This window comes from Diplotaxodon limnothrissa, linkage group LG19, assembly GCF_057381915.1.
Source record: "Diplotaxodon limnothrissa isolate DT_005_m linkage group LG19, D_limnothrissa_male_GT1.1, whole genome shotgun sequence".
Classification (NCBI taxonomy): Eukaryota; Metazoa; Chordata; class Actinopteri; order Cichliformes; family Cichlidae; genus Diplotaxodon; species Diplotaxodon limnothrissa.
In genome coordinates this window covers 1,931,263-1,992,210 of record NC_140614.1, presented here as the reverse complement: position 1 = coordinate 1,992,210, position 60,948 = coordinate 1,931,263, and the positions used below count along the sequence as shown (strand labels likewise).

General features: G+C 42.7%; 3 protein-coding genes and 1 non-coding gene across 5 annotated transcripts in view; all 4 read right to left on the bottom strand.

The window, feature by feature from the left end:
* Positions 1–3,954: 3,954 nt before the first annotated feature.
* Positions 3,955–40,844, bottom strand: arid4a (AT-rich interactive domain 4A). 2 transcript variants are annotated; one of them, XM_085342340.1, is made up of 25 exons: positions 40,784–40,844; positions 39,780–39,832; positions 38,602–38,712; positions 34,968–35,033; positions 29,918–30,008; positions 29,221–29,300; positions 29,031–29,128; positions 28,803–28,935; positions 25,521–25,600; positions 24,655–24,725; positions 23,006–23,184; positions 22,836–22,908; positions 20,962–21,056; positions 20,659–20,756; positions 18,411–18,648; positions 18,055–18,281; positions 15,331–15,492; positions 14,396–14,477; positions 13,883–14,081; positions 11,974–12,036; positions 10,391–11,899; positions 8,426–8,530; positions 6,399–6,551; positions 5,996–6,142; positions 3,955–4,763 (listed from the first exon to the last, which is right to left on the bottom strand). In XM_085342340.1, the coding sequence occupies exons 2-25, from the start codon at positions 39,783–39,785 to the stop codon at positions 4,660–4,662; spliced, it is 4,170 nt and encodes a 1,389-aa protein (XP_085198466.1). In that variant the 5' UTR covers positions 39,786–39,832; positions 40,784–40,844; the 3' UTR covers positions 3,955–4,659. The 2 variants fall into 2 exon arrangements, with proteins under 2 accessions (XP_085198466.1, XP_085198467.1); XM_085342341.1 differs by having other exon boundaries at positions 39,780–39,878; positions 40,784–40,838.
* Positions 40,845–43,081: 2,237 nt separating this feature from the next.
* Positions 43,082–54,338, bottom strand: psma3 (proteasome 20S subunit alpha 3). The gene is made up of 11 exons (XM_085379234.1): positions 54,262–54,338; positions 53,305–53,387; positions 52,978–53,101; positions 51,813–51,914; positions 49,589–49,662; positions 45,441–45,513; positions 45,289–45,354; positions 44,343–44,389; positions 44,045–44,112; positions 43,640–43,704; positions 43,082–43,244 (listed from the first exon to the last, which is right to left on the bottom strand). Exons 1-11 carry the CDS (start codon positions 54,280–54,282, stop codon positions 43,200–43,202), a joined length of 768 nt encoding a protein of 255 aa, XP_085235360.1. The 5' UTR covers positions 54,283–54,338; the 3' UTR covers positions 43,082–43,199.
* LOC146611528 (small nucleolar RNA SNORD53/SNORD92) lies at positions 43,859–43,938 on the bottom strand. Its single transcript, XR_014904982.1, has one exon. It is a non-coding gene; the product is annotated as a small nucleolar RNA SNORD53/SNORD92 (small nucleolar RNA).
* Positions 54,339–56,260: 1,922 nt separating the features above from the next.
* The window catches only part of snx6 (sorting nexin 6), a 7,457-nt gene continuing 2,769 nt past the window's right edge, over positions 56,261–60,948 (bottom strand). The window contains exons 5-14 of the mRNA XM_085342779.1: positions 59,833–59,954; positions 59,618–59,741; positions 59,331–59,426; positions 59,137–59,242; positions 58,881–58,956; positions 58,689–58,728; positions 58,511–58,597; positions 58,268–58,427; positions 58,090–58,175; positions 56,261–57,878 (exon numbers count right to left, since the gene is read on the bottom strand). Of these exons, the coding sequence (XP_085198905.1) occupies positions 57,825–57,878; positions 58,090–58,175; positions 58,268–58,427; positions 58,511–58,597; positions 58,689–58,728; positions 58,881–58,956; positions 59,137–59,242; positions 59,331–59,426; positions 59,618–59,741; positions 59,833–59,954 (951 nt within the window). The 3' untranslated portion in view covers positions 56,261–57,824. The remainder of the gene's footprint in view (positions 57,879–58,089; positions 58,176–58,267; positions 58,428–58,510; positions 58,598–58,688; positions 58,729–58,880; positions 58,957–59,136; positions 59,243–59,330; positions 59,427–59,617; positions 59,742–59,832; positions 59,955–60,948) is intronic.

The window sequence follows — 60,948 nt, the reverse complement described above, 5'->3', positions numbered from 1 at the left end:
CCTCAGAGTGCGAGAGCCCAAAGAGGAGCACCGGAGGGGCATCGTGCCACCCTCATGGGAAGAGCTGAGGATCCCCAGACGAGGCGTCACCCAGTAGCCACCGAGCAGAAGCTAGAGGGGGCTGCAGCTGTGCCAGAGTGAACCGAGCCGCAGGCCCAGAGGCCGGAGGCCCGAGGGCCCCCCGCACCCCGGAGGAGGCCTGACCGAGCAACAGGCGCCAGGCCCCGCCAGGTAGCCACCGGGAGTGAGCCGGTACATACCTGAGTACCCAGCCCCGGACACCAAGAACCACCAATGCACCGACCCCTGAGGGCATCAGTCACCGGCAGGGAGTGTGGTGAGGGGAGATAGGCCTTGGAGGGCCTGGGAGTTCCCAGAGAGGTGGAGTCTAAGACCCGACCTGACATATAGACACAGACAAACAGGCACACACAGACACAAACATGCATTCCCACCCTCATGCACACATATACAAACACTCAGCACTCACCCAACGTAAGGATTGACATAAATGGACATGTACACACAATCACACTCCCCAAACATACTCTATACCCCGGGTCCAGGTACCCTCACCCCCAGAGGGGGAAACAGAACCCAGACCCAAGAGATGTTACCCTTCCCCCCGGGGTGGAGGCAAGCAGACCGTCCCAGGCTCCGCAGCAGCAGGGAGGCCAATCGGACAGCTCGGTGGAGTTTAATAAACTCCTTGCTATCTAAAATATAACAGGACACCGGAGTAAATTCTGAGCATCTCACACTTCTGATGATCAGCTGTCTGCTTGACATTTATTCAGCTGTGTAAAAACTATAACTTTAATCTCAGACAAACTGATTTACTCAGGAACAAATAAAATACTAAAAAAAAGCCAAACAATAACATTTTTAAGTTATCTAAGTGACTCATATATCAAGTTTAACCTGAGTAGCAAAAGACGGCGGTGGGTTTGAAAACGATTAGCCCAGAGTCCGGTGTTCTCACGGCTCTAGTGAGCCTAGCCCCCGGCTCGCTATCGAGCTAGTGGGTAACAGACGTCTCTGAAAACGTCGGAGCGCTTTTGAAAATATGTGGTGTCCTGATAAACTGAGCAGATATTTGAGGTTTCCACAGCTACATTCTCGCCTGAAAATATGTTAAACGTTTATTTTGTGACCCAGAAAGAATAATAAGAGTAATATTAAAACTAACTAGCTGCCGCCATTGTTGGAAACTGAGCTGGGCCGCGCTATGAATTCTGGGACACTACTTCTTCTTCTTCGGGGTTTAACGGCAGCTGGCATCCTTGTACATGCAGTGCTGCCATCTTCTGTTTCAGTCCGTTATTACACTCTTAAATCCTACTACTCATTCCTGCGTCTTTTGTGATCTTACAAAGCTTCAAACGACGCGTCGACTATTAAATCAGTCGTCGACGATTTTGATAGTCGACGTAATCGTGACTAGTCGACTAATCGTGGCAGCCCTAATACATACATAAGGCTTTTAAACAGTTCATGTAAGAGCAGAACTGTTTTATTGACAAAGTTAAAGACAAAAAGTCAAAAGGATTAATCATCCATGTAACTGTGTCACTGTATGTCAGCAGAAACATTAACTCAGTTTGGTGTTTCAGTAAGCTGCTGATCTCAGACCTGCACAGATTCTGCTTTTAACACTGAGTGTACTCAGCTGCATGAAGAGCACATGAGATTTTCTCTGACAGCATTAAATAAAACCAGATGGAAGGTCAAACGTCTTCACTTGTATGTTGACCTAAAAGTTTAATCTGGAATTCTTTCACCTGTGAAAAGCACAGGACCTACTGGAGGATGTCAGACCCTCAGGCCACACTCATGAGGTCGTTTTCTGATTGTTTGGTAGGAGAGACGGGAGGACCGTTCCTGTTTTGGGGCTCGTCTCATCATTAGTGCAACAGTTATTAATTTAACACCAAAGCAGCTGAAACAGATTAACACCTCTCCTACTTAACTGACCAGGTCAATATACCATAAGTTTAACTAACCTGATGAACACTTTTTACTTTAATTTATTATTATATGAAAATTGATGGCAAAAAATAAATAAATAAAGCTAAATACCGTTCAACAAATCATGCCCAGCATCTTACATGTCATCATTACAAGGCTTTGCATGGACGACTGAATGATTTGGAATGAATACTTTGGGTGATATCAGATTCAGAATCACATTTATTGGCCAAGTATATCTCACCTCATGTTGTGCATTTTCATCATTTTCCATATCAGCCTACCTCTCGGACCGGTCTCCCCAATGTTTGTGTAAAGTATGTTTGGTTTGAGGGTTCCTTTGTGAGTGTGCATGCGCCAACCAGCATGCTGCCTACTGTAACCCATAATTTCCTTCGGGATTAATAAAGTGGCTACATTCACCTTTAGTGTTAAACAAGCAGAAGTCCAGTCTTCTCCCAGGTTCCCTCGAGAACGCTCTTCACAGCCACCTCACACAGGACACAATGTAGACATGTGTTACACGTTTTAAACAGCGATTTTGGAATCAACTTGTTTTTATGCTCCCATTTCTTCTGCTCAAGAGATTATTTTAGTATGGAGATAATTTCGGTTGGGGACTGAAATGACTGGGCCAGAGCAGAAACCTTTAAAAACTTTATTAGAAACAGAGAGCACTCATTGTGCACACAGTTCCAGCATGGCTTCTGTTCTTGGGAGGAAATGTGTTTTCGCCCCTCCCCCCCATCATTTACAGTCACTGCTCTCTTTAAAAGCCACTGGAAAACAGTTAAAAAACAAAAGAAAAAAAAGCTTCATAATATAACAGTACAAACAGTCTTCTCTTAAAAATATTAGAAATTATTCTTTACAGGCATGTAAAATGTAGTTCTGAAATACAGGGTGCGACTTTATTTTTCTTTACTCAGAGCTTTTTATGTACACGTGCACACGCTCACACACACGCACACACACACACACACACACACACGAAAGAGTCAAGGACTTGAAATCAGCCTGTCTGAGCTGAATGCAGACAGCAACTCAGAGAAGGAAGAGACCAGAGATGAAGTGCAACAGAACCCTCCAGAACAATGCCACCATCGAGCTTAGAGACCCAACACATGGAAGAACAAAAATTATAACCTAAAATTAATAATTTAATGAAGTAGTGAGGAGTAATCAGGGCTCAACCCCCCCCCAAAAAACCAAAATCATGTTCACCAGCATCATGTTTAGAATTTGCCCGGATACTTCACCATCAGATCATAAACATATTTTAAGACAACTGAAGTCAAAATTCTGGATCCATAAAATTGTCTGTAGGAAAACTTTGTGACAATAGTTTCAAAGGTAAGTACTTACATTTAAATCCCATTTAAACTTGTGTGCAAAAACATGACCAATAAGTCTTGATGCCAGCAGAATGATGGAGTCACCCTTTGGTGCAAACGTGTGACTAAGTAACTTGAGTGAATGTTTAAATTGGACAATTTTATTAAAGAATTCTGAGATCAGCTGGTTGAAGCTCAGATTTCAGAAGTCAACGTCACAACTACCCATAACGCCCACGTTCACTGCGCAAAGAAAGAAAATGTTCACTGAAATTAACTCCAACTTTTTACTGGTTGATGGAAAACGATTCAGCTGAATTTCAGACTTTTTTTTTTAAAGACTCTAAAGATGGATCACATTTAATGTTATTATTCAAATCAAAGCTACAATACTGAATCACAAATATGGCAGCAAAACAAAAGATCCAAATGTTAAAACAAAAAAACTGGTCTTTTAACATAAAAGGGAATTTATAACTTACAAGAATCTCAGCTGTGAGAAATCAAACCCAAAACTTTACATCATAATTTCACTTTAAATAAAAAGAACTGAACAATGTTTGTGAGTGGCATTTTCACTCACTGTGAACAAGTTTAAACAAAAATTAAATATTTTGAAAGAAACAAAGTGAAAATGTTTGAGATCTGCTGGCAAATATTTGGACTCCCTTCATCTATTTTCTTGGCAGTAATGATCTTCCATACAAATTCCAAACTGACCTGCTAAACTTCAAACTCAAAAATAACTGAAGGAGCTGAAGAGTTGAAGTATTTTACACACAAAAAAGCTTCTTCAACAAATATCTTTTTTTTCTTCTGCTGTAAAAATCAAACATTTTTCTGTGCTTAACCAAAATAAAAGCTCTAATTCCATTTAAAAGAGACCAAAAACACTCAGGGCAGAAAGTGAGGACAGTTTGTTTTCTAGAGAACATATGCAGTAGAGATGTGTGCATCAACAGCTTCACGAATCTGTTCCACCTTAAATAATTCCTACAAGCCCGTGACCTCTGACCCCTGCAACCAGACCAAACAGGGGAGGGGGGGAAAAGCACAAGAGCAAAGTGGAGGGAGGGAAATAAAATAAAAACAAACCAAAGAAGGAGCTCTGTGGTGGCTAACAGAAAGTTCCTCATGTTTCCTTAGACGGGAATCGAGTCCGTAGGTGTGGGGACGGCGCCCGTGGGCCATAACTGATGGAGCGATGAGATTCCAACAGTACGAGTCGACACTCACAGGAACAAAGTGGATGGAGTTTTGTAAAGTTTTTGTCTTATCGTGCCCTCAGAGCAGACACTGGGTGGAATCTGTGGTGAGAGGGAACAAGCTGGATGAGTAGGCCTGGGTGGGCGTGTCATCACCTGCACTCCACAACCACAGTGTTCTGAGTGGGCGAGGCCGATGACGGACTCATACCAGTGTCTGAGGAACCTGATGAGGTGGATGCCATTGTGTTGGACACTGAGACAGAAGGACAGAGACGGACAGAAAGACACCTTTTAGTAATATAACCCTGATAAGCACATCACAGCAAATGGATTCATCGATGAGAAGCAAAATTATTCAAGGATGGAAACTGAAATGCTTTTCTAAGAAACAACAGATTTGGGCTAAAAACAAAGTTCATCTTTGAACAGCTGTACGGGAAAATACTGGAGTGTCCAACACTAACCCTCAGCCTCCTAGTAAATCCAACACGTTACTGATTTCAAAATACGATGTCGCCTTGTTCTCAAGTTTATTGCATTCACCAGAGTTTCTGAAAACTTGACTTTAACTCAATTGAAAAGCTTCACCACAGGGATATGAACTCATCCGAGATCTTTAGTAGATGCACGTTTAGTATAAATGTGACAAAGGTGACTTTGTTTTTGAGTTACAGCATTTACCAGATCTGTACAACACGTGGCTGAGGTCAAACTCAGACTCGAACCATCCACCATTTTCAGCAGCTGAACCTACGGTTTCAATTTCAAACTACTACATCGCTTGGTTCTCAAGATATCTACTTCACAAACATGTGTGTCTGGCCTCCAGTGGGATGACAATACCCCACGAACACGGAGTAAAAATCTATCCAATCTCTTCCACTTATCCGTTTCAGGGTCGCTGGAGCCCATCCCAGCTAGCATAGGGCGGGAGGAAGGGTACATCCAGGTTGCCAGTCTGTCGCAAGCACGGGGAGAACATGCAAACTCAGCATGGGCAGGAAAACAAGATTACATTAGCCATATCGCTCCACTGAGTCACATTCAGTGATGACTCTATCAAGCGCACCCTGCTGTGCCCACCACTGAATTTCTGACTTCCGTAAAGGAGTCACTGGAAATGGAATGGTTCTCCTGGACTGGTCTAACAGACCTTTTCCACTTGGGTCGGCTCTATTTGGTGGAAGTACCTGGTACCAGGTTCTCTTTCTGGACCTACTCAGCTGGGATTCCAAGTGATCTGAGGTGATTCAAAAATGATGTCATGCCACCGATTGGCTAGTCGGTGGCATCACTCGATAAGTCACGAGAGCATCTCCTTCACAAAAACCAAAACTGCCATTTTTAAAGATCTGGCAATGAGAGAAATGGCTACAGATAAGAAGCAACACTGAGACCAAGTCAAGCAAAGTCGGTACTGGTGTAAAAGAGCTCTACGAAGAAAGCAAGCAGATGATGTCAGCGTTTGCCTGCAGGCCCTCCTACCTTCTCTTTCCTTCTTTTTTAGTCTTTTCCTGCGTCTGTCAATAGACGCAACCTCAGACTTCAGGGTCATGTAGTACTTTCTGATCTCTTGCAGCTTTTCCTGGAGGAACGAGATCCTTTCTGTGCTTGACATGCTGTCCAGCTCATCTGAGGAAAAGTGAAAGTGGACACAGATCAGATTAAATCTCAATTTTAAAAAGAAAAAGAGGTCCAACAATTTACAATTGTTTAAAATCTCTCAGAGCATCCTTCAGCATCAACATGAGGTTAAAGTTCAGGTGGAAGCACTTTGTTGTGTTTATGTTGTGCCGTGAAACACAAGTTTGCCCACAGTGGCCTATAGCTGTGTCATTTGACATGTTTGAATTGTCAGTTCAGTGTCAAACACTGTGTGTGTTCGTACCAAGTTGGAAGGTCCACTTGTAGGTGCGTTGAGGGGTGGAGAAGCTCTGTTTGTCTTGTTTGTGAGAAGACGGAGATGAAAAGCTGGGACGAGACTTCTGAGACTTTGACAGAGACGAGAGCCGAGACTGGTCCTCGCTGTCACTACTGTGACCTGGAAACAGTTTACAACACTTTGTAATGCAGTGGTTCTAATAATGTGCTGTGCATCTTCTCATAGGAGTCGTCTCTGCATTCACAGTGCTCTGTTAATCGGCTGGGTCACATTAACTCAGCAATGAAATGGCTCCAAAACAACGGCGTGCTCAGAGGGCAGGTATACCGCCGACTCACCTTTATTGCAGCGTTCGTGTTGCATGTAATTACGTCGCACTCAGACATGTTGCTATGACAGCGACCACGCACATCAGGAGGTACTAAATTGTAATGGAAAACCAGTCGATCTGAGCGGGCACTCATGGATCGAGGCCCACGTTTGAGTGGTTCACCGTGGATCTGATTGATTATGTATGGAGCTCCGAAAATTAGACTAGTGGAAGAGAAAGTCTGTTTTTTGTAACTTAAGGTAAAAGGTCAAATTTCATACACTATATTAAATATACAGCAAGTAAAATCTTTTTTATTTTCATGATGATTTAGAAGCTCATGAAAATCAGAAATCACAAAGTATTAAAACATTTCTTTGGTTAATCAAAAAGGATTAACCGTACGTAGTACTTGGTTGGAGCTTACTAATGAAGGACCACATAAATATGACGTGGAAACGTTCTGTGGTTTTAGTCAGCTGATGGCACTGCTGAGGTGTTACTGCAGCACGGGTAGCACCAACACTACAACGGCCAACAGGCTCACTGCAGATAAACTTCGACAGTTGTACTTTTACAATAATAAATATGTGCATCTTACATTTTTGTGTCCAGCTCAAGTCAATTTAAGAAAAATAAAACTGGAAATTAGCAGTTTCACACCGAGTGTGAAGCACAGCTGGAGCCTAAAATGAGCCAAAATTCATTTCTACCTTTTCATAATGTTCCTCCTCTGTAATATTTCATTTATGCTATTTGTTACGTCATTTGTTATGCCCTTCATTAGTTTAATGTCTATTTTAACTTCATGACCTGTAAATGATTAGTGTTACATACTTGTTCACAAAATCTGACCTCTGACCTTAATATGAACATCAATTCGATTTGATTTCAGTTCAGTCACAGATCTGAACTTGTCTGAGACTGTTGGTAGATGCACTGATGTATCATTTTGAAGGTGACATTTTTCTGAAGTTCTTGCGTTCACAGAGGCAGCGTGGGTGTCCACTGTGCCCCATCAGCCTTTCTTATAGTCTCCAAGCTTCACTTCATTGACAGACTGATTATCAACCAAAAGTCCAGAAAAGCTCATTAAAGTTATAAATTGATCGGCATGAAAGTGAGTGAAATAAGTATTTGATTACCAACAAAAACATGTCTGCAGACTGCCTGTGGTACTCCATGACCTTAATGTGCTTCTTTAGTTGTATTGGGATACTGATGCTGGAACTGAAACCATCCATGACCCATCTTCAGTGCTGTGGCTGAGGGAAAGAGGTTCTTGTATACGATCCACAGTTGTCCTGTTCCCTTAGCCAAAGCACACGTCCATGCCCAGTTTGCCCAGTGAAGAAGTGGATTCTGTGGACAGTCTTATACATATTACTAGCTCAGTATCAAATTGACTGATTGTGATCTGTGTGCCCATGTTCTGCAATTTGACTAGGTTGTAGTGGATTCAAATACTTATTTCACTCAACGACATGCTACTCAGGTTATAAATTATGTGACATGTTTTCTATTCTCTCTCTGCATTGAAATAAAACACACTGTTCACTTCTTTGGAAGTGAGCAAACTTACAAATTAAGCAGAGGATGAAACGATCATAATGCAACTTGAAGAGTTCAGAATAACAGCAAGATTGGACTTTTCCAAACGTCATCTGGTTCAACCTGCAGAACAAGTCTTCATCTGATATTTACAGTACAAGCTGCCACTGACCTGCTCCGTTCTTCTCCACCCTCCCAGGCGTTTGTGGTCGTTTCTGGTTCCGTTTCTGTTTCTTGGCTGACGGGCTGGAGTTACAGTCAGTCAGCCTCTTCTGACCTGAAGGGTCAAAGGTCATATCTTACTTGTGATACAATCCAACTCAGGGCTCGCAAAATCGCTAGCCCGACGTCCCGGGGCTAGTGATTTTTTCAGTCGGGCTACCAAAATCTATCTCTGCCCTGCCCGTCGGGCTATTGTAGGAAGGAAAAATATATGTCAATGCTTTTGCATTCTTTCAGAAATGTAGCTGGGTAATTATGTCATTGGCATCGGTGAGCCACTGTCAATATGTGACATATTGAAGTCGCGTTTGAATTTGCACTTGTTTTTTTGCTTTCACTTTGCAATCGTGCAAACTGTGTATAGAGAGCGCCAGCACTGATCTGTGAGTGACGATAATTTGTGCACCAATTCCTCTGACATCGTCTTATTAATCGTTAGCTTACTATGCAAACATGACAAGTGAAATCTCCCGCAGCTTAAACATGTGAGAGGTTGATTGCGCAGAGAATCGCTGAGCTTATGTGAGTCCGTGTGTAAAAGCAGCAGGATTTATATTTCAGTTCTGCTGAGCCAAATAAGACAGGTCAGGGTGAAGAAGTGACAGCCAAAGAAAAGCTTACCGCAAAACGGAGAAGTTATGACAAATCAGACTATAAGGCAAAAAGAAAGTGCAGCTTTATGGTTTCATGGACAAAAGAATTTCTGTGGCTGCAATATGACGAGCTATATAACCAGGGCTGCACATAAGTGGTCCGCAGGTGCGTATTCGCTGTCAAAATAAAAAACAATATAAGAAGTTGCAACGCGTGTTTGCATACATAAGATTTTCTGGAGGAGGACAGACATTTGTTTAAAACTCTTAAAGATGTCGAAGAAGCTCCTTTAAGCAATTACTTTGGTTTTCCTCCACCTCCAAAGAAATGTCAGAAGGAGTCCCAACCACAAAAGAAGCGCGTGTTCTCGGAAAAGTGGTTGCAGGAGGTGAGCTGGCTTCAAACAAATGATGAACGCACAGAGATGTGGTGCAGAATGTGCCGTGAAAATCCCACTCTAGGACAAAAACTGCTTTTTATATGGACGCAAACGCACGTTGCAACTTCTTATCTGGTGCGCGTCTTTTATTTTGACAGCGAATGCGCACATGCGGACCACTTATGTGCACCCGTGTAAATAACATAATGTTCTGCCGGGTGTGTTGTTGGTTTTCCCTCGATTTCTGAGTCGACAAGCGCCTTTGTTACTGGGACCAGTCATTTTAAGAAAGGCCCCCATTAGAACCCATGAGAAATGCAAGAAACGCATTATTGCTCAGTCTGCAATATCTTTCCCAGAACAAACACCAATTGCAAATAACATACTAAAAATAAACCTGGAAAATCTGTTTAGAACAGCTACTATGTTGCAAAGAGTGAACTACCACTGGCAAAATTTAGCAGTCTTTGCAAACTTCAAAAAGCAAACGGCCTAGATCTTGGTTCCACTTGCCTCTTACCCGTGACTTCAGTGGAAATTTCAGATTCAGGATCTGACACAGACGGATTCATGTCCTACACAGTTCTTACAAGTTCATAGAAATTTCTGTTCAATTAGAACCAAGTATTTGAGTTGATGATTGTCATTTTTATACAATGTTGTAATTTGTTTTTCAACAATTTTTTGATTGATGTTTTGTTTCCTTTACAATATTATACTTTAATGTATAATATTGTAAAGGAAACAAAACAGGAAACAAAACATCAATCAAAAAATTGCTCTCTTTCTTTTTTTTTTTATTTATTCGGGCTACTTATATTTATTTTGGGCTACCAAAAACTGAAGAGTCCCTGCCCGAAGGGCTACCAGGGACTTTGAAATTTTGCGAGCCCTGCAACTGATAAGGTCACATTTCTGTCTGTTGTACCATTGTGCTCTTACCTCTGTCTTTATTTTCCTGCAATGAGAGAGAGGTGGAGGACGAGGAAGCACTGCCGTCGAAACCAGGGCTCGAGTCTCTCTCCTGCTCGCCCTTCACCACACCCCCCTCCTCAGTGTCACACTTGCGTAGTTGGTGCGCCTCGATGGGAGTGACTTCTGGCAGAAAGGGCCTGGCCTGAGGCTGAGGGAAATGAGGCGTATGAGGGGAGGGGAGGGAGGAATGGATGAGGTGGGGGAGTGGAGGGGGGGCTTGTTGCGACTCATTGACTATAGGGAAGTGATGCTCCAAGGAGGGGATGGGCTTCTCCTTCTCATCTGTATCATCCAGGTCCACCTCATGGCAGACCAGTGATTCTGGATCCATCTGTGGTTCCAGCTCCTCTGTATACGCCGGCTCCTGGGTTTCCAGAACAAGCGAAGCTGTCCCAGAAGGCATGACCGGTACCTTTGTGGCTGCACCTGTAAGATGCTCCTTTGACACCTCTTTCTGTGGCTCTTCTGCTGGGTGGGGCTGTTCCTCTGCCATCACCACTGCCTCACTGCTCTTCTCTGAGTGGAGTGGTAAGGGGGAAGCTCCTGCAACCATTTTGGTGGTCTCCTCCTGCCTTCTGTCAGGACGGGGTTTCTTTTCTGCTGTCTTTTGGTCTCCTGCCTTACGCTTGAGTGCCACGCTGCTTCTTTCCTCTGTCTCCTCCTCTGCCTCCTCCTCCATCTCCTCTGCTTCCTCCTCTTCAGTGGCAGAGTCAGTGTCCGAGTCAGCAGGAGACGCCTCAGGCAGGAGGTGTGGGGTGGGGAGACAGTGGAGCACTACCATGGGCTCGTCTTGCCTCTTAAAGACGCTATGAGGAGAAGGTGATAACGCTGGTGCCTGAGAGCGGCTGGCAGTGGATGCAGGGCTGGGGTTGGAGAGGGGGACTCTAGGGGGTGTTTCAGAGCCTGCCTCCCTGATGTTGCTCCTACGACCTTTCACTCTTGGCGAGGATGCAGGAGTAGTACAGTTGTCCTCATCGGTGGAGGAAGGCAGAGAGGAGGGCACCTGCTGCTCCCTTTCAGGAGGAAGAGGAGGTGGGGTCCTACTCAGACACATCTCTGGAAGTAATTCTTGCCTTAGAGACGTTTTGTTTTCGTCTTGGACAGACGCCGTCTTTGTGACTGGTGACATTTGGTTGTCTTTGTCCAGATCAGCTGGCAGCACTGCAGCTTCCTTTGCAGGATTCTCCCCCTGCTCTGCCTCCTTCCTCTCTGATTGGTGTAATTCTTCATGAGTGTTCTCCTCAGGCATACTGGGACACAAGGCTAAGGCAGCATCCGGCAGCTGAACTGCTGCTGCACAAGTTGCTGTATTGCTGTGAGGAGATGCCATGACATTAGCTAACCCACTTGCTTGCTGCTCCTCTTCTGCTTCCTCTGCCTTGGAAGGTGAGACTTCAGCTCTGCCTTGCCATGGCGATATTTTTTTGTCAGAAGGGTCTTCTGATTCACTTTCATCTGAGGAGTTCCCAGAATCCTCTGCAGGATGGACATTGGTTGGTTAGTTAGTAATTACTGAATGGCTCAATTACTACAAACAGAGCTGTTCTCACCGTTGGATGCTCTGTCCGAGTCGTACATGCCGGAAGTCCTTCTGGTTCGTCTCCGGGGAGTGTCTGCAGAGAGAACGACACATTACTCACAGAGACACACCTCACTGTGATGGTCAATTCAAACTGGACAAATACAGCTTTTCCTGACAGGCATCTTGTGACGTGAACATACACTATTGCCAAATGTATTCACTCATCCACTGTACCACTATAGGCCTGTCTGTAAAGGCTCTCAGTCATTTTCTTTCAAAGCTCCTTAGACCACTATAACCCTACAAACCTGATGAGGCCTTCAGATTACTCAGAGACACTCCATGAATAGGTTTCTCCATATCACCAGGTGCAGTGGTGTATCTGATGCCACTGCATGATGAACTGGGCCTTCAGTTCCAGTCAAAGGAATTCTTGATACTTCGGCATACCAAGTCATTTTAGATCGGTTCATGCTCCCAGCTTTGTAAGAGCAGTTTGGGGATGGACAAAGCATGCTCATGAGGACATGCACGAGCAGGTTTGGTGTGGAAGAGCGTCACTGGCTGCAGAGTCCTGACCTCAACCTGCCAGAAGACCACTGGGATGAATTAAAGCGGAGACAGCGTGGCGAGCCTTCTTGTCCAACATCATTGCTCTACCTCAAATGTACACGACTGGTCAAAAGTTTTAGAACATGTCGTTGAAGTCAGATGAATATCTTCAAATGCTACAAAGGTAAGTGGTGAACTGCCACAGTTTAAGAAAAAAGGAAGTTTAAGTAACCCAAAACTGAAAAATAGTGTAATTTTCATAATTATACAAAAAGAACACAACATGGGTTAACAGTTTAAAGCTGTTCTGCAGCAAAGGAGGCTGATCAGCCTTGAAAGCTGGTGCTACTAATTCCTACAGGTGTTCCAACCTTTCTGGATTACTTACAGCCCCGTCTGTCTGCATAAAGCAGTGTTGGACACACTGTGGTACCCTCGTCAGCATCAGCTGAACAGTACTGTGCTGCAGAAAGCAGTGTGTTGGTACAAACAGGGTGAGAAAAAGGCAATTAACAATGGAAGAGAGACGGACCATCATAACTCTTATAAATGTAGGTCTGTCCTACAGAGAGACTGCAAAGAAAGTCAAGGTGTCAGTGAGTCCAGTTTCCTTCTGCACTATGAAACAAACTGTGACAGGAAGAGTCTGACAGACCCAGAGACACGACTGAATCAGGTCATGTGATGGCGGCTCACAGGACAACAGCTTCAAGCAGCTTAACAGTGCTCGTAGTAAGAAAGTCTGTTTCAACTGTGAAGAGAAGACTTCAAGCTGCAGGTTTGACAGGATGAGTTGCAGCGAGAAAGCCAGGCAAGACAAAGAGGCTTGTCTGTGCCATGAAACACCAACACTGGACTGCTGAAGACTGGAAGAAGGTATTATGGACCGATGGATCAAATGTGAAATCTTCAGTTCATCACACAGGATCTTTGTCGTCGAGTAGGTGAAAGGATGGATCCACAGTGTGTGTCATCACCTGTCAAACATGGAGGAGGAAGTGTGATGATCTGGGGCTGTTTGCTGGATCCAGGGTCGGCGACTTGTAGAGTGGGAGGCACCATGAACCAAAACAGCTACCACAGCATTCATGCAGCACCATGCAATGAGACTTTTCTTTTTCTAAGACTTTTGCCTGGTAATGTCCTTCTGGGAGGACGGTCAAAAACTCCCATAAACACATTCCTAAATACTGTAGAAAGCATTCCCAGAAGACTTGAAGCTGTTATAGCCGAGCATGGGCCAACATCACATTAGACCCTATGGGCCAAGAATTGGATGTCACTCAAGTTCATATGCTGGTGAAACCAGATGAGGGAACATTTTTGGCAATAAAGTGCACTACTGAGTGGATTTCTTTGGTATCGGCATGCTCTGTACAGCTTACTGTCTCCGTTGGCCATACTGGAAGTGTCAGTCCTGCTGCTTCTGCAATTGGATAGCCCTTCGCTACTTGAAGTTTTGCTACGCCCAGTGGAGCTGTTGGGTGTGGTCCTGATCTGAGGACGACCACGTTTCCCTACAGTTGGCCTGACAGCCGCCATCAGTGCTGGCTTCTCTTCGTCCTTATCGAGCTCGTCTTTGGTCTGTTGAGTGGAAAGAAAACAGTGAGATGACAATAAAAAGGATGTTTGACCTTAGGATGTCCGTTCATCTCAGAGTGAAGCTCAGCAGGTTTTGGTCAGACAGCCAAGGTAATTCGACATCACAGGACACCTGTCCACCAAACAACCTCTCAGCTTTAACACTAAGCAGTCACACAGAAACATTCCCAGTTACTCAACTTTTATTCATCACATGAACCAATGGTTACTTTTCACCTGTATTTAATGAAGAAAGCTTTTGATCACATTGAAACTCCATAATTATCCATCCTTCAATTTGTGACGTGGCATCTCACCTTCACCTTCTTCTTCTGCTTCCTCTTTGTTGCTTTTTCTGTAGGCCATATAATTCGGTCAGCCTTCACCCACTCATCATACCTGTGCATCAGATACACAAACACCACCAGGTCACACCATCACCTAACATCCCTAAGCACCTGTGACACCAACTTTAGTTTTTATTTTTTTCCAGAGTTTAACTGTGGAGCATCTCTGCAAACATAAAATATTTTAAAAGTCTAAACAACAAAAAAATAAGAAGCAATTTCATGGCCACCACAAGATCATTCAGCAACTCCATGTAAACCACCCAAAAAAAACTATGTCAGCACGTGGCATTTGGTTGCTTGGGAAAAGGAGGAGAACGGAGCGACTGCAGCTGTGAGAGCAGCATCAGTGTGATGGGAGAGACTAGTGACATGGACACTGTGGTCAGTGTGCTTTCCTACTCTTCTTTCTATCACGTGTTAAAACAATGAGGTGACTGCTGAATGTCACAGGTACTGGCCAAAGAGGCAGAAAAGGCTCAACTGCAATGTCAACACTGTCTCCACGGAGACAACAGGAGGAGCGATACACCACCTGTTCCAGGTAAATATTTGTTAAAGTTGTACAAAAAACATCTGAAGCATTTCCTGGAATCTTAGGTAAATACTTTTATACGATTTTGTTTTTTGCAGCATTTTTACACAACTTTTTGAAATTTGCATTTCAAGTTATGAAAATGATTCATTAAACATGTTTGTGGTTTTCACTGTGAACAAAAAGCTTTTCCTACTCTGATTTTTGTTTGTGAGGGTGTGCTTAAAAAACAAAGAAACAAAACCATACGTGGCAAAGTAAAGAGCTTTTAAAGGTGAAACAAAGTCAAAAACCACTGTCCTGCACTGGTAGTATTCATATGCAGTACATATGTAGTATTCACTGTACACTGTGTGTCTGACAGACTGACCTGACATTCCAGCCGTAATAGTGAACCAGGTAGAACTGTTCACCATTGTCAATGTCAGTCTTCTTGATGTGGGCCTCATAAATCTTCTGAGTCTTTCCTCTTCCGTACTTCACCCTGACCTTCGTTCCAGTTACAGTGTCTCCGTCTTCTTCAGTCTCACTCCTGATACACACACACACACACACACACACACACACTCTCTATCAGCAGCCAACATCAGTACATGCCTGTATTGTATGATTAAGACTACTTTTAACCCTTTTCCACCAGCACCTACTTGGCTTAGCTTGACTCAGTTTTTAGGGTTTTCCATTAGGTGGTGTTGCCTGATACTGGGTATTGTTTTAGTGTCTGTTAGGTCGGGGTTCCAAGTGAGGTGAGTCAATCCAAAAATGCTTTCCAACAGACTACATGTCACTGATTGGCCAGTCAATAGCATCACTTGATGAGTCGACGGCATCAGAAAAATCAAAACATTTTTGAAACCCAGAAACGAGGGAAAAAATAAATAACGCTGTGATCCCAGAGTCTGACAAAAACATACAAATGATGTCCGGGGCCGTGGTGCTGTAATGAGCCCACGCACACTGAGCTGACAGAGTCAGGTCGGCAGTGCAAAAGAGGCTTTTGTTACTGTGTAACATTATAATAAAAGAAAACTTAGTGTATGAGCTTGTACAGTGGTTGCAAAAGTATTCGGCCCCTTGAACTTCTCCATATTTTGTCACATTACAGCCACAAACATGAATCAATGTTATTGGACGTCCACGTGAAAGACCAACACAAAGTGGTGCACACGTGAGAAGTGGAAGGAAAATCTGACATGATTCCAAACATTTTTTACAAATAAATAACTGCAAAGTGGTGTGTGTGTGTGTGTGTGTGTGTGTGTGTGTGTGTAAGTAATTATTCAGCCCCCTGAGTCAATACTTTGTAGAACCACCTTTTGCTGCAGTTCCAGCTGCCAGTCTTTCAGGGTCTGTCTCTACCAGCTTTGCACATCTACAGACTGAATCTTTGCCCATTCTTCTTTGAAACAGCTCCAGCTCAGTCAGATTAGATGGACAGCGTTTGTGAACAGCAGTTTTCAGATCTTGCCACAGATTCTCGACTGGATTTAGATCTGGACTTTGACTGGGCCATTCTAACACATGGATATGTTTTGTTTTAAACCGTCCCATTGTTTCCTGGCTTTATGTTCAGGGTCGTTGTCCTGCTGGAAGCTGAACCTCCGCCCCAGTCTCAAGTCTTTTGCAGACTCCGAGAGGTTTTCTTCCAAGACTGCCCTGTATTTGTTTCCATCCATTTTCCCATCAACTCTGACCAGCTTCCCTGTCCCTGCTGAAGAGAAGCCCCCCCAGAGCATGATGCTGCCACCACCATATCTGACAGTGGGGATGGTTCAGAGTGATGAGCAGTGTTAGTTTTCCTCCACACACAGCGTTTTGCATGTTGGTCTCATCTGACCAGAGCAGCTTCTTCCACATGTTTGCTGTGTCCCCCACATGGCTTGTGGAAAACTGCAAACTGGACTTCTTATGGTTTTCTGTTAACAATGGCTTTCTTCTTGCCACTCTTCCATAAAGGCCAACTTTGTGCAGTGCACGACTAATAGCTGTCCTATGGACAGATTCCCCACCTGAGCTGTAGATCTCTGCAGCTCGTCCAGAGTCACCATGGGCCTCTTGGCTGCATTTCTGATCAGCGCTCTCCTTGTTCGGCCTGTGAGTTTAGGTGGACTGCCTTGTCTTGGTAGGTTTACAGTTGTGCCATACTCCTTCCATTTCTGAATGATGGCTTGAACAGTGCTCCGTGGGATGTTCAAGGCTTGGGAAATCTTTTTGTAGCCTAAGCCTGCTTTAAATGTCTCAGTAACTTTATCCCTGACCTGTCTGGTGTCTAAATCCAATCGAGAATCTGTGGCAAGATCTGAAAACTGCTGTTCACAAACGCTGTCCATCTAATCTGACTGAGCTGGAGCTGTTTCAAAGAAGAATGAGCAAAGATTTCAGTCTGTAGATGTGCAAAGCTGGTAGAGACAGACCCTGAAAGACTGGCAGCTGGAACTGCAGCAAAAGGTGGTTCTACAAAGTATTGACTCAGGGGGCTGAATAATTACACACACCCCACTTTGGAGTTATTTATTTGTAAAAAAGGTTTGGAATCATGTCAGATTTTCCTTCCACTTCTCACGTGTGCACCACTTTGTGTTGGTCTTTCACGTGGAATTCCAATAACATTGATTCATGTTTGTGGCTGTAATGTGACAAAATGTGGGAAAGTTCAAGGGGCCGAATACTTTTGCAACCACTGTATGCACATATCTTGAATACAGGAATAGAAACAATATAAGAATACTGTGATACCATAACGTACAACAGAAGTTTAGCTTCTGCTAATATAAAGACAGTCTGAACATGATCGCATATTTAAATCCTTTCACATTGATTTTTTTAAACCGAATAAAGAAAATAATATAACTTACTAAGAACAGTAATAATAAGCCATAGATGTAAACTTCCACCTCTGTAGTTTTCGGATTAAGCTTCTTGCTCATTTTGCATGTTTTTAACTTCACATTTCTGCATCAGTACAAACGATATTTTTCTTTACTTCAAGTGTAACTTTGTAATTATGTTTTTACACCGACTTCATTTTCACCTTATCTTATTTTACTCACACCCATGTTTTGGTTCCCATTATTCATTATTGTTTTGTGTTTACCTGTCTGCTCTCCTCCTCTCCCCCTCCTCCTCTTCTTCATCGTCCTCATCCTCCTCGTCATCGTCAGAGCCTCTCTCAGAGTCATCATTTCTTCTGTTGCTGCGTCTCCTCACCTCCCTCTGCTGCTCCTCGTGGTTCTCTCCTTCTCCTGGTCCTCCTCTCTTATCCAACTTGGAGGAGGTCTCTCTCTCTGCTTTCACCCGACTCCCCACGCACCTCCTCCTCCCCTGAGAAGAGACGGGGGCAGAAAACATTTCATGTGCTGAAATACTGCTTCGTTGGCTCAGTGTGAGCTTATGCAGCACACACTGGTTTGGGGTGTCAGCATTTCTGTTGGTGTCGAAGAAATCTCTCACTCTTGGGGATGACTGTCTCTCCTTCACGTCTTCCTTCTCACTTTCGCTCTCTGACTCCACCTCCTCCTGTTTGTCAACAACTGTCTCCACCGTCACCGTTGGTGTGGAGGACTCCGTTAACGCTGCTCCCGCTGCCTTTTGACTGGCTGGTGTGGCAGGAGGGCGGGGGTTGTTGTGATGGATGGTTCTGAAAGTAATGGCTGCAGAGCGGCAGTACTCCTCAAACCCATAAAGGTACCTGACGACACAAATAAAGGGTCAGTGGTCTGTGTGGCACGAGTTATTAAACAGCCTTCCTCTGTGATAAGACTTTGCTACGACCACCCACACAATAGAGCGTTAGCTGTCATACTTTTACTAGTGACAGAGCGAAAACCTCGTATCTGTGTGCTTATTGCTGTAAGAAAAACCACATTACCGATACAACGCCGTGTCGTACAGCAGCGAGGAGCTCAGTGTTTATCGCACAGCACAACTTCTGACTGACTTGCATTTGTGCTGATAAGAGAAGAAGACGCCGTCTTTCAGAATGCATGAACCTAGTTGGTTCATTCTCTGTCCAGTTGCCTGTAAAATTATCTTAAATCCAGCAGCAACACAGTAATGTGTCTCACACTGCATAAGGGGTCATCGACCCATTACTGGTTTTCACTAAAAGAAGCACTTTTCCACTTTTGGTCTTGTCCGCCCAAAGAACATCCACTCCAGCAAACCTTCTGGCTTTGTGTTTTGGTCCAGACCAGCAAACTGCTTTTATGGAGGTGATTAATCAAGTGCGTTTAATTAGCAGCACCTGGTTCATACTTACTCTTTTAACCTCTATGGAAGAGGTAACTTGGTTTTTCACAGGACTGCATCTCAACATGTCTGAAGGTTCTCAGACTGATGAGTTGGATGACTAAGGAAAGAGAAGCGTCTGGACTTCTTTAAGGCTACGTCCACACTAATGCGTTTTCAAACAAGACGGCGTTTTGGCTCAAGGAAAACGCAGCGTTTTGAAAACGCTCTCGGAAACGAAGAAGGTGCTTATGTGTCGCAGTGTGGACAGCGAAAACAGACTTTTTGAAAGCGATGACGCGTGTTAGTCATATGATGCACACCTTAGCTCGTGATTAGGTAGAGGATCAATAGGAGGTCCACGACCCTTCTAGGGACACTCTCATAGGGCTTAAAATCTGGGACTCTGAGAACGAGCTCCTTAGAGCAGCACTCGGGCTAATATCACTTCGATAAATCAGCCCATGGATTCCTAATCTTTTCAAGTTGTTTTGAAATGGCCTTATACCCCCTCCCTGATTCATGAGCAGCATCAATCAATCCTCTAGACCAGGGGCGTCGAACTCCAGGCCTTGAGGGCCGGTGTCCTGCAGGTTTTAGATATCACCGTGAGTCAGCACACCTGAATCAAATGATTAGTTCATTACCAGGCCTCTGGAGAACTTCAAGACATGTTGAGGAGGTCATTTAGCCATTTAAATCAGCTGTGATGGATCAAGGACACATCTAGAACCTGCAGGATACCGGCCCTCGAGGCCTGGAGTTCGACACCTGTGCTCTAGACACTGATGCTTTTACCTCCTTGGCATTATATTAAAACATACCTGAAGGCTGCAGAGCAGCAAACTGCTGGTTTTACACATGGGTCACACTTACAGGGGATCAATTAACACGTTAGCAGCACTGCTACTTACCCTCTTAATTCTTAACACACTGTATATGTTGAACACCTTCTGCATATGATGATGTCATTTGTCACATGCTATTCATGTGGCCATATTCACCTAACTTTATGATCTGCTAAGGACCAGCTAATTGTTTCCATCATGTTCTGATATGATACTGTCAGCAAAGAGGTTATCACCTCAATAAATCAGCCCATGGATTCCTAATCTGATCCATCTTTACATGGTCAGATACAGAGTCAGCACAGCAGTACAATTTACAGAGAGGAAATATTAGAAAAACATCAAGAGGTTAAACACACAACACTGCCTGAAAGGCACACAGCTGCTGCAGGCATGTAAAAACCTTGATGTGAGAAAAAGGATTTTAAAGTCTTAAATAATCAGGCCCCATCTCTCACAGCACCGCATCACCTCGAGCCCTGGGTCAAACCTGAAGTTACCTTGTTAAGCGCCCAGTTCAGTGTAATGCTGATCAGTGCATCACATGCAGACCTCGACCCAGATCCAAACAGAATCAGAACCAAAAAGAGAAAATTGCTTTCTGAGCAACTTATTGTTCTTACTTTTTGTAGGCAGTCTTGACATTGTAGGACGCAGCAGAGTTGAGGACAGGGATGCCCAGATCTATGTAAACCTGCTTCCACACTGTACCAGACTCAATCTGAAACACACGAGGCAGAGTCACGTCACAGCTAGGCACGCACTCCTTCATGTTCATCAGCTGCACACACAGTGGAACCAATCAGGCACTAAGTCAGACAGCCAAGAGGACCATCAGGAGCTCAGTCCACTACTGGAACAGCACTCACATGACCCCACATTCACATCAGTCGTACGATCTGGTAGTACGTGTGTCACCTTCTCACCTTGTGGCAGCCTCCCAGGTGATAGACCAACCTGTAGAGCTTGAAGAGGTTAAGGTCTTTGTAACCCAACACCGGAGGCTTGTTGATGGGAGTCCCTGAAAGAACCAGAGACTGTTAGAGCCAAACATCACAGTTTTAGTATTTACAAGACTTCTTCCTCCTAGCGTTTTTCCCGCTCAGTTGCAGGGTCCGCTTTTCTGCAAAGTCGTCTCCACTTGGGTCGGTCAAGGGCGTCGGTCAGATCGGCTTCGATCTTCTTCACGTCGTCCTTGATTCGGTCCATCCATCTCCGCTTTGGTCTGCCTCTAGGTCGACGTCCTTGGGGGCTGAGCCGCAGTGCTGTTCTCACCACTGAGTTCTCATCGCTCCGTACCACATGTCCGTACCACCGCAGCCTCGCTTCTTGCATCTTATCTGTGATTGGCGCAATTCCCATCCTCTTTCTAACGTCGGTGTTCATGACGTGGTCCCATCGTGTTAGGCCTAGGCACCATCGCAGCATCTGCATTTCCATCGTGTGAAGGGCTTGTTCGTGCTTTGCGGTGGCTGGCCAGCACTCGGATCCATAGAGGGCGACGGGGCGCACTACACTCTTGTAGATCTTTGACTTGAGGCGATTGGGCATTCTTCGGTCACACAGGACGCCGGTGACTTGGCGCCATTTCATCCACGCTGCGTTGATCCTGGCTCGTACATCTAGTAGGATATCGCCGTCATTGCTGATCATCGATCCGAGGTATTTGAAATGAGGTACTTTCGCCAGATCTTCTCCATCGACGCTGATCGTGCCGTCGGTCTGGGGGCCAGCCTCTAAGTATTCGGTCTTGTTGGTGTTGAGCCTCAGGCCGAAGTCAGCTAGGCGAGTCTTCCACTGCTGCGTTTGGTATTGCAGTTCTATTCGCGATTCATCGGCCAGGGATGGGGTGACTTGTTAGTATTTACAAGACTAAAGAGTCTTAAACCAAAACTGACAAAATGTTTAACAATTGAGCCAAAAAACCCCAAAAAATTATTTGAATTATTAGTTTGTTTTTTTAAAAGGAACCTTAAGATCACACCTGAGTAAGTGCAAAAGAAAGCACAAGGTTTGTTTTCAGATAAACAACGTTATTTAACAAAAATGAAGCCAAAATGGTGAAACAGTGCGTTTTAGTCAGTGAACAGGAGTCAGTAGGTCAGTGCCCTCACTGCTGGGTCAACCAAAGGCATTTCAGGGAGGTTTCAGGATGACGTGACAATAATCAGGCCTAGACAGAATAAATGCACCAACTAGTTTTTAAAGCATCATCTTGAGACAGGATGTTTCCAACTTTTAAGACATTTCTGCTTTAAGTGACAGCTTTTTAAGTAATGGTTTAATTACTGCCACCTTAAAGGCCTGTGGGATATGGCCCAATAGCAGGAAGACACTGCTCATATTTAACATTAATGGTTGGATTTCTTTGGGCAGTCGTGTAGGAACTGGCTCTAACAGACATGCTGGAAGTTTGGAAGAAGCAACCACTGAAGGCAAGTATATGGACTGGCTCTTACATAGTGCTGAGCACTCAAAGCACTTTATATTCATACAAGTGCTGTCTGTGTACATGTCACACTCCAGTGAATGTATCAGAACGTATCGAGGTTCAGCATCTCGTCCAAGGATATGCAGGCATGCAGACTGAGCAGTCAGGGATTGAACCACCAACTTTCCAATTAGCAGATTGCGAAGTTGTCTCCCGTTCAGACAGTTCATCTCTTGAGTTTGGTCCATGTTTTTATGCTTGACAGATTCATAGGTCAGTGTTAAGCAGCTCAACAAAATAAATGGGTACATGAATAGGCCAGCCAATAATAAAACAGTACTTTCAATATTGCTTCTTCCACTGTCTCACCTCTGTCCTCCATGAACTTGTAGAGCTGCTGCAGGAAGTGGTCTCTCTCTTCTGGATCTGGCTCCTCCTCTGGCTGGATGGACAGATGTAGACAGACATGCAGACTCAATAACAGCACATTAAGGTTTTGAATGAAACTACCCTCATCTGTGTGACAGCATCAAACTCACCTCTTCTTTTATACGTTTCCTTTTCTTCTCCTCTTCATCATCATGCTCCTCTTCACTTTCCTTCTCCTCTTCATTATCCTCATCTTCACTGGAGGACGAGTCCAGGATCTGGCTCATATCCATTTTCCACAAATCTGGAATCTCCTTGCTGCTCAGGAACATCTGGGCTCCTTCTACACCTGCAGAGAGGGAACAGGGGAACAGGGGAAGACAAAGAAGAGGATGAGGAAAGGACAAGAGGAAGAGTACAAACAGCAAAAAAAAACAACAGAAGAAGATGACAAAAGGAAATTAATGTGGAAGAAATGTGGTTAAAGAGGTAGACGGGTGGGAAAAAGGGAGACAGAAAGAAGAGAGGAGGTGGAAATATATTACAAACTGTCAGAATGAATAATATTAATTATTATTAATTACAAAATTAAAAATGCTTGCAGCTGTCATTGCCACCTGTCAGCCTCCCAGTCCAAACACCTATGGTATCAATTTAAAAAATACTGTTGTCTCTTTCTCAAGAAGAGAATTCACAAACTTGTCAGAAACTTGACCTCTGACCTTGAGGTCAAGGTCACCAAGGCTCAACCTTAGCTGTGTCCAAATTCATGGGCTGCATCCTCCTGAGGCCGCATTTGTAGACCGATTACGTCACGCGACGCGCCGAAGGCTGTCCAAATTCGTAGACTCCTCCGAATGCAGCCGACAAATGCGTCCTCCTTTTCCCCGAATTTGAAGGATGGGTCGGGTCTGTCCTTCGTGGCCCACCATATCCCAGAATGCATAGCGCGGCCCAGCCAAACTCCAGTTTCCGGCAATGGCGGCCGCTACTAAGTTTTAAAATTACTCTTACTAATCTTTCTGGGTCACAAAATAAACTTTTAACATATTTTCAGGTGAGAAAGTAGCTGTGTAAACATCAAATATCTGCTCTGTTTATCAAGATATCGCATATTTGCAAAAGTGCTCCGATGTTTTCGGAGACGTCTGTTACCCACCAGCTCGACAGCTAGCCGGGAGCTCGAGGGTTACTGGAGCCGCCGAGAACGGCACAACTCCCGGCACATCATTTTCAGATCACCGCGGACTTTCCCTACTCAGGTTAAACGTAATATATACGTTTAGACAACCTACAAATGTTATTGTTGGGCTTTTTTCAGTGTTTTATTTGTACGTGAGTAAATCAGTTTGGCTGAGATTAAAGTTATTAGATTAGATAAAATAAAACTTTATTAATCCCCCGGGTGGTTTTCACACAGCTGAATAAACATCAAACAGAAAACTGATTAAACAGAAGTGTGAGACGGTCGAGAGTTTACACCAGTGTCCTGTTATATTTTAGATAGCAAGGAGCAGACGGCCGAGTTTATTAAACTCCACCGAGACAGTGGAAGGTGAGACCGTCCCATTTCACAGCCGTTTACTTCCGGCCTACCCGACCTCCTGAGGACCCGGCCCACGTAGACTGCGAAGGCCGGGTCCTCGGGAGGATGCAGCCCATGAATTTGGACACAACTCTTGTCTGTTATCTATTTGAAGCTCCTATGTCACCTCGTTTGGACAACAGTACCCCACTGGCCTTTTACAGCTGAGGGGTGAAAAGCAGACGGAGATAAGGATGCAGATGAATCTGGTAGCTTCAAGCTGTAACTACTCACCTCTTCTGTGGGAGAACTCAGAGATGCTGATGGCACTAACGAGGTGGACGTGTCTCCTGGCCACAGTGTAACTTAAAGAATCAAAAAGAAGGGACAAGAAGAGACGAGTTGAGACAAAGTTCATGGTGAAAGAGTTTGAGTTCATGATTTCAAACACATTTTTAAAGATGTATTTGTGTGTATAAAATTATATGTGAATGGAGCTCAGGGCAGATTCATATTGGTTGCTAAGTATATAAAATAGGTCTAGACATGTCACATGCCTACTGATGTTACATCAGCAGAAATGTGAATGAAATTTTGTTATTCGGACCGAGTAGGCAATCTGAATAACAACATTTCCCCTTCCTTGACTTTCCCTGCTCATTCGGACTGAGAAGGCAGGGCACCACTGAGGTGCTCTGGTTGGCACGCTTTCTTCACGAGGCCATCTGTGTGCTGTTTGCATGTTCTTCCTGTGTCTGCGTGGGTTCTCTCCACATACTCCAACTTTCTCTGACAGTCCAGACACATGCAGTTAGTGGGGTTAGGGTAACTGGTGAGTATAAGTCGCCCATAGATGTGAGTGTGAGTGCAAATGGTTTAGTTGTCTGGTTGTTGGCCCTGCAAGAGACTGGCAACCTACCCTGCCTCTTGCACTATGACAGCTGGGATAGGCTCCAGCCCCACACGACCCTAAAAATCGGATAAGTGGAAGAGGATGGATGGATGGATAGAAGGAAGAAGTCGTGGAAATGGAGTAACCAGACACAGCTTATATGGGATGCAGAACCAGATTTGTGTTCGGGAAGAATTACATGACCTCACAGACTTCATGTGAACCTTGACTTGTGACCATGACTCAATAAATATCAAAGTGGACTCACAACTTGCCGTTGCAGAATGACCTGACCAGACACTGATCCTTCTTCACCACCAGCTCATCATTACAGCTGGGAGACACCACCTGCAGGACAGACACACCTGATTGATGGCTTTGCATACAGATTCTACAGAAAGTTCATTTGTGTCGGTCCAAGTCCACACAGGAAGCAGCGAGGGATTCTGGGTCGTCTGTAACAAGAGTTTATTGTTGCTCATCAAACTGATTGTCCTATATTCTGTGTGTGTGATTACAGCCAGTAGAAAACTGCTGTGAGATTTGAAAATCTACATGGCAGCAACATGACTCTCACACACGCACACAAAAGTGACAGCCTCTGACAGACACACACATCCTTTCATGCAATCCGATTTGTTCCTCCCTTCACCTCCTCAGACCCGAACTCTTCCACAGCAGCATTTTTAATTTCTCTTTGATATTTGGTCACATTGGGGCCTGATGAATGTAAAAACAAAGAATTACCAGATTTTTTTTTTTCCACCTGATTTTTGTTTATAGAAAAATAAGAGCCACATATGAGGATATTTGTTTTAAACAGTAGCAGTATAATGACCTCGCAAGTGGACATCAGGCCCTTGTAGAGCAAAATTTAGTATTTTGGTCTAAATAACCCAAAATGTGATGTCCACATATGTGGACGCAGGTCCTAGGAGGTTAAAGTGCAAATGAAACACTAAATGCATAAAAGGTAATAACCAAACAACAAAGGACCACTGACTGTGTAAGTGACACTAGATCCTTGATTTTAACATTAAACTCATTGCTGCAGCATAAAAGCGATCCCCTTAAACCGACTTCATTTCGGTCTCCTTATATTCCCCTGAGTCTCTGTTACTAGTCGGCTAACATAAACTAGTGTAAATCTACAGGGTGGGCCATTTATATGGATACACCGTAATAACATGGGAATGGTTGGTGATATTAAAGTCCTGTTTGTGGCACATTAGTATATGTGAGGGGGCAAACTCCTCAAGATGGGTGGTGACCATGGTGGCCATTTAGAAGTCGGCCATCTTGGATACAACTTTTGTTTTTTCAATAGGAAGAGGGCCATGTGACACATCAAACTTATTGGTAATGTCACAAGAACAACAATGGTGTGCTTGGTTTCAACGTAACTTTATTCTTTCATGAGTTATTTACAAGTTTCTCTTTGCTCACAGCCATTGACATGTCGAAGAGGTTAACACGTGAGGAGCGGATCGAAACTGCTTGCTAAGTTTCGTGAAACTGGTTCAGTGTTGGATTTGCCAAAATGTGGACGCAAGAAAAGTGTCACTAATGAAGAAACATCAGTGGCTGTCCTAGCTTCATTCAGCAAGAGCCCACAGCGTAGCACTCGCCGCATGTCACTGGAGAGTGGCATTAGTCGAACATCCCTTCGGCGGATATTAGCTACTCACAAATGGCACCCTTACAAACTCCAGCTACTGCAGCATCTCAACGAGGATGACCCAGATCGGCGCACAGAATTTGCAGAATGGGCAAAACAAAAATTGGAACAGGACCCTCAGTTCACGCAGAAGATTTTGTTCAGTGATGAGGCAAACTTTTATGTGAACGGTGAAGTTAACAAACAAAACCACCACTATTGGTCTGACACTAACCCACATTGGATGGATCCCTCCAAGACTGTTGGAACAACAAAAGTGATGGTTTGGTGTGGTATATGGGAACAACGATAGTGGGTCCATTCTTCATCAATGGAAACCTCAAGGCCACTGCATATTTGAAATGCTACATGATGATGTGTTTCCTTCTTTGTGCACTGAAGCTGGCACGTTCCCTGAGTTTTTCCAGCAAGATGGTGCACCACCACATTATGGGTGCAGGTCCGAGCATTCCTAGATGAACAGTTTCCTGGAAAGTGGATTGGTCGTCGTGGGCCAGTTGAATGGCCCCCAAGGTCTCCCGATCTGACCCCCTTAGACTTTTATCTTTGGGGTCATCTGAAGGCAATTGTCTATGGTGTGAAGATACGAGATGTGCAGCACCTGAAACTACGGATACTGGATGCCTGTGCTGGCATTTCTCCTGCAGTGTTGCTATCAGTGTGTGAAGAGTGGGAGAAGAGGGTTGCATTGACAATCCAACACAATGGGCAGCACATTGAACACATTTTATAAGTGGTCAGAAACTTGTAAATAACTCATGAAAGAATAAAGTTACGGTGAAACCAAGCACACCATTGTTTTTCTTGTGACGTTACCAATAAGTTTGATGTGTCACATGGCCCTCTTCCTGTTGGAAAAACAAAAGTTGTATCCAAGATGGCCAACTCCTAAATGGCCACCATGGTCACCACCCATCTTGAGGAGTTTGCCCCCTCACATATACTAATGTGCCACAAACAGGACTTTATTACGGTGTATCCATATAAATGGCCCACCCTGTATAGACGGCAACCAACCAACCAATCCAGTGATGTCACGTTTCGTACTGACAGAAGATGGTGCTAAACATGTTTTAAAACTTTAAGCACTTCTTTCTTAAATCCAGCCACAGAGAAAGTGTTACATCTGTCAGTTTTAAGCGCAGAGCTCTGTGGTTTAAGTTAGCCTTCACACAGTAAGTGTTTCACATCCACTTTAAAACAGGTTTGCCAGTATTTTCCAAGAACTGATATTTGTTTTATGTGAAAGACATGCAAAAGATTTAACAACAATCTATATTTCACATGTGGTGATGCTAATGTGTTGCAGTTTATTACACTTTAGACATAATAAACTTAAGAAATTATTTAGCCGATTGTGATTTGCTTTTTTCTTGTTTCTTGATTCTTTGTTCTGTTTATTATTAAGAGCACACTGATTTGTGGCTTTATATACGACTGTAATACATTTAACAATATTCCTAATATTTTGTCAGGGTTGGAAAAAAAGCATGACATTTCCAATAAAAATGAAGATGTGCTGAGAGGGCAAAAAAGCTCACTTTGTGGCCAAAGAGGAAGAAATAAGATTAAACGAGAACAATGAACATTTTAAATAACGGACAAAGTAATAAAACCTTCAGTCTAACTTACTGTGTGGACAGTCTAAATCTTCACAGTCCATCATGTAATCTACTCTATTCTTGTGCTGTTCGATAATCCTGTCTTTAAACACTTAATCACATCTCAGCTGACCTTCTGACAGCAACTAAACAGTCCTTTTCCCCACTTCAACAAGGTAACGTGGATGTTTCACCTGCAGTGGTTAGTCATCACATACATGAGGTAGTTATAGCACCACCCCCACTTTATACAGTAACTGTGTCAGTTTACCAGAGCCAAGAACCAGGTGCTCGACTCTTCTTCGTTTTCAATGCTGCAGACTTGTCCCAGCAGCTCGTCATTTAGCCGCCTCCTGTCCTCATCGTCATCTTCACTAGATGAAGACTCATTGTCTTCATCGGCCCTGAGACACAAACGCAAAAATCAGAACTTGCTCTGCAGCTGGTTTCATAAAGACCATTTAACATGTCCAGAGGGAGAAGGCACATCAACACTCACACAGCCTGAGAAGAACGCCGTCCACCGCGGTTTGACTTCTTGCCGATGACTGGAGTGCCAAAATGTTCTGGGTTCGTCAACGGCAGCTGATCCAGAGTCTGCGAGACAGTGTTGAGAGCATCAAATACATTCAGGTGTTTTTAGGGTTATCAAGACCTTGGCAAAGTGATCCCATCCTGGGAGGACTCACCTCACTCTCTGCAAAATGCCTCTCTCCCTTCAGACAGAGAGACGTTCGACGGAGAGTCTTCTCATCGCCGTCGTCAAACACTGAAAGAAACGCACACACACAGTTTGTAAACCTACTCGACACCACCACTTTCAATGTTCACACTAAGCTGATCCAGCCTCATTTCAACTTGGAATCCAGCGCTCGTTAACATCCACCCAGTCTGACAGAGGACAGGCAACAGGCATGTTTCACATGTAAAGTCAAATGTCTACAGTTTGCATTCGATTCACAAGCAGCTGGGAGACTACAGATACCTGAGTGTTCAGCTCAACAGTACAACTGGTAAAGCTGCTGACAGAGCTTACTCTGTAGCTTTGTTGCTGTAATACTGCAGATACTAAGAATTATTATATGATGAATAAAGACAGATGTTCTCCTGTGCTCAGACTGGCAGTGATCTCACTCTGTTTATAAAAACCCTGTAACACTAGAAAACTTAAGTCACCATGGCAGCAGCACTTTGAAGTAACATAGCTGCTTATAAAGATTATAATCCCTGTGGATAAGATTAGAACTAGTTCTGAAATATAATCCAGACCTTAGATCACTGTGTGTCTGCACTGCTTTGATAACGTAACAGATTCATGTTGTGGCAACCTATGAACCCTTTGTTAAATGTTGATGTGTGAGAAACATGAGGAAGCACCAGACTCACCCACAGTGTAGAGGCTGGCATCGGTCAGCTTACTGATGACAGCTTCACTGCATATACCTTCACTGGTCTTCACCTCCACTGTGGAGCCCACCTGAAGCACAGAAAAACCAAATTCAGCCCTTAGACTACAACAACAACAACAGCTCCTTTATCAGCAGTTTGACTGTGTTTATTTCAAGTCATCAGGGCTCACAAGGACACTTTCTACACATGGCGGGATATTTTCATTTATTACGATGGTTGTTTCAGACAAACTGCGACAGGGCAGGCTATACATTTCTCCACAGGAAAAGAGGCACTCAGCTAGATTCCCCCAAAAATTTAATCAATGGCAACTGAAGACAAGATGATTTTCTTTAAAAACAAACAAACGTATTATTCATAAAGCACTCCAGAGCCACAGTCAGTTTAATGAAATCAGCATCCTCCACCTTCTGGACCAGTATACTGTCAGGATGCTTGAACACGACTGAACTAACACTTCAGGTCTACTGCTTCTTATAAACCAAGAAAATACACAAGAACTCTGATTTGTGATCAGAACTATAAAAACCTGTCACAGGTATGAATATCATAGTAATTTGGGGCTTTTCATGATTTCTTAAACTGGTTTCCAGGTTGGAATGACGGTACCATATACATCTTTATTTCAATTTAAATAGATCCAAATCACAACAGCAGTTGCCTCAAGACACTTTATTCTATAAGGTGGAGACTGCACAATAATACAGAGAAAACTCCAACAATCAAACGACTCCCTTTGAGTCAGCGATTGGCAACAGTGGGAAGGAAAACCTCTTAACAGGAAGAACCTTTTGTCAGAACTAGGTTCAGGTGAAGTGCAGCCATATTGGAGGTGATAGGAGAGCCAGGACAAAACACTGTGGAACAGTATCGTGCACATCACCTTATTAAGATTTTTGGGACAAGTCAGGTTTGTCTGAATGTGGAAGCAGGAATTGAGAGATTATCTACATCTTTGTGTCCTTAACACATGAAAAAGACTCCCTATTCATGTGAACAAACTGAGTCTGAAATATTTGTTATTTTAGAAAAAACAAGAACTGGGTGCTCGAGTTTTATTTCAGTGAGCTGGATCTCCACCAGATGCTTTTGGTAGCCATGAAACCTCTGGGATAGTCTGGCTAATACTTGACCGCTGGCAGAAAGAGTTCGTTTCAGTTGGATATTTCCTGTAATGGACTCTGTGAGGAAACCAACTGGGTTTATTGTGTAGTTCAGAAATAGGGCTGATGTTGGGGCATGGAGAGGCCATTCCAGACATGTGCAGGCTGCAGCTGCACATGTCAATGGACGACTTCGGTCGTGGCAGACTGGTTCTCAGTCAGTGGTGATGAAAAAGTCTCTCTGCTGTTCCAGCAGATTATAGTTCATGGCAGGCTTGAGATTTGCTTGTTCTTAAAAATCCTACCAATTTCCTATCGTCGTGGGTTTTCTTCGGGACCTTGTGAAAGTGGTGAAAAACATGTACGTATGTGCAGCTGTTTGAGCGGATCATCTTGGAATCTGCAGTTGTTGAGAAATGGCTCCAAGACATCTTTCCAACTGGTGTTAATCACAATTCTCCTTAGAGCTGCACTGTGCTCCTTGGACATTTACCAGTTGGTAAATGGACTCATGCTTTTCTATTCTGAAAAGAGTACACAACCTGCCTCATTCACACCACTTTTTTCTGTGCGCCTTCTACGCAACATTTGCAAACATTCATACTCCGAAGTATGGGTATCTCGCCCAAGGATATACGGCATGCAGACTGCAGCAGACGGGTCGAACCACCAGCCTATCGATTGGTAGGCGACCTGCTCTACTACCCGAACTACTGCCACTCCTAGTAGTCATATTATTCATTTAACCCAAAAAGTTGATTCTGTTTCAACTTTGACGTTTTCACTGGGATACACGTCTCGTCACTCATCCGAGTGATGACTTCAGTCAGACTGAAATTTTAGCAAAAGGGGGAAGTTTTGGGAGTGACGGCGGCAAGAGAGCGCAAGCAAGCGAGAGAAAGAGTTTTGATGCGAGAGATTTGTGATGTTTATGGTGCTTGAACTGTATAGTTAGTGTGTAGTGTGGTTGTTTTGTGTGTCAGAAACAATGAGGACTCTGCCAAAGGCAGACTGCAGTGTAAACACAGCCTCCAGGTGGAAAACAGGAGCGACACACCTTCACGCCTGCAGGTATCAGGCTGTGATGTGCTCCTCTGTCTTATAGTGGACAGACATTTTTTGGAGCAGCACAAATCATTTGTGTGGTCTCCTATTTGATGCAGAACACCTGATTGTTCTGTAAATTGTATTAAATGGTTATTTAAAAAAAAAATGTGCACAGTTTTTTAAAACTAAATGCAAATAGAAAATGTAAAAGTTATGAAAGTGATTGGTTAACCATGTCTGTGGTTTTTACAGTGAAAGAAAATTACAACTTTTCACTCTTAGGTTTTTTTTCTGGTTTTAGATCAAGTGTGTTAATAATGTCAGAATGAAACAACTAAATTCAGACACGTGAGGCTGAAGAGTGATACCAAACAAGGCGAGGTAAACAGTTTTAACAGTCAAATAAAGAAGTAAAATCCAAAGTAGCCAAAAACAGCAGTTATACCCTGACGCCCAGAGGGTTAAGAGTTCAAGTGAATAAGTATCAGAATAAGTTAACAGTTCATCTGCATAATTTAATACTATTTCTGGAGGCTTACTACTGATTCTTTCGCTGTGTAATAAAAGGCTGGTGGATGGAGCAGGTTTCTTTCCTCTGCATGTCAGAGTTTGTTGATTAGGTGCTTTGATGAAGGACTGCCACTTTTGCCCAGATTTTAATAGTGATCACAGGAACAGTGCTGCTCTTTTGGACACTAGAGACATGTTTCCTTTCACTCAGCACCTCAGTAACTGCACCTTTGCTCTTTACAGTGTGTGAAAACAACTCCGGCTCCATGTTAAACTTACGAGCGTAACCATCCCTGCTGCTGTGTGCTGTCAGTCTTCTTGTTGAAAAGCTGTTGTGAAACCTTTTACTCGCTGCTCCTAAATGCATTTCTATAGCAGATCTGTTTTTAGTTGCAAATGTGAGTGAAACCACTTCCATCGTTTAATATATCTGTGCGCTACAGGGCCGTGTGTTAAACCAAGCATCAAAGCAAAGAAGTTGCGTCGAGGACTTTTTATAATAGAATTACTCGATGAATCGTTGCAGCCCTAAATTAAACCATTACTTTACCAGGTTACCAATGTAGCTCTACACGGTTCCGTGCTAGGACCCTTTCTGTTTACATTATAGATGCTTCATGTAGACTGTATCATTTAAAGGCACAGGATGCACTTCATTGCTATGCATGACACCCAGCTTCAACTATCCATGGACCATCTATATCTATGATAGCCAGATCTCAGACTGGCACTTTGCTTTCAGACTGCAGGCTTGTTTGTGGTTCCTAGAGTATTTAAAAGTGGAACGGTAGGCAGAGCCTTCGGGGCCCGCTTTGGTGGAACCACTTTGGATTTGACAGCCTTTTTACTTTTGAGATTAGGCTTAAAACATTTTTTAATAAAGCATTTTTTGATTAAGGTGTCCTTGAATCCTCCCGTACACTGTAATCCACAGTTTTCATGAGAGCTATTGGGACACACCAACCTAGTGGGCAAAAACAGTACTGCAGTCCTTCTCGCTCCCGCCATCCTCTGACTGTGTTCGCGTTAGCCAAACTACCAGAAGGTTGCACTGCTATCTGATCCACTAAGCAATGTTTATTTACAGCTACAGGGCACAGAGTATGGCATTGACCTTTGAACCCTGCCTTACAGGCCAAACTGTACCAATCCCTGCTTCCTCACAGCAACTGCGGCTCTCAGTTACCACTCATTTAACCTGACATTAAAAAGATTTGGTCGACTTTATTGTTATGACCCATGAGCTTTTATGCTGAGGCAACAGTGCTACACTGCAAAAACTCAAAATCTTACCAAGTATATTTGTCTTATTTCTAGTCAAAATTATCTCATTACACTTAAAATAAGACACAATCAGCTACAGGGCAACATTTCAGTAAGCTAAAGGAACTTGTTTCAAGACAGTGAATCTTGAAACTAGAGAAAAACTAGAGATTTTTCACTTGTTCCATTGGCAGATTTTTTCACTTATTTTAAGCTAAAATATCTTGTATTAAGTGAAAAAATCTGCCAATGGAACAAGTGAAAAATCTCTAGTTTTTCTCTAGTTTCAAGATTCACTGTCTTGAAACAAGTTCCTTTAGCTTACTGAAATGTTGCCCTGTAGCTGATTGTGTCTTATTTTAAGTGTAATGAGATAATTTTGGCTAGAAATAAGACAAATATACTTGGTAAGATTTTGAGTTTTTGCAGTGTAACCACTGCACCACCATTCAATCATGGGCTGAGATTTTCCACACACACACACACACTAGTGTATTCTGTATTCTGACTTAGTCTTTGTTAAATATTGACACAGTATAAAATATCATGTTGTTAGTCATCTGAGGTTTCATTAGCATAATTTTAAGACCCATCAGGTCTAGATCAGGGGATTCAAACTTAAATGGCATGTGGGTCATCTCACCGGAGCATCACCTTAGTGCTCAAGTAGTACAAAAACAAACCAACAAGAAAACACCCACAAATATTTCTTAAAATGCAGTTTTAGGAAAAAGTCACTTCAAGAGCCAAAGTGCATTCGATTTCTCCACATCAATATACAGGCCGCAAGTGGCCCCTGGGCCGCGAGTTTGAGACCCCTGGTCTGATTGTTTTTCATTATGTCCTGATATCGAGGAATCTTTTTTTTCCCTCGCTCACTGTTGATATCTGATACATCTGATCCAGCTTTCTGGGTCAGTATTAGGCTAATATTGAATTAGATCATACTGCTACCACCACACATTTGGCCGTCTGCACGACAGTAATCAGGTAGCTTTACATTTAATCTGTGTGGTTTAATTGTGAACATTAAGTTAAAGAGGACTTAAGCAAATCTGAAAAGTCAAAATTACCAGTAGCAATAAAGATCATGATCATCTTACCCTCAGAGATCCTTTGACCTGGTCGTCTTGCACTACCTGGGAAGTACTTTCACCTTTAAGAGTCACCTGAAGACACAGAAAGACAAAGAATACTGATGATTTCTGAACAGAGATGAAGAAACAATGATGTCACAAGACTTTCCCCCTAAATGTTAAAAATAAATAAACCAGGATAAGATGAGCTGAAGCACCCTGTTCTTTATGTCCCTAACAAGAAATCTGAAACTGGAGCACGTGCACAGATGTTTGAATACCAGGAAGATTTAACAAATACACCAAAAACAAACAAACTGTCTATAGGCGTCACCACTCAGGCAATATCGTCAAGTCAGCATTGACATAGGAAGAGAACTGAAAACTTTGCTGAGTGTTTTTTAGCAAAGTTTTTTTCCACAGAGTCAAGTTTTCAAACTGGTGCAACTTCACATCTATACATCATTAAAGGGCAATAAAACTGACACGGTCACACACTCGTGTCCTCAACCGGGCTGTGGTGGTGGCGGTGCATGCACCAGGCTACAAAAGTCAAGAGGTGCACAACTAGCCAGCGGCTGCGACATGGTTTTTGGTGTGCAGTGAGTAAAAGTAAAGACTCCTTTATTGTTGCCGTCCTTGCATTTCAGCAGACCACAATGAATGCATTGTTACATGTTTTCACTCTACACAATAAACTAGCAAATATAATAATATCGCAAATGTAAGAAAATACAGAAAATAGTAAAGTAACAAATATAAAAATACAGTTCTGCTAAAAGGATAAAAGGATATTACATTTGTTGGTAGCCATGGACTGTGAGTGATACTGAATACTGAGCCACGATATGCTAGTGTTTTGCACTGTGATGTAATGTCACATACAGGAGCATTGTAAGGACATCATACTGGATGTCACACAGGGATTTTGCAGGTAGGGCCTGGTGAATGAAGCTCACCAGGTCCATTCACCTACGTTAGCCCTCAGTGTTCTGACGGCCTGGATGCACCTGATGCCAGAGGTCACGGCTTTGAACAGGTGCTGTCCAGGGTGAGACAGTCGGCAGCAACAGCGACTTTCTCAGCTCAAGGACGGGAACGGAGAACGGGTTCTTATAGGTGTACGTGGAACAAGTTCTTGTAGAGAACTCTGCTTCTAACTTTGCTACGATCAGCAGTTAGTACTTAGTTCATGTTAATAACTGACAAAGGTTTTTTGGGCAACATAACATTCTTGCCATTTCCCTAATATAGAGCATCACTTAATGATTTCTATTATTACATCAATGTGTTAACTGTTTAAGCTGGACATGTCCTCTGATGATAGGACACCCACAGCTGGCTGTCTTCTGCAAACTCAGATCTCTTAGGTGACAGTCACAGACACATTACGGGATGTTTAACCTCCAGATGAAAGACTTGGCCTGCATGCAAAAAAGTGGGTCGATATAAGCCTAACGAGTAAAACATCTGCCACATTTGAATGAAATAGTTAAGCAGCGAGTTAATAAGACAACTTCCTAAATGAATGGCTGCAGCCTCGTTGTAAAGTAAATAAAAGCCCTGGTGTGCAGCCCCAACAGGCTGATGTTCAAGTAATACACTGCTAGAAATCCTGGTGTAATGTTAGAATAAACTCCAGGAGCTGCTGTCAATGATCATCCTGGCTCCAAAATAAAAACTAGCAGTTGCCATGTTACCTTTTAGGTTTAACAAATAAGCACATGTGAGTGAGTTGTGTGTGACATTCACAAACAGGGACGGGAATCGAGAACTGTTTTGTCAGTAATCACCCCTACACCGATCACAAAAACGAGGGGAAACGCCTCCAACAGTCAAACATTTGACCTCACAGCAGGCAGTTACTTTGCACAAATGAAAGGTTTATTTTTCAGACAACTTCTTACTTTCACTTCCTGCATTTTTAAACAAGTATCTGTACTTTCTACAGATATTTGTAGAACAGGCTCGTTACTTTAGGTTTAATGAATTTGCAGAGAGTTATTATTCACGTCACTGCATGCCATCAAGCTGATTTGAGCCTAAACAGTAATGCATGAAAGGCGGTCCCGTTCCCATACTAATCTCCAGGGGATGTCACATGAAACCTGATGATGTGTAACACAGTCAGGAAATCAAGTTGGCCGGTGTTTTTCGTTTTGGTTGGCAGAACCTGAGCAACTGCAGATGTCAGTGAGCACTTCAGCATCTCGCTATCGCTAAAGGTGCAGCTGCTGTACTTCACAGATATAGGTGTGTACATCCACAAAGAGCAGTAAACCCCAGAGCAGCAGTAGCCCAGATCAGCTGATCACAGCCTGCAGAACATCTACAGGAGATCTCAATAGAAATGACTGCGATTCCCACACTGAGCCACTACAGGCGAGTTTAGGGTTCCCCCACCTGCTGAATCCCACTTTAACAACTGACTGTGCTCATTTTCTTACACAGGAGCAAAGTCACCCTCTGCAATGTAGGACACAAAAATAAAAAAATATATATCTATTTTTCTTCTTTTTCTTCTGATTGAAGCAGAGTAAAACCAGATTAAAAATGAGACTAACAGTTTGTATTCATCTTCTAATATTTTATCACTGCATTAAGGCACATAGCTCAGTTAGCTTTGCACAAAACGTCCTCCAGAGACCTACTCTTTACTTTCTTACCTTTCAGAGCCTGTACTTTTAATCAGTACTTCCACTTTTACTAGAATATTTTTTAACACTAGTATCTGTACTTCTACTCGAGTACAGAATGTCTGTACTTTTGCCACCTCATCTATAAGCAATCAAAGCAATAACAGAATCTGAATTTCTTCTTATCAATCCCCATCCCTACCTACAAGACTTGTGGGTTTGTTGTGGCACAGTGTGCGAGAGACGTACCAGCACACTGTTGCAGTATTTGCTATAGGGGAAAAGCAAAGTTACTTTAGTCAGCAGTAACTGTGCTGTATAAAAGACGTGGGCACAGCCACTGTGATGTCACCACAACTAAAGCGGATATAAATAAATTCTGCATTTGCTCCACTTTTATAAACTGCTGGTTATATCCACCGTCTACATTCAGTTTATGGCTTTAATGTGTTACATCTAAACAAACTTTACATCAGCAGGTGTCCAGGTATACTGAGACTCACACAGCTGGTGGCAACAGTCAGCCTGGTGACTGCTGTCAACCAGATGATGTTTAATACTGGAAGCTGTCGTACACTTCTTAAGCTCTGATTAATTACTTAAACGACACAATGACAGGGAAAAGGCCTTACAACAGAAACAAAACATTAAAAAGTTGTTTTGGTCGTTGGCCAAATCGGGGCATCCCCAATACTGAAAGGCTGCGATCTAATATCTTCACAGAGGTATGGGACACGTTGTTTACCATGAAGTAAGTAGTGGAACACATTCACAACACAGGACTAGATTCATATCCAGGTTTTGAAGGAACTGTGGTAAGTAGGCCACTGTTAAGCAGAATTGAAAGCTTAATTAATTAAAAACTATTCCTTTGAAAAATCAGTCCATCCCATTTGTGTCTGACATGTACTCAGGGTCAGAAATCACAGTGACCCAATGATATTAAGCGGGAAACACTGACAGACCAGACTGTGGTCCTCTGGAAATCCTGATGCTCATGAGGATGAAACTTCTGCTAATCTTACCTTGACTTTCACCATGCGCTTAACAGTCTTGATCTTGGCCTCACAGAAGGCTCCTCTGTACTTGGCACTGACATCAGTCCCCACTGTCAGGTAGGCAGGCTCGTCTGCTACCTGAAATGCCAATACAAACATACACATAAGCAGCAGCTCTCAAGACTGTTTTGAGTTGCATTTGTGAAGTTTGTGTGATGGTTTCACTTTGTCAGTCTGTCATTTGTCAAAAGCCTGGAGAGCACATCCACGAGTCCTTGGTCTAATTCCAGTTTTAGGGAAATGGATCCTTTAAAAACTGATTACTGACGTACCTGTTTACATGATCATCCTGTTTACTGACTATTTGTGTGAAGTGGTTTCTCATCTCGACCCTTACCAGCTTACCTTTTTCTAAACATCAGCTGCTGCCTACATGTTCATTTTGTCTCAGTTGTGTTGACACTTTTCATCTAACTCTTGATGTAATCAGTTTGGTTCAGAAATGTTTCTTCCAAGAACCCCAAACATCAGATAACTTTCCTACCAGATACATAATGTGAGTGAAAGTAATTAGCTTTTTATTAATGGCAATAACAGCTAATCAAGCTAATCAATCTAAAAACCAGAATAAGACATGTACTAATTAGGTGTTTCAGTCTGTCTAAACATGCAGCCGGTCACCAAACAGCTAATTATATAGTGCTACTTGTCATAGCTCCTGACCCTTTATCATGCAGTTTTACAGGAATAATAATGTTGTTGCATCTGATTTAAATCAATCATATGTTTAGGTTAAAAAAACCCAAACAAATCCCCCACCAAAAAAAACTCAAAGGGATGAGTGGTCTTTGGAATATTAAAAAAGGGTCTTTAAATTATTTGCAAATCACTGTCTTCTGTTTTTATTTACATCTGACACACAGTCCTAACTTTAATTACAACACTGTCTCTAACAAATCAGTGGAAATGTGTTTACATTGTACAGCAATTGTCTGAAACCTGCTTAGGACTATAAACATTTGGCTCATCACTATAACAGCACAGATGTGCATGTAAAAACGATAAACCGACACATGAGTCGGAACTGGAAAAGCACAGTTTAAGTCATCTGTGTCTGGTTCCATCTGGGTCTCTGAGTAGGGTTCAGACATGGTGCTTAGACCGAGAACACCATCTTCAGTTTGTGTCGCAGGTCAAACACTCACCTTCATTTCTTCTCGGCTATTTGAGGGAGTCCAGCTCGAAAGATTTGGGATCGCTGAAAGATAATGAGCCGACAGATGAGGTTAAAGCTTGCGGTGGCACTGAGGACAAACAGGGCATAAAGAGTCAAACAGACCAGTCCAGTTTGAAAATCATGCTAAGCTAACCGACTAGCCACTCACTTGTGTTAGCTCAGGCATTCTTTTCTAGCTCGGTCAACCCACTCCCTCCCTCCCCTCAAATCTGCCTACTCGTATCAGTTCAAATATGTGGCCCAAACAGCTCGCAAAAATGTAGCTAGTAACCTTTACTTCCAGTGAACACCGGGTCCCCGGTTTGAAGAAGCGTCGGTGGTAGCTCGGTGATGGGCACGGTGCGTGAGCGGGGCCGGAGAGGGGCGCCTCTTCCCGCTCCGCTCCCAGCCCCTGTGAGTCACGTCGCCATCACAGCTTGCCATGTCAGCTAGCTGGGCTAACTGTATCACATCCACACCAAATCCGCTTGCTAGCGACCAGCTGCTACCACACAACCGAATGCCAAGGCGAACGAAGTCCAAACAGCGGGCGAACGGGACAAGCTGCTCTTCGCTTCGTAGCTACGTCTAGCTAGTTGGCTAACTAGCGACTCAACTAGCTAGTTACGGAGATTTAAACGGTCCGCTAGCAAATGAGCAGCATAGCTAGAGTCAACTCTAGGTCCCACTTGGTTACGAGGTCAAAGTAAGTTTTACTAAACAGTGTGAATCAGTGACACTAGACGTAACGAGAACTGCTGTAGATTTATTTATTTAATAAACGGTTGCTCCACAAAGGCGCCGGAGCTTCACATTTCTTCAGTGCAAAAACAACCCGACTGCCATTCAATTCAGACAGCTCCGACGAATAGCGAGCAAACGGACATCTCCCGGTCTCTCCGCTGACGTCCAGCTGCCCTCGGCCTACCGACAGTTTAAACTGTTCAAAGTTTTAGCTTTGTTCTAGGCAAAATATGAAGGTTTTATACTTACATTCACGGACACAGCAGCTTCCCCTCTCGCTCGGGCTGCAAAGCAATATACGAACAACAAGCTGTTGAGCCTCAAGCTCCGTTTCCTGAGAACACGATTGGCTGCGGTGACAGCAGTGGTCGCAACACAGAAATTTGATTGGTGGATCGATTTCTCATTTTCAATAGGACAGTCTTCACGCGGTATCGCTATGGGCTGATACAAACGCGGCGCCACTAGGGAAATGACGGCACCTGCTGGCCAGTGGTGTAATCAGAAGCGAGTTCAATAGAAAAAAATACACACGGCGATCACAATTGGCCGTCCACGCTTTGCTCCTGGCTGTAGCGCGTCTCTATTGGCGGAGCGGTCTTCCTCGTCTGTAGCGATATAACAGGAAGCCTTCCCGTGCTGGATTTCTGAGCACCATATTCAATTCACAGTTCATACTACTTGTTTGTCGACTGGGCTGACCAGAAAAATAACACGCACGATTGTGTCAGATATAAAGTTTATACGGATTTTTACATAACCACAAGCAGCGGGCGCTGGTTTGTGACCGCTTTGTATTGCCGGTGACAGCGAATCGAAACAACCGGGAAAAGGCGCTTTATGACGTACTTACGTGCCCTGTTGTTATATGCAGTGTTTTCACATGTACGCGGAAATCAAAGAGGCCGTCTCCTGCCCCTTCCTAATTCGCTGGTAACTCATGACTTGAGAACATACAGTGCACACTTTATTAAATGTGATTTGGTTCGCTGTATGAACCACGCTCTACAGCTTTACCGGATAGATGAGCTGCAAAGACAAAACGGTAGGCGTTTGTTTGGCGTACCGACGCCACAGGAAGACAGCACGATCATGTCGTGGTGGTCACAGAGAAAGTGACGCTGTCATAGGTCCAACTACACCAAATCATAGGCCACCAAACACGCATAAATACGAAACAGTTTGATATTATTTATTGTTAAAAACATCCCAAACACATTAAAACATCTCATTTGACCTGCTAATCGTATTTTGCATTAATTTTTCATTAGTTTAGAAAGTGAAATCTTTTTGTTCAAAATGACCTCACTTTGTGATGGAGGTCTGGTATAAACAGTAGCGGTTTTAGATACGTGCGACACGGGCGGTTGCCCGGGGCGGCATCACGGGCCTCGGCAAAAAAAAAATGCTCGTACTCATGCTGCCCCGATGTCAGCCAGCGCATACTGGGAATGGCACAGGCACCGATCGGTTTTCTATCGCCCATTTGCTGGGAGTAAGGGCGCCCTCCGTTTGCGGCACAGAGAGGAGAGGGCGGGGCGGCGGGGGATTCTCTGGCTGGAGCAGCGTCTAATAACCAACTCGCAAAATAAAACAAAATAAAAACAAAACAACAAACACGAAAACACCAGACATCATGATACAGACTTTATAACCTAACTTTATAATTTGCACCGATGTTTTTTCAAAATTCTGTACACGAAAAGTGAGCGCGAGAGCCCTCGGTGCACCTGCTCGCTGCTGAAGTCAAAATAAACTTTATTGTCATCTCCGCTACAGACAGTCCAGTATGTAGAGACGAGACGACGAGGCTGCAGTTACAGCAGTGCAAGTAAACAAACAACAAATATAAGAAGAGTAAGAAAATAAATATAACTTTAGGACTCGGGGTAAAGGATCAATAACAATTTAAAATTTACAGTTTGATGATTTAAAGTCTCACACAAGCCGTCGAAAGGGGAGGGGCCGGCTGCTTCCAAATAGAGCACATTTCATTTATAATGTTGTAAATCCAAGCCCATTATGTATTCATGATTTGAATCCTGGGTTGTGTGAAATCCCAGAAATGCGCCTTAGACAAAGAGAATCTGTGAACTAAGGTCTGTTAGGTTAAGTTGTGGTGATCCTTGGGTTGAGGGATTTCTAGAGGGAGTGTTCGCCCAGGGCGCCAAACAGGCTAGGACCGCCACTGTGTATAAACCTACTATAAAACCACTAGTTAGTAGTATTCATGTGGTTGGAGCTCTGCATGCAAACAAGTTTGTTTTCCATTGTTGTTGTGTTTATTTAACCAATCAGCTGACTGAAACACTGAAAACTGTTTGTTCCGCAGCAAAAAAGTATATTTGAAAGGTGGAATTAAAGTTTCAGTGCTTTTGAGATTGTTTGGATAAAATACTTTGACAAAGATCAGTTTTTAGTTTAAACAGTTTCTCATCCCTAATGTTTTTTTTGCACATTGTACAAACCTCTGGGTTCTCTCCAAGTCACAACAGATTTATAATCACTGTTTATCAACACTCTCCCAAAAAAAGTAGTGTGAACTTTCATTCAACTTTTATTTTTAAAGCTGAAATTCAAACCAAATACAAGACAACAGATGTGAAAGTTTATGAACTATAAAACCAACAAAAGAAACAGATGCGCCCGTCAGCAGAGGATGAGTTTACATGTTGTCTTCATCCGAGTCGTCCTCTTCTTCCAGAGAATCCTGAAACACAAAAAGCAGTCACCTGAATGCACTGCCCACCACATGAAGTAGAACGACTATGGAAATACGTTCTCTACTCAAGGCAGACACAAATATCAAAGTCGTAAAAATGAAGGCTGGTTCCAAGAGTCGACCCTTACACATTCACACGTTATTAGGTACAAGCTCACGGCGTGTCTCTACCTCCGTCCAAAAAACTGTTTTGGTCTGTACTGTTAGATGTTCACAATGGTTAAAATGAAGCCCTCCACAGTCTGACATCTAATATCTGCTGTGAGATCCAGCCGTCCGAGACGTTTGTGGCCAGACGCCAACGGGTGACATCAGAGCAGCGTCACAGTGGTCACATCTGTTTGTGTTGGATCGTCTATCTGCTACAAAGGATTTTCACCCACCTTGGCATATTTTTCTGCTTCCTCTCTGACATCTTTGGGTACCAACTCGTGTCGTCCATTTGTGACTGTAAGAGAACACATGTCACCATGGCAACCACAGCACTAATGAAGAATTACTTGGAGTCTTTTTCCAGCTTGTCTTAAAGCTCAACATTATTCTGCATGTTATGCTTCTTTATTTGTCTCATTAGCTTAATGAGGCCGCGTGCAGCTCATGGATTGGTCAGACAGCCAAGAGGCAGTGACATCACAGGAACTCAGTCCAGTGAGCGAAACCTTCTGGATTGTCATCATCCCTACATGATGAAGGCGTCAGCTGACATCACTGTTAAATCTAGAAGCTTCACACTAAAAGTAGAGACAGACAAACGAGTGGACAAGAAGCAGAGCACTGATGGTTCTTACCTTCTCCAACCCAGCTGAGCTCCAGCTCAAAAGCCTTATCCTTAACCTCATCGTGAACAATGTAGATTCTGCAAACATCAAAATACAACACACTTTAGGAAGACAGGTACACCACGTGTGCAATGTACTTTAGACTTGCACTTTACACAGTTCACTTGCAATTTTTCTGCACTACAGGACATGGGAGTTTCAGTTCCCCTTTTCTGCACACGCACACACACACGCACACACACACCTCTCTTACAGGTGACACAGTTCAGCAGTTCAGAAAAAATGAGTTTGGAAGTTGCTCACTCACATTTTGGCGACCTCTTTAACCAGTTCTCTGCATGTCATGTCCTTCATCTGAGACACACACAGAGGGAACAAGCAAAGATAGTATCAGACACACTGATCTGGATTAGGAAACTAATATTATTCATTAACTATTAATCTGATTTTTTCTTTTACAACACAAATGTCCCAGAAATATCAGAAACGTAACTGAAAATGTTTTTTTAACTAAACGTGTAAAAATGCCTTTAAACATTCCTAAAATGTCAGTGACGTATGTGCAGAGAATGTTTTACATTTTAAAAGAAAAAATAAGCAATCAAAATATGCAGATCTCAGAATTGTAAAGAAAAGGTTGAAAATAGACATTTCTTTAATAATTATGTTGGAAAATGTGTCAAAAAAAAAAGATGCCAGAAAAACTTTTTTCTTTCTTTCTTTTTTTTAAATATACTGGTGGTGCCAGTGCTGCGCTTCAGCTCCCAGTAGATGCAGCTATGGAAGAAATGTGAAAATCCCAGGTGATTTCAGAAAAGCTGACCTCTGACCTTGCAGTGACAGTCACCGGGATTCAAACCTGTTTGAGATTTTGTTTGGCGTTCTCACCCTGACCTTGAGCTCGAGGTCACTCGACACATACCTCAACAGCCTTTTACAGCTGCGGTTAAAAAGGTCAATATCAAAATCACATCTTGAAACTACTCGAAACTGTTTTTACGTGAACCTCAAACATTATTAAATTGAACCTTTTGACTTTGTTTTAACCTGAGTCACAGTTGAGGTCAGGATCAGCTGCTTTACAGACACTGATGCCACCAGCTCACATGTGTTAAGGTGACACGTCTTCATTAGCTTATTAAAGATTTGTTAGTGCGAAAGCTAAAGTCGTGGTTATTTGACAGATGAAGAACTGGATCTAGAATAAGAGTGCAAACAGAAAACTCATGTGAATGTTGCAGGTTCAGACTCACCTGCAGTTTTTCAATCTCAGTCTTGGCAGCTTGTTTTGCCTTTCCGATGGCACATCCCCAGTAACCCTGCGCACAAACACACACACAGTGTTGTTACTGCTGCTTTAACCAACCTGGGTTCCCACCATATACAGATGTGAGAGCAAACTCACGTATGAGATGCCGGACGGGTCGACCATGTAGAGCTGGGAACCGTCGTCTTTGTCGTATGAGCCAAGGATGAAACTGAAAGAGCAACAACCAGAACACACTCATGAAGGCATCGATTTATTACTGTGCTCCTAGAGTGAAGGAGGGACCGTGATTAATAATAATACTAATAAATAAGAAAAACTACAACATTTCATTTATTATGTTGCTGAACCTACAACTTCCTGTCCACTTCATTCAAACTCAAATTCAAGAGGTGACCTGAGATTTTTTTATTTTTTTAAATGTCAGAAAGTCTTTTCTTTTGGTTGGCTGATGTTTACAACAACGACAAAAATACCTCCCACATAAAACATGAATCCTTTATACATTTTGGGGTAACCCTGTGATTACCCTAACTGCATTAGAGTTTTTAAAATGGATATTTTGTTGCTTTAACCATTACAATGTGAACATCCACATATTCAAGAGAAGGCATCTCAATCGAACATACATCCAAACGTAGGTAAGACACCAGAACAACTGGGACCAGGGCTCTCAAAGTCGTGGCCCCGGGGCCACTTGCAGCCTGTATATTGACGTGAAGAAATCGAACACAGTTTGTCCCTTGAAGTGACAAACTGTGTTAGATTTGTTTGTTGTTGTGTGCAATGTTAAAATGTTAATGACAGAGTCGCACACTAACGTGTACACTTATGTCTGCACTTTGATTCTGTTACAGACAAACACAATGACAGCAGAGGTGCTGCCACGTGTCTGTCCAGAAGGAGACGACCAATCATTTAAGTTTGAGACCCCCGACTTAGATGAATAAACACCAAAGGAAAAAATAAGAAAATCCATTTCTGGAGCAAGTTGTGTTTAAATGACCTCCAACTGTTTGATAAAGGCTTGTGTGTCAACTATATGCTGCTCCGCCTATATGCTTCCTCACCCTGATGGCCTGGAGAAATTCTCTCGACTCTCAAAGATGCACTTAAGAATGAGAGAATCCTTCACATGAGGAAAACATACATTTCCACAAGGAGAGGCTCTCTCTGTCACAATCCTCGTCTTTTATTGACATGCACATCCACACAGGTAACCAACTAACTGTACGCAGCACAACACTAACATGACAACACTGATTGTTTACTCTGAACACAACACTGAGCTGTGGTCCTGAACACATCATGACTTTGATCTTTGACAATGAAAGGAACACAGAGCTGAACAATTACAACTTTGAATCTGTCAGGCCTAAATAAGTTTTTCCATTTAGCACATGAAAGTTGTGTATTTGTGGGCGTGTCCCTGAGTTTAAGGTAAATACAGCAAAGGGAGGCTGTGTCCCAATTCAGGGTCTGCACGCTTGAAGTACGCATTTTGAGTGCGATTACGTCACCGCCACACGATGACGGCTGTCCCAATTCAAAGTGTACTTCAAATGCGCCGTCGATTTCCCCAAATATCAAGCGTGGTCCGGTGCACGCTTCGTGGTCCCATATATCCCACAATTCATAGCGCGGCGGTGGGTGTGGATAATTTTGCCGCAAAATACGGCAGAAGCAGAGCGGCCGAAGAGTGAACTGTCAAAAGTAAGTACTGAATATGATGTCACTTATTTATGTGCGAATGTTTACTAATGAGGAACATTAAAACATTACTGTTGGCCACATGCCGGCAAAGTTATGTGACATTAGTGATGTTTGTACTTTCAGCGTTTACTTGGTTTTAAAGCCTTTAAATATACGCCGTTAGATAGTCGACCTTAATCTTACAGAGATTGTGATGATTTTGTGGATGATTAAAGTCAGTCATATATCCACAAACACAAGCTGAAAGTCAGTGATGCTGCTCGGTTTGCAGTCCTGAACATCACGGCACAAGCAGGATTCACTGCACTGTTAACGTTAGCTATGTTATATTGCTGCCTCTGTTCGGTGGTGTCGAGCCAAACGGACTTTAACGTGTGTTTGAACGAGCTGACGGTTCACTCGTTAAGCTGAAAGAAAGATGCTTTAATCACAGCAGTCACACATGTGTCCACTGCACCATCTGGAACTCTTCTTGTTTACACTCGTAATAACACAAACACTAAATCCTGCTTCTCTGTGCTGTTGTGTAGCAGTGTGTACACCTGAGACTGTCACCTGTCTGTCTGTCCTGCACTCTCTCTCTGTTTCTTTCTCTCTGATTGTGGAATAAAAGTATGAACATGTGTTTATAAGTTACACTTGTGTTTGAATCCTGCAGCTTATCACACATTTGATTTCCATGTGTGACGACTGCAAGTGTCCAGAGTGAGGACAGACTGAGGGACACACTGCTGCACATCATCTGTGAGGCTTTGCACCCCTGATGATCCACCAGGACAAACTCAGCAGTGTGTGAGGAAGAGGAGGAGGAAGAGCCAGCAGCAGCTGACAGATGGAGAGAATAGACAGACTGTTCCCTGTTTGTGAAGGACTGCTAGGAAAGTTTAACATAACTGTCTGTGCTGAATCAGTCTTATTAGGTAATGTTCAAATAATGTGATCATCCCAGTGTTTTCAGTGTGGGAGAAAGTACTCAGGGCCTTCAAGTTACACACTATGAAAGGCAGCAACAAGTTTAATGTTCAGAAACCTAAAGTCTGTATCAGCAGCAGAATGGAGCTAAAAATAAATGTTGGTTTCAGTTCTATGAAGCTTTGAGTATTTTGGATCAGTAGCTGCTGTGTTTGTTGCATCATATTGCTGTAATTGTTTATATGCTTTATATATTCTGAGCTAAGTTGATCTATAGTGTTACATCATATTCTATAAGGATGTTATGTGTTTGTAGACTTTCTGCCCAGTTTGACCCATTTAGCAGACGTCAGCCTGTTTAAGGCTCTGATGTCTATTCTGTGTGACTTACAGCAGTTATGACATGGTCTGATTTTCTCACCCAATAAAGGAATATTTCATATATCAGTCGACTCTTCATTCTATCAGACACAGTTATCACAGCTTGTACATTTGCTTTTTACACATGTATGTAAGCATTGAGCCAAATTTAGTAATGCCAACATATTAAAAGAACAATATTTGCCTCTTATATATAACACATCTGTATACACACTGTCACAGATACTTGTCTTTGAGTGAAGATTTAAGGTGATAGAAAATATAAATAAATGCAACTTGAATCTTTGACACAGAGTTCAAGCTCACTGCTGTGATATATAAATAATGATAATCTGACAATACATATAATATTGGCCATATTATATTCCATTACCACAGTGAGATGACTTTAGTCTCATGAACAACATCAGCTAATTGTTGTTTACTAGCTCATCTTGAATGACTGTTCAGCACAGAAATGAAGCCCAACAATCATGTTTTACAGTCTCGTGGTCTCAGCCTCAGACACTCAACTAATCACAGTGATGTCATGACCAACAAAACATTTTTCTCCTTCATTTCTGTCACACAAAGCTGTATGAAACGTTTCCAGCTGTTAGTATCATGGTTGCTAGGCAACCTGAACAGCGCGACGAAGGCTAGTCCCATTTCACAAGCCTCTCACTTCTGCACTTCTCGTACTTACGGTATAGTACGCACCGTACGTAGTGCGCCGCGTACTTCAAGCGTGCAGACCCTGAATTGGGACACAGCCGGAGTCTGACAGTCAACAGGAAGTGATATCACAGAAGTTCTCCCCCCCCTCCCCCACCGGGTACGTACCTCAGTCAGTCATCGCTGTGATGTGTGTAGTACATTTGGATCATTTTCAAAATAATACATATGATAATTATTATTATAATATTTGTACAATACTTTATGTCACCTGAGCTGTAAATGAAGTTTGACTGATGACGGCTCTAACATTAGAAGGATCCAATATGAAAAGGAGCATCAGCGGTCTTTTCTAGTAAGAGGGTTTAATCAGGAGCCGTAGGATGACAGCAAAGCTCAGGAGCGAGTCGCGACATAAATGGTACCAAGCTAAACTTTAATGCTATCTGATGTGATTGTGTGAATGAGGAGACTGAAGCGTCTTTTAGACAAAATGACTCCGGCTCAACACGAAGGAGGAGTCAGACAGAAGCTCAGGGTTTATTTGAAAACGCTGAAGGAATAGAAAACGTGACGGCAGCTCTGCTTCATGTTTTCATAATGTTAACATAATTACTGAAACTCACCTGCAGCCAAACGGCCTCACAGCGCTGTACAACGTATAGGCATGGACATACATGGCCACTCTGTCTGAGAGGTGCTGCAAGGAGAGGAAATACTATTAGATTAAAACCATTCAGATCCCCCTTCTGTGGCCCCAGACACAAACAAGCACATGGTATTTGCTAAAATGATTTTATATGATCGATCAACTAATTGACCAGCTGTTTTAGACGAGAGGCATTATAAGAAATCCTGCTACTATACTAAGAACAAATGATACCATGTATGCAAAGGCAAAGTCCCTAATAGCAGCTTAAAAAGGAGGAAGTTAGACTTGTAGCACATTTGAATGGGCTCCTTCGTCTCACACACGTTCACTGGGTGAAAATACCTCGTTGATGCCAAAAGGTCATTTCAACCAAGCTACATTCAACTACAGCAGATGAGTTAAAGCAGCACAAGCCCACACCAGATGCCACTCCTGTCAGCTACGGACAGGAAGCTGGGGCTCCAATCAAATCAAAGTGGCTCACCTTATTAGCCAATAGGAGGGAAGTGTTGCCTGGTGAAGTGTGAACATATGTTTCACTTTAATTTATGCTTCTCTCATGTGCGCGCTTATTACTTGCTGTGATTCGATGCCTCAACACTGATTTCCTAGCTCAGCTGATCAGTAGCTATTAGGGGACAAAACTGTTTTTGCCCAACTGCAAAGTCCATGTCCTTGACAACAATCTGGAGGCAGAGCATTTATAAGTTTGATTCTGTGTTTCCTCAGGTGGTTGCTATAATACAGAACAAGAACATTAGAATACAGAAGAACTGACAAAGACTTTTTAAGCTTCCAGGGACGGCCGTTTAACCCTTTAAGACCTACCATAGAACCAAGTCCGCCAGAGCTTATATTTTTACATGCTGTGGAGCCATTTTTGGGAGCATTTCAAGTTGCTATACATCAATACAACCATTACAGCCCAGATTTTAATAATATGTATTCATTAAGTGCATAGTAATTACATAAATTGCAAAAAAGTGCAATAAACTACAAAAAAATTGAAAATCGTTTTTGATTTTTTAACATATATTTGTAGTTAGAGAAATTTAAGAGGCTTATCCCTCAAAACTGTAAATACAAAAAAGTTGCACAAAATAGTTTCCCACCACAGGAAATTTATTTTGAGTGTCTTCATAGTTTTATTTTTGAAATACACCAATTTTTATATACTGCAGGAAAAACGAAAATAAATATTATACTGCAAATTTGCAAAAAAGCAGCATATGCATCAAAATAAACTATTTCCAGCAGAGCAATATGAGTCCTAAGCATCCCAGAAATGACACAGAAAGTCATAAAGTCAAAGATAACTTTTAAAAAGAGCAGTATAGGCCCTGAGGCCCTGATCGCAAAAAAGACTACATTTCCGCGAAAATGACGTCACTTCCGGTTTCGGCCAGGTAATGGCGGAAATGCAAAAGTTCGCGCTGACGTCTATTCCAACGTAGGAAGTGTTATGAACAGCTGATCGGATCGGCAAAGCGTGTTTCTGGAATATTATGTTTTTGTTCCTGCAAGCGCTTTTTATGCAGTTTTTGCAAAGCTTTATGTGGAAGGAAACCGTGACCTAGGACAAGCTGATGGCACAATATGTAAGTACAACTCCTCCGGTTTCATATGCAAAAAAAATTTTTGCGCTAGCTTACGTGGTTGCAGTGCTACCGGGATTTAAAAATAGTTACGCATAACAGAGCGTTCCCGCTCCGATCGGCTCTAAAGGGTTAACACATCGATCCATGGAAAATACACTGTTCCTCCAAGCATCCATGCTAGTAACATAGCTGCATGTCACATGATACAGCAGAGGAGCAGTTTTTAACTTTTTTCTTGTACAACCTGGAGTTTCAGACATTTGGCTGCAGAGCCACATGTGACTCTTTGCCCATCTTCAGTGGCTCCCTGTGGCTTTACCAAAATAACTAGACAAATATGAATACGGCTTATTGTGTAACATTTGAAATGTTTATCCATCGTTGTTGTGACCTTTTACATTTTCTTACTTTCAAACTGAATAAGCTACGATTCCAAAGATCCTGTTTTATTAGTAACATATAATTACTGTTTATTTTACAGCTGGAATTTCATGAATAACACTTTATTTTACTATTATTATAATGACAATACAAAATTAAAATACCCGATCATAGAGAAAGAAAATGGTAACAAAAGACAACAGGAAGCTGATGCGTTACCTTCAGGGGAATGTCGTGTCCATAGTTTGATCTGAAGTTAGAAGCTTCTTCTCTGGCAACTTCAGCGAGTGAGCGAGCATCAGCTAATAGGCCAGCTACTGCCTGTTGAGAGAGAAGCTTTACTTACACATATTCATGTCACAATAAGTCTGTGAACACACAAAATAAAATGTTTCACAAACAGAACGTGGTGACCATTTCAGAAAGTGATATCCTGCAATTTCCAGGTACAAACATCTCTAAGTGAGACGGTGAGCTGCGGATGGAGCGGGCCAGAAGAAACAGCGTTTCGGTCTCATCGAAAGCTTCAGTATGTTCAGCATCTTCAACATCCAAGAGATCATTTGGATCGCAGACTGGAGCAGCTAGGGATCGAACCACCTTCAGATTAGTAGATGACCTGCTCCACCTCCTGAGCTCCTGCTACACCATTTATCCATCTATCACAACTGGTCCAAGGAAGTTGGACCAGTTGTGATAGAGCGAGCTATTGTAGCTCAAACTGCAGAAACAGTTCATGCTGGTTCTGATACATGCTGAGCACATCCCCTGCTCAAAGTGCCGGCCATGGGCATGTGAGCATCAGAACCGGACCACGGTTCTTTTACACCACGTGGCTGGCTGGGATAGTCTGCATGGTTTCCCTGGGAACACCTGGCACCAGCATACACTACGGGAAAAAGGGAAGCTGGCAGAGGCAGTGTGACGCTTTGGGCGAACTTTGGGTCCTACCCTCTACAGCACCTTTTCCACTACTAACTACTCAAATCAACTCACCATGGCTTGCCACGATTCAGATCAACGGGTTTTCCATTACAATCAATTACCACCTAATGTGCATGGTCGTTGTCATAGCAACGCATGTCCCGTGATATAATTAACGCTACAACAAAGGTTGATATCGAGGCAAGAATATAGCTGCTGCTCGCTCACACAGCAAAAACCATCAAGCTGGTGCTGCAGACACCAAGTTAGCCAAGACAGCTGACAGCTTATCACTTTGTGTCAAAGGTTGTCTTTTTAGTCTGGTCTATGAGGCAATGTCGCTTTTGACACTATCCAAAAAAAAGATGAGCATGAAGACAGTTTTCTTTGCGCACCGATGCACACATTTATGTAGCACACTGAATAGACCTGAAATGTTTTTGACGGCTTGTGTGGTTACCATGCCAATGTGTCTGTCGATGTTAAAGATGCGTTTGTTGGAGCCCTCCTCGTACAGTTTAGACAGGACTAGCTTCTCCACCCCGAACACCACCCCATCCTTACAGCGGATTCCAATGGCTGTGCTGAACATCACAACATGGAGACATACTTGAAAATTTGATCATGACATGTCTGGAAACTATTCAGAATTATTAGCACCATTAGCACTCTGGGTTAGGAAGTCAGTTGGTTATCAACACTGTAGAAAAACAATTTTTTCTTCATATTTACCCACCACATCACATTCAGCGGGGTCTGGTTTTAGTTTAAAAACATAGAGACTGACCTGCTGTTCTCTACAGCCTTCATGGCATACTCCACCTGAAACACTCGACCATCTGGAGAGAAGGTTGAGGCCGACAGGTCATACTGCAAGACAAAACAGAAATAGCAGCTTCCAATATTAAACTAACTACTGATATTAGTAGCTGGAAAGGACAGGTATATAATCAAACTCACACTTTCATGTGGCCTTAAAGTTTTAATTAATTAAAAAAGAGGGATGACTGACTTGTAGTCTAAAATCATTTGCCCAACTGCCAAAACATGTGCAAAATATATTCAGGGACTGTATACCTGAACCCTCTGAGGAATACACCCAGACTTAGCTTGGTGTGTTGGTAGAATTCAGGAAACTAAAGTATATTTCATTCTTTGTGTGAACTGGACTACTTATATTCACTTTCACCTCAGGTGCACCAAACACCTCATTGGTACCCTGTTATCTGACAGTAGCAAGGTAAATGTTTATGTTTTTAAAAAAATAAAGTTTTTTGTTTTTTTTAGAAAGCCTTTGTTAAATAAAATGAACCCCAGTGATAAAAAGTTACTCTTCTCATAGAGAGAATTTAGCTGGCACGCAATTCTGAGTCATTCTGAATCCAGTTTGATGGAGGCTAACATCTAAACACATAAATATCGTGAATTCCTGTAATTACAGTGATAAAACGGATAATTAACGCCACAGTAGAAAGCTTTTTTAATTCTTATAAATTGTTAAATTGACAAAAAAATCCTGAATCGGGACTAAATTAAACTACTTTCAATTTCAGTTTAGCTTCTGTTAGCAGGCCTCATTGTGACTCAGCAGGCTAACACTAGCTAGCTGCAGACTGAACTGAATGAACATAATTTGAACTATAAAAGCAGAATATTTTCCGGAAAACAGGACTAAAGACAGACTGATAAACGTACGAGTGTACGTAAGTTAAAGCTTCTTCTCAAAAAGTACTGAAACACTCACCCCAGTCCCGATAGAGCTCATTTTAATACCGACTGTAAATTCTATGCATAGGTCCCATAAAGCGCTCTCAAACCACTCTTCCGGTGCCTCCTCACGCGTTTCACACAAACTTCCGGTGACAGCCTTTTACAATAAAAGCTTAAGTTACATTAAATATAGTTTTTAAAGCACCACGGTTAGGTGTATTTAAAAAATAAATGTCTGACAGATGATAGCTAGATATGGCATGGCGCTGTAGTGATTCATAGACTCAAGATGAAATAGTGAAAATAAATAAGTAAGCATTTCTGGAGGATTTTAAATACATTTAAGTAAATTGTACGTGGTTTTAAATATTTTTTTTAGCAAAAGATTATCTTATATTACAACAAACTCAGATGAAGATTTTTATTTACCATCTAATCTTTGTAAACCATAAGATAAGATAAGATGCTGTGAAGGGGATTTTCTTATTCAAAGAAACAACTCTACAATCATCCATCCATTCATTCTAGTCTTCTCTGGTCTTTTTTTTTTTTAATCCTTTTTAAGAATTGTTTGGGAATTTGCCCATTCCTAAAGTTCTTTCTATCGCTCTGATAAGTTTCTTTTGGTTTTTGTCAACCAAATCTCTTTGACTTTGGACCTCATATTAAGAGTTTCAGTGAAAAATTATCAAATGCAAGTTCAGCAGTTGGACTAAATTCCAAGTCTGTATTTTTCGGCTTGTATTGGGCTGAAGCAATAACAGCTGAGTTCATGTAACACTGATTTCTATGACAAGCTGGTGCAGTCTACATGTGGTTTGTGGACTTGGAGAAGGCATTCGACCGTGTCCCTCGGAGTGTCCTGTGGGAGGTGCTTCGGGAGTATGGGGCGGTAACCCTATCCTGGGCAGGGTGAACTATTCCCTTTTTGTTCTACTGATAGGGCTCTTTTGAATTACTTTTTGTCTGGTCCCTCACCAGGCAAGATAGACCCTGGTGGATTTTGATTGTTTGAGCCAGGGTTTTTAGGTGCCTGCTCTCAAAAGCAGTAAATTGTTTTATTTGACTGGATCATTATTTTCATTAAGTTGAAGCTCCAAGAATTTAATTTGTTTTTATAAAATTTCAGTTTGATTTTTGTAACAGGCTTTAAATCTTATGCTGGCACTAGCTTGGCCAATATTCAGACTAGACATTTGTTTTCATTTCAACATATCTGAAAAATTCAGCATCTGCCATGATTAGTGCCTCTGTTCTGCCTTTCAGTCCAGGTTTCTCCAGTAGGATTTCTTGATATCGACCACTTCATCTATCTGACGACATGTACAGGAGGATGCACTGGTGCGCCTGTACATGTCGTGCAGGGACCTGTCCTTCCGTATTGCTTCCTCTTCTTGCTCCCCTCTTTCCTGGGTTTCTGCTGCCTGAGATGTTCACCTACAGTAATAGGTCAATACAGTAATCTGATGTATTCATTGGTCTGCTTCATGGATTCTGCCCACTTCCGTCCACTTAGCGTAAGGGTGCTGGATTTGGGTTGAAACCCTCCAAGCACGGTAAGGAGCCTTCTTGTCTTGATGTGAGTGACTTCTATCGCCTCCTTTGGCCAGCTTATTCTCCCAGCAGGGTACCTGACGATCGGCAGGGTGCAGATGATTGCTCAGATCTTGTTCTTCCCATTAAGACGTGTCTGACTTCCAGAAATCCTACCAGTGACTGGACAAAGCTGGACTGAAAGACAGGCCAGAGACACTGATCATGGCAGCACAGGATCCATACCGGCTGGGGTCTGCCACACCAGGTAAGACGACAGGTGCAGGGTGTGCAAAGGTACCTCTCAGACAATCCAGCAGGAGGGTGCAAGACGGGCATACATGGAACGCCATAAACGTGAGCATAGAAGTCCCGAGGTCAAAATGGGACACGCCCTATTTATTTCGTTTATATTATGATGGATACAAATATGTCTAACCAATAAAAACAAATTGTTCAGAGATTATTTGTAAGAAAACTGTAAAGTTTTATTGAGTCTCAGTACGATCAGGGTGGATTACAGACCTGCTGAAGTTTAAACAACTAAAATGTTGTGAATTTCATAATCATCTTTTATTATTTTTGTTTCCTTCTTGAATCAGCAGAAGCAGCTTTGGTCACACAAGATTGAAAAACATTCGTATACAGTTCATTAAAAAATAGGGATAAGAACAGAAACTGTTTTCATTTGGTGACTTAACTTTTTCTTTTCAATGACCCATGAGGAGCCACCGATCAGCGTTAAGGCAAACAGAAGCTCCGCTTTCGATTAGAGTGACAAACGTCTGATAAGTGAACAAAGAATCTACAATGAGTGATGAAGATCGTTAGCGTTCATTAGTCAACTAATACAAACATGTACAAGTTTGTGTTTGTTTTTTCTATAGTGAATTTACACTTTAACAGGAACAGAGAACTGGACTCAAAACGCCGTCACACAGCAGTAGCAGCGCCACAGGAAGTCGATACACATTAAGATCCCCCCTGGACACACAAGCGCCACCAAAATAAACAGAACCGAAGAGGCAGAAAATGCAAACGGCAAAACAACAGGTGAGGCCATGTGTGGCACAAAAATAAAACAGCACACACACACTTGTCTTTTACTGACTACTTTTGTCTGTTTTTGAGTCTTTAAACTTTCAAACAAAGTCAAAACATGAATCTTGTTTCCAGGTTCGTTAAAACACTGATAGAAGTTCAATGAACAGCTACTAACCAGACACTGTGGTCGACTGAGGGTTTTTTAGAGCACAAAAAAAATTAAAACCCCCACACTAATAGGAGTGCAATGCATCACAATAGAAGCCAACAGTAATACAGTTCGATACAATCAGCAACTGTCTGATTTTTCCTTCTCTGGTTAAAGCAGTAAGCTTGTTGAGCTAAAGTTATGCTGCTGTGCACTAAATAAGACTCAAAAACGACAGAAGCGGCCTTGAGATGGAGGTTGGTCACCAGCAGAGACAAACTTGGACCCGTGAGTACAGATGCAGCAGACCGGGTCAGTATCCCCTCCTAGGAGTCACATTCACTTGTTTCTCTTTTGACCTAAAATCTTTATTTACGTTTTGAAAAGGTGACAATTTTAGACTGAATCTGGTTTATTTAACTTCACAAATTTACAAAAAGTACAGAATGTCCAATCATATCCAGTTATAGCAGAATCAGACTGAAACCACAGAAACAGCTAATTTACTAGGACCTCTGAGGGAGCAGTCTTACTCTGCTGGTTATGGTGGCTCAGTAGGGCCAGTACAGGCGCTGCAAATCAGGCAAAAGAACAGTAGGACCAATACTTATGCTGCTTGAGAAAGAGGAAGATGATGAACAGGACTCAGGGCATTAAACAAAAACAAAAAAAAGACTGTCTTGTTAGTGATGATGACAACAGACTTCCTGTCTTTTTTATTTCAGACTCTTTCTATTTGTCTCCAGGTCCAGTTATCTTGGCGTCGGTTTTCTGTCCTTGCAGGTTTCACCCATGTGACGGGATTGTCCAGCTGGAAATGGGCGGGACAGAAGCCAGGGGGCATCCAGCTGGATGTATGCAGTATCAAACAGTTAAGTGTTTCCTTTCAGGATGCCCAGACAGCCCTGCAGCAGCTGGAGGTTCCCCTGCAGGTGAGACACGGTAATAGGTAAATGGACTGGTTCTTATGAAGTGCTTAATACTACAAGGATGCAGACTGGAGAGGCCAGCCAACCTTTCAATTAAGAAGGCAGCCTGCTCCTCTCCTACACTACAGCCACCTCACATAATGAGATCAGACACTCCTGAACAGCTGAAATGCTCTTTTAACGGCTGGTTTCTCTGTATACTCAGTACCTTGGCGTGTTTGAGCTCAAGCTCGGCCAGCTCCACCAGGTTCTTCCTGAAGGCTGCCACTCGCCTTGTCTTAAAGTCTATGAGCTCTGTTTGGAGAAGAATGCACTGTGAAAGCAGACCGCACACACATCCAACACTCCTTCACCTGTACGCTGACATAGGAAGAACAAAAAATGACCTTGCTTGGCAGACTCTGAGATTTTCTCAAACTTGTGGCAGCAAAGCTGCTGACTGGTCTCAGCCTGCAGAACATCTCTGTTTTTGGCCCGAGCCTTATCTAGAGCCTTGTTAGCGTTCTCATAGTCGACCAAAGCCCGACTCCTCCGGTACAAGAGATCCTGCGAGGGGAGACATCATCACATAAACTGCAATATTTAACAAAGCCAGTTTTTTAACTGGTGACTTCAACTGTCAATCAGACCTTTGCAGCCTGTGACTCCCTCAAATAATATTTCAGCAGGTCGGCCAGCTTCAGGTCTTCATCTGCTGCAATGCGAGCTTCAATTTTCTGTTTAAAAAACCCCCCAAACATGGTCCCAACATTAGAGTTACTGGGGTAATAAGATAACAAGGCAAACTCCAAATTTGATCAGACATACCCGAGTTTTCTCGAACAACTCTGACACTTTGAGGAAGAACCTTAAGGAAGAAAAAGGGAACAAAAGAACAAGACAGATGTGATGCAGGTATGTTTACAACCTGGCTCTGCTCAGGACCAAATACAAGTGTTAGCAAAAATCATCACATGAAGGCAGCTCCAGGTCAAGTTCAAAGACAACATTTGTTCATACTTGCAGAGGTCTGTGGAGTCCTGTGTTCCTAATGTGTAGAGAGATGAGGCAATTCTGTTGATGTCATCAGCAGCATCTAAACAGAAAACAAATACGTGGACATCAGCGTCACACAGTTTTCCTTTATATAAAACTCCAAGTCTCTGTTCAATGAATTACTCGAGACTCTAACACAAGCCCTGAACCTGACCTTTCAGCTCATGCCACAGACACAAACATCACTTACAAAAGAAAAACGGATTTAAAAGATTCTTACTTTTGTGTGACCGGATCATTCTGTCAGACTTGGCTGAAGCATCCTTGACTCTGTTGTGATATTCCAACAGAAACGTCTTCTCGTGCTCAAAGAAATCATCCACATCCTACAGGCGCAAAAACAGCAACTATCAATAAAGAGAAAACATGGAAACCACATTTGATTGAGGTGGAAACTAGTTCCTGGGTCTTCACCTTGACTCCAGCCACCAAGACACCATCTGCCGACTTCACCACATTTTTAAAGAAATCTTCCAGTTTCTCCTTCTTGTTCTTCCCTCGTACACTCAGCTTTTGGCAACAAGACATGAAAAAGAAAAGAAAGATGAACAACACAGAGTTAGCAGGTATAGAACACCTCCGTTTTCTGTCGACCTGCTTGTTATTCCTAGGAGCACCACGAGGTCCTGTGCTGACTGACGACTGGCTCTTCGAGCTGCTCAGAAATCCTAAAAATGAAATGAATCCGGTGTGATACTTACATCCTGGTTATACTCCAGGAAGACATGGAAATTGAGGTCTTTCCTGAGCACAGGATGAGCCGCCACACGACATAAGAAGACCTCATGCATGGCTACGGTTTTCTTAAAGATGGCAAGGTACTCTCTGTGCAACAACACAAAAAGGGGCGTTGTGGTGATTAATCCAGCACGTCAAACAACTATGGGGACAACAACTGCTGTCTGTGCTCACTCACGCCTCGAGCTCCTGCTTCATCTTTGTGAACTCCTCTTTAGTCATGGATCCCTCGCCCTCGCCCAGCTTCTGCAGCTTCTCTCTGGATGCATCAAAGTCTGGTCTTGGAGGTGCTGGGGGGATCTGCAACAACAACACGCATACGGCTCTACACTGAAGCCAGCTCACACTCTTTCTGGCCTCTGATGCAGGTTTGATAACTCGGTTGCACGTGCCTGTCTGCTCTTTTGCTAGTGGTGATGTAAGCTGGTCCATCAGTTTCCAGATACTGAAATATGTCGTTCAGATACTTGTACAGGCAGATGTTAAATCTGTCACTGTCAGATAACTAAATTGAACAGAATTTGGCAGGTTAAGACTAGGAACCCTCTTACTAACGTCCTGGGCCTTTTCTCTTTTGCTCTGCCTACAAATAGAAACCTTTCTTGGGTAAGAACTATTGTGCGTCTTGCCTGTGTCTGTTTACTTGTTCTTTTCAAACGTGAGCCTCATTTATTTATATTCTGATAGAAATATTGGAAGCAAGCAGAGCGATTCGAACACGTGGAAACAGAAATTAAAATATAATAAATAAGAAAAAAAACAGCCTGTGCAATTCAACAAGCTTGGTATGACGGCCTTTATTCAACACAGCCTGGAATGTCTTAGGCAAACGTTCCTTCCTTTAAGTAGCCGTCAGGAATAGCTCTCTGGGCAACTTGAAGGCATTCCTGTTCTTTTCTGGATGTTTCTGTTTCGCTGTATGTCCAGATGCTGCCACACTGCTTCAATTATTTCAGCAATACTCAGCAATCCTCCTTTTCTGACAATATTGTATTTTATTCTGTTGTATATATATTTATTCTATTGTGTGCAGTATCTTATTCATATTCTTATTATCTAATCCTACTACAGTATGTTTTTTCTTAACTTTGCACTGTAACAAAACAAATTTCCCACATGTGGGACTAATAAAGGTTATCTTAGCTTGTCTTATCTTAATTTGAAAGTCCAGGCTCTGGAAGTGCCAGCCTATAAGTGAGTGTGTTTCAGTGTGTGTGTCTCTGTTTCTGTGTAATTGTGGTGCCTTTTTATACTTGAATGCTCGATAGAGGTTAAGGTCAAGTGGCTTGACCAT

Bases quoted from the DNA above. Each gene is read 5' to 3' on its own strand.
- psma3 (XM_085379234.1), bottom strand. From the start codon at position 54,282: ATGAGCTCTATCGGGACTGGG. The intron at 44,390-45,288 runs GTGAGTCTGAAC...TGTGTGTCTCAG, and splicing joins CTGAGATTGAAAAACTGCAG to ATGAAGGACATGACATGCAG. The intron at 43,245-43,639 runs GTGGGTGAAAAT...TTTGTGTTTCAG, and splicing joins AAGCAGAAAAATATGCCAAG to GATTCTCTGGAAGAAGAGGA.
- arid4a (XM_085342340.1), bottom strand. The intron at 29,129-29,220 runs GTGAGTCCTCCC...ACTGTCTCGCAG, and splicing joins GGCATTTTGCAGAGAGTGAG to ACTCTGGATCAGCTGCCGTT. The intron at 25,601-28,802 runs GTAAACTGACAC...TCTGTCCTGCAG, and splicing joins GCACCTGGTTCTTGGCTCTG to GTGGTGTCTCCCAGCTGTAA.